The sequence below is a fragment of the Hyla sarda genome, chromosome 10, assembly GCF_029499605.1.
Source record: "Hyla sarda isolate aHylSar1 chromosome 10, aHylSar1.hap1, whole genome shotgun sequence".
NCBI classification, from domain to species: Eukaryota; Metazoa; Chordata; class Amphibia; order Anura; family Hylidae; genus Hyla; species Hyla sarda.
This window is the reverse complement of record NC_079198.1, coordinates 136358762-136415653: the sequence shown is the minus strand read 5'-3', so window position 1 is coordinate 136415653 and position 56892 is coordinate 136358762. Positions and strand designations below refer to the sequence as shown.

Sequence of the window (56892 nt, the reverse complement as noted above, 5' to 3'; positions counted from 1 at the left end):
AGCAGTGTATACGGATACTGGAAGCCTGTGTTAGCATTTCTCCTGCCGTGTATATAGTAGTATATAGCAGTGTATACAGATACTGGAAGCCTGTGCTAGCATTTCTCCTGCAATGTATATAGTAGTATATAGCAGTGTATACAGATACTGGAAGCCTGTGCTAGCATTTCTCCTGCGGTGTATATAGTAGTATATAGCAGTGTATACAGATACTAGAAGCCTGTGCTAGCATTTCTCCTGCGGTGTATATAGTAGTATATAGCAGTGTATACGGATACTGGAAGCCTGTGCTAGCATTTCTCCTGCGGTGTATATAGTAGTCTATAGCAGTGTATACGGATACTGGAAGCCTGTGCTAGCATTTCTCCTGCGGTGTATATAGTAGTATATAGCAGTGTATACGGATACTGGAAGCCTGTGCTAGCATTTCTCCTGCGGTGTATATAGCAGTGTATACGGATACTGGAAGCCTGTGCTAGCATTTCTCCTGCGGTGTATATAGTAGTATATAGCAGTGAATACGGATACTGGAAGCCTGTGCTAGCATTTCTCCTGCGGTGTATATAGTAGTATATAGCAGTGTATACAGATACTGGAAGCCTGTGCTAGCATTTCTCCTGCGGTGTATATAGCAGTGTATACGGATACTGGAAGCCTGTGTTAGCATTTCTCCTGCGGTGTATTTAGTAGTATATAGCAGTGTATACGGATACTGGAAGCCTGTGCTAGCATTTCTCCTGCGGTGTATACAGTAGTATATAGCAGTGTATACTGGAACCCTGCGCTAGCATTTCTCCTGCGGTGTATATAGTAGTATATAGCAGTGTATACGGATACTGGAAGCCTGTGCTAGCATTTCTCCTGCGGTGTATATAGTAGTATATAGCAGTGTATACGGATACTGGAGGCCTGTGCTAGCATTTCTCCTGCGGTGTATATAGTAGTATATAGCAGTGTATACAGATACTGGAAGCCTGTGCTAGCATTTCTCCTGCGGTGTATATAGTAGTATATAGCAGTGTATACAGATACTGGAAGCCTGTGCTTGCATTTCTCCTGCGGTGTATATAGTAGTATATAGCAGTGTATACGGATACTGGAAGCCTGTGCTAGCATTTCTCCTGCGGTGTATATAGTAGTATATAGCAGTGTATACGGATACTGGAAGCCTGTGCTAGCATTTCTCCTGCGGTGTATATAGCAGTGTATACGGATACTGGAAGCCTGTGCTAGCATTTCTCCTGCGGTGTATATAGTAGTATATAGCAGTGTATACGGATACTGGAAGCCTGTGTTAGCATTTCTCCTGCGGTGTATATAGTAGTATATAGCAGTGTATACGGATACTGGAAGCCAGTGCTAGCATTTCTCCTGCGGTGTATATAGTAGTATATAGCAGTGTATACGGATACTGGAAGCCTGTGCTAGCATTTCTCCTGCGGTGTACATAGTAGTATATAGCAGTGTATACGGATACTGGAGGCCTGTGCTAGCATTTCTCCTGCGGTGTATATAGTAGTATATAGCAGTGTATACGGATACTGGAGGCCTGTGCTAGCATTTCTCCTGCGGTGTATATAGTAGTATATAGCAGTGTATACAGATACTGGAAGCCTGTGCTAGCATTTCTCCTGCGGTGTATATAGTAGTATATAGCAGTGTATACGGATACTGGAAGCCTGTGCTAGCATTTCTCCTGCGGTGTATATAGCAGTGTATACGGATACTGGAAGCCTGTGCTAGCATTTCTTCTGCGGTGTATATAGTAGCATATAGCAGTATATAGAGAAGAGGGTTGCATTGACAATCCAACACAATGGGCAGCACATTGAACACATTTTATAAGTGGTCAGAAACTTGTAAATAACTCATGAAAGAATAAAGTTACGTTAAAACCAAGCAAATCATTGTTTTTCTTGTGAAATTCCCAATAAGTTTGATGTGTCACATGACCCTCTTCCTATTGAAAAAACAAAAGTTGGATTCAAAATGGCCGACTTCAAAATGGCCGCCATGGTCACCACCCATTATGAAAAGTTCCCCCCCCCCCTCGCATATACTAATGTGCCACAAACAGGAAGTTAATATCACCAATCATTCCCACTTTATTAAGGTGTATCCATAGAAATGGCCCACCCTGTACTCTGGACCGTTCCAGAGACAGGTGTCATCAGAGAGCACTTAGACAGAAAAGAACAACTCAACTTCAGCAGCTCATAAGTACTGAAAGGATTAAGATTTTTTTTATAGTAGTAATTAACAAATCTGTTTAACTTTCTGGAGCCAGTGGATGTATATAAAAAGTTTTTTTTTCCTGGACAACCCCTTTAAACTTCCTGATATCACTTTTAAACCTTGGCCCTTCTAGGGGAGAAGCTTGTGTTGCTGCTCTTCTCCCCAGTCTGAAATGGCTGATAATAGAGAACAATAGACTGGATTCAGCTTTACAGCAAGAGATAAGAACGACATAAGACTTTGCAAACTTAATGGGTTCAGATTTAGCTCCGATGTAAGGAAACATTCATGACGATGAGATGATGGATTTCCATATACGATCTGATTACAGCCGCGCACATTATATCAGAGGATTATGGCGCTGACCTCGCGCCTTTCCCACGCTTCAGACTCATCAATAAATATAGATCCTGGCACATCAGGTAGAACGTTCCGCCCAGAACACGGAGGATTCCAGAAATAGATCTTTCAACATTCACAAATGTAAAACTCCCTAAATAGTATAACCCTCAGCAATAAGAGCATTTACCCCAAAAATTACAAAAATAATAAAGACCTTGGATTACACCAAACGCCTGTCAGGAGACTTGAGGTGGATTTTAGACGACCATAGACTCCAATGGACAATGTAGATGGAGTCACTGATCAGTTTAGAAGAAGGTTTTTGTTTTTGTTGGTCGTCTGATGTCACGGCCACACCCCCTCAATGCAAGTCTATGGGAGGGGGCATGGCGGATGCCATGCCCCCTCCCATAGACTTGCATTGAGGGGGCATGACGTCCCAATGGGCGTGGCCGTGACATCATGACCCCCGTAGCCTGCACCCAGCATTCAGGGATCAAATGTTCCAAATGCTGGGGCAGTGGAGTACCCCTTTAAGCCCTATTGCTGTATTTAGGAGTCTTGTTCTGGTTGGGTCAGTCGGGATGTCCCTTTAGTGCGGCTGCCACGTCCCCTCCCATAGACTTGCATTGAGGGGGCGGGGCGTGACGTGATGAGGGGGTGGGGCTATGATGTCACAAGCTCCCGACACCTGCTCCAGCATTCGGAACAGTTTATTCCAAACGTCACATGCGCAAATGTTTCCCCCGTCACAAATAACGTCCGTTATACATAACGGGCTATAACGGGTGATCACGGATAATCAAAGAATCCCATAGACTTGCATTGAGGGGGCGGGGCAGGGCGTCATGAGGGGGCGGGGCTATGATGTCACAAGCTCTCGGCATCGGCTCCAGCATCTGGAACAGTTTATTCCAAACGTCACATGCGCAAATTTCCCCCCCCCCGTCACAAATAACGTCCATTATACATAAAGGGCTAAAACGGGTGATCACGGATAATCATAGAATCCCATAGACTTGAATGGGATTTTGTAATGGCCGTTTTTAAGGGTTTTCTTAACGGGACATTATAGCAGGTCTTTAAAATGGAGCAACATATAATGTGAAAAGAGCCTAATCTTTAATAAATGTTTAATATAGAACCTAGAGGACTGGAATATTATTTCTATTTTCATTTATTAAACACTCCTGGGGTATTGGAATTTACCTTTCCAGTAACCTTGGCTACATATAGGCAAAGTGAGCTCCACCCAACCTTGACTTAAAGGGAAATTCCAGGAAATAACTTTTTTTTTTAAATATATTTATAAACTGGCTCGAGAAAGTTAAACAGATTTGTAAATTACTTCTATTAAAAAATCTTAATCCTTCCAATAATTATCAGCTGCGGAAGTTGAGTTGTTCTTTTCTGTCTGACAACAGTGCTCTCTGCTGACATCTCTGCTTGTCTTGGGAACTGCACAGAGTACAAAAGGTTTGCTATGGGGATTTGCTTCTACTCTGGACAGGTGTCCTCAGAGAGCACTTAGACAGAAAAGAACTTCTCAACTTCAGCAGCTCATAAGTACTGAAAGGATTAAGATTTTTTAATAGAAGTAAATTACAAATCTGTTTAACTTTCTGGAGCCAGTGGATCTATATAAAAAGTTTTTTTTTCCTGGATAACCCCTTTAAACTTCCTGATATTACTTTTAAACCTTGGCCCTTCTAGGGGAGAAGCTTGTGTTGCTGCTCTTCTCCCCAGTCTGAAACGGCTGATAATAGAGAACAATAGACTGGATTCAGCTTTACAGCAAGAGATAAGAACGACATAAGACTTTGCAAACTTAATGGGTTCAGATTTAGCTCCGATGTAAGGAAACATTCATGACGATGAGATGATGGATTTCCATATACGATCTGATTACAGCCGCGCACATTATATCAGAGGATTATGGCGCTGACCTCACGCCTTTCCCACGCTTCAGACTCATCAATAAATATAGATCCTGGCACATCAGGTAGAACGTTCCGCCCAGAACACGGAGGATTCCAGAAATAGATCTTACAACATTCACAAATGTAAAACTCCCTAAATAGTATAACCCTCAGCAATAAGAGCATTTACCCCAAAAATTACAAAAATAATAAAGACCTTGGATTACACCAAACGCCTGTCAGGAGCCTTGAGGTGGATTTTAGACGACCATAGACTCCAATGGACAATGTAGATGGAGTCACTGATCAGTTTAGAAGAAGGTTTTTGTTTTTGTTGGTCACGGCTGTATTGGGCATATTGGGGTCATGATGTCACAATAGGCGTGGCTGTGACATCATGACCCCCCGCAGCCTGCACCCAAAATGTTGTGAATGCTGGGGCAGTGGAATACCCCTTTAAGCCCCATTGCTGTATCTAGGAGTCTTGTTCTGGTTGGGTCAGTTGGGTTGTCCTTTTAGTGCGGCTGCCATGCCCCCTCCCATAGACTTGCATTGAGGGGGTATGAAATGACGTCACAATGGGCGTGACCATGACGTCACGACCCCCACAGTCTGCACCCAGCATTTGGAACAAAATGTTCTGAACGCTTGGGCAATGGAGTACCCCTTTAAGCCCTACTGCTATATCTATGAGTCTTGTTCTGGTTGGGTCAGTTGGGTTGTCCTTTCAGTGCTCTGCCATACCGGTTTTGGGGGCTGGAAATAATTTTAGGACATGAGAACTGAGCTTTTCCTCTTCAGTACCTTCCATTGTTTCCCTCAAAGCAGAGCACGTGTCCTGAAAGGCTGCCCTACCACACTGACCCTACCCAGTCCCTATATAACCCTAGACTTTAACCACCAACAAACAGATTAGTGTTTCCTTCTTCCAGTGACCCTATGGTGCCATAGAGCAAGCATTGTACAAACATAGGGACCTACTGTGTTAAGTTGTAATATGGAGCCCATCCGGACACAGGTCTCCTCCTTAGTTTTGTGCACTTGACATATTGTTTTTACCAACAACTACTTTGCTTGGACAGAACTGAGAAATTCTAGAGAACACACTCCCCTTGTGTCACACCCTGGTCTATGTAATTGGGACAATGACCTCATTGTATCTTAAATTATTAATGAGAACCTGTCATTCCTTCTTCTGACACATATTAATTAAGACTTTTAAGCCGATATATAAGATGCCAGCGCCGGGACATCCTTCAGAACTGAGGATCTAGAGATCACACCGGGTGTCCTGAAGAACTGAGGATCTAGAGATCACACCGGGTGTCCTGCATTACTGAGGATCTAGAGATCACACCGGGTGTTCTGCATTACTGAGGATCTAGAGATCACACCGGGACCTCCTGCAGAACTAAGGATCGAGAGATCACATTGGGACCTCCTGCTACCAACTCAACCTGAGAAAAACAAGATGTATCCTTACAGGCAATTCCGATACTCCTATGGTCCCTATAGAAGTCCTACGCTGGCACCAGAACCAGATGTGGACCTCCTCGCCAGACAGCTGGATGAAGACATGATGAATATGAGGACTGAATTAGAGAGGAGGATGCAGCAGCAGCTCCACCAGGTCCCTCACGCATTGCCTCCTCTAGACATGGGCATACGGAGGAGTCCGTCCTTCAACAGGTATTCATTGTCCACGGTCAACCACTCTCCGCCGTTGGCCAAACCGAGTGTGGAGAAGTACGAGCTGACCATGGATGTGAGCCCTTTTACTCCTGAAGAGCTGACAGTGAAGACGGAAGGCAGGCAATTGATTGTCACCGGAAAACGTGACAAGAAGACGGAGACTGAGAATGGCGGCTGCCACCACGAATTCCGGGATTTCAGGAGAGAATTCGAGCTCCCGGAGGGTGTGAATCCTGAAGACGTCCAATGCTCCTTGTCTGACGATGGGCAACTCTTCATTCAGAACCAAAGCCCGGAGCTGCCACCTGCACAGGAGAGACTGGTTCCTATCAATGTGGGCCAAGTGTCGGGTGGTAGACTCTGAACGGTCTCACGGCCTCTACGGTCACCTAAATATATCAGTCTGAAAACTTTCATCTTTGACAGTGCAAGATACTCACATTATGACTTAATGGGGTACACCACCGGAAAAGTTTTTTTTTTTTTTTTTTTTTTTTTTATCAACTGGTACCAGAAAGTTAAACAGATCTGTAAATTATTTCTATTAAAAAATCCTAATCCTTCCAGTACTTATCAGCTGCTGTATACTCCACAGTAAGTTCGATTCTTTTTGACTTTCCTTTCTGTCTGGCCACAGTGCTCTCTGCTGACACCTCTGTCCATGTCAGGAACTGTCCAGAGTAGGAGCAAATCCCCATAGCAAACCTATCCTACTCCGGACAGTTCCGGACATGGAAAGAGGTGTCAGCAGAGAGCACTGTGGTCAGAGAGAAAGGAAATTCAAAAAGAAAAGAACTTCCTCTGGAGCATACAGCAGCTGATAAGTACTGGAAGGATTAAGATGTTTTTATAGAAGTAATTTACAAATCTGTTTAACTTTCTGGAACCAGTTGATTTAAAAAAAATAAAAAAAAAAATGTTTTCCAGCAGAGTACCCCTTTAACCGCTTGATCTTCTCCCAATGCATGTATGAAGACATGATGGGATGGTGACTCCTAAAATGGCCCCATGGGCATCAATAGAGCAGAGTGTTCTCTAGAGAAAAATTCATAATGGGGTCTCCATTGCAACCCACCAATCCAGAATGGGGGAAACCTGCACTCGTAAGCCGCCTTTGACATTTTGTTGCTCCATATTGGTTTCCTAAAGCTGTTGGCTGAAGATCGGGAGAACCTCCAGCTAAACGCAAAGGAATAGGAGCGCCCCCTATCACATGTTTGCCATATAGTTTACAACCCAGTTTTATAGAAGAATTAAAGTTATGATTTCCATGCAGAAATGTATAATCTATGGTGGGGGTCTTCAAAATATGGACCTTCAGATGTTGCAAAACTACAACTCCCAGCATGCCCGGACAGAAACCAGGCTGTTCAGGCATGCTGGGAGTTGTAGTTTTACAACATCTGGAGGTCCACAGTTTGGAGACAACTTTTCTACAATGTGCAAGGGGCGGGTGGTCTCCAAACTATGGACCTCCAGATGTTGCAAAACTACAACTCCAAGCATGCCTGGACAGCCAGCATCTGGAGGTCCACAGTTTGGAGACCACATCTACAACGTGCAATAAAATCCTGGGTACAACTTTTGGCCAACCCAACAGAAGGATCTTGGGAGATGTCTCTTTCACTGCTGATCTTCATATAAATGTCTGTATTGTAGATACTGGTGGTAAAAATCATGAATATAAAATATATATATGAAAATCTATTTAAATACATTTTTTGTGTTTTTCCTTTTTACTGAAGCAAAAATAACATTTAATTAAGTCTAGTTGAGCCTATTGTACCGTATTGAAGCCAGTAGGGGGCGATATTAACATGCTGTACAATCTGTTCTGTGGCTCTTCAGCTGTTGCAGAACTACAACTCCCAGCATAGTGCGACAGGTCTGGAGCTTGTGGAACACGAATGAGGGGAGAAAGCAAAATCATTCAAGTCAACATCCACATAACTTACCTCCCAGGTTGGGGGGATATATATATATATATATATATATATATATATGTGTGTGTGTGTGTGTATGTGTAGATATATATATATATATATATTATATAGAGATAGACATAACAAGCAGATTTTGCAAATAATCTGCACAAAAATCTGATAACTGTTGCTGTATTTCCGTGCTTTCCAAACAGTGTGTCTCCAGCTGTTGCAAAACTACAACTCTCAGCATGCCCGGACAGCCGTTGGCTGTCCGGGCATGCTGGGAGTTGTAGTTTTGCAACAGCTGGAGACACACTGTTTGGAAAACGTTGCTCTATTTGGTTTGCACCTAATGTTTTAGCTAACAAATTTAAAGTTTTCGCTCTGTTCGCCATATTGTGTAATATTATCCTCTAGGGGGCGTGTATTTAAGCTATATAATTTCCGCACAATTTTATTTCATTTTTTTTAAGTTGCGCAAAAATTTTGCCCCTCTGTACTCCTTCTCTAACCAGGCAAAGTTTATACACACTGGGGGGGGGGAGATTTATCGAAACCTGTGCAAAGGAAACGTTGCCCAGTTGCCCATAGCAACCAATCAGATCGCTTCTTTCATTTTGCAGAGGCCTTGTTAAAGGGGTACTCCGCCCCTAGACATCTTATCCTGTATCCAAAGGATAGGGGATAAGATGTCTGATCACGGGGGTCCCACAGCTGGGACCCCCGTGATCTCCGTACAGCACCCGGCGTTAGTTTAGAACGCTGGGTGCGGGCGGCAGGGGTTGCGATGTCACGGCCACGCCCCTCGTGATGTCACGCCATGCCCGCTCCAAGCGTTCTGAACAAAATGTTCCAAACGCTGAGGCAAGGGAGTGCCCATTTAAAAATGAAAGTAGTGATCTGATTGGTTGCTATGGCCAACTGGGTGACTTTTCCTCTGGACGGGTTTTGATAAATCTCCCCCACTGAGCCCAAAGGTAAAGGGGTGAATTTTGCCAGCAAATTTTTTGCGCAACAGTAAAAAAAAAATACTGAACGAAAAACAAAACAAAATGCAAATACTACAACACCACTAAGAGGAACATGGACAGTAAGTGTTGTCACAGGGACATAGGAAGATTTTTTAGCACTGATAATAAAGTCAAGTAAGGTACGCATTAGAAAAGCATGGCACACAATATTTAGGATCATGGCCTCTGCAGATAGTAAGCGAAAAGAATCCAGCAGGATTTTTTTTTTTATGGGGGGGGGGGGGTGGCGGGGGTTTAACCTAAATCTTAAACTGGCCCTTAGACTAAGTTCATACATGTTCCAGGTTAAACCCCCCCCCCCCCCAAAGGACGAGGGGGCACTCCCTCCGTCTGGAGAAGAAAAAGTTTAGTCTCAAGGGGCGACACGCCTTCTTTACCGTGAGAACTGTGAATTTATGGAATGGTCTACCTCAGGAACTGGTCACAGCAGGAACAATTAACAGCTTTAAAACAGGATTAGATACATTCATGGAACAAAATAACATTAATGCTTATGAAGAAATATAAAATCCCATCCCTTCCCCAATATCGCGACACACCCCTACCCCTTAATTCCCTGGTTGAACTTGATGGACATATGTCTTTTTTCGACCGTACTAACTATGTAACTATGTAACTATGTAAGTTTCCACGCTAAGACCATTATCTCCATAGATGGCAATGCATTTCCAAGCGGATTCCGGAGTCTTTTCTTTTTGCGGAGGCCAGAATCGAAATTTCCGCCGCAGATGTTTTAGTCTCAAAAATTACACCGTGCAGCAGAATGTGTAGTCCATTAGCGTCAGGTCCAACGCTACCATAAGGCAGCTAAGGCAGCTGCCTTAGGGCGCCAGCCGTGACGGCTGAAAATTCTGAATCCTCAGCCACTGGCAGGGAATTCGGATTACAAGAGGTTAAAATAAGTGGCAGTGTGTACCATTTACCCATCACCATTCTGTACTGTACAGGAGCAGGGAACACGAATCCCTGCCCCAGTATTGTACACAGGCGTCGCTCTGCTCACCCTGAATGCTTGCGCGCGATGAGATGTCGTCATCACACATGGCCTGCAGGGTAAGCAGAGCGTTGCGCAGAGCTGTGGAGCAGTCCTGACGAAGAGGAGGCCCTGGTGTCAGTGTGTGAGCAGAAAGGAAAGGGAGTGAGATTTTTATTTAGGGAAGAGGGAGGATAACCTTCCTACACTACCTACCTAGCTGCCTGCCTATCTACATCCCTATACTTTCTACCTACCTGCCTACCTACATACTTACCTAATTACCTACCTGCCTGCCTGCCTACCTACCTGCATGCCTACTCTATCTACCTACCCCCACTACCTACCTGCACTACCTACCTACCGTCACTATCTACCTACCTGCCTACCTACATACCTACCTAATTACCTACTTACCTGCTTGCCTACCTACATACCTACCTAATTACCTACCTACCTGCCTGCCTACCTACATGCCTACTCTATCTACCTACCCCCACTACCTACCTGCACTACCTATCTACCTGCCTGCAAAAGACCTCCCTACCTACCTACAAAGGATTTATTGCTTTTCTTAAAGGGGTACTCCGCCCCTGGCATCTTATCCCCTATCCAAAGGATAGGGGATAAGATGTTAGATCGCCGCGGTCCCGCCGCTGCGGCACCCCGCTATCATTACTGCGCAGAGCGAGTTCGCTCTGTGCGTAATGACGGGCGATCCCCGGGGTCCCCAGCAGCGTGATGTCATGGCTCCGCCCCTCATGACATCACGGCCCGTCCCCTTAATGCAAGTCTATGGCAGGGGGCGTGACGTCCACCACGCCCCCTCCCATAGACTTGTATTGACGGGGGCGGGCCGTGACGTCACGAGGGGCGGAGCCGTGACGTAAAGATGCTCCGGCCCCTGTATTGCCCGTCATTACGTGCAGAGCGATCTCGCTCTGCGCAGTAATGATAGCGGGGTGCTGCAGCAGCCATCCCAGGGGTCCCCAGCAGCGGAACCCCGGCGATCTGACATCTTATCCCCTATCCTTTGGATAGGGGATAGGATGTCTAGGGGCGGAGTACCCCTTTAACAAGAAATGCTGGGAGGTTCAATGGTGACATTAGGGAGGGAGTAGATAACGTCTCCTCATACTTTGGCGTCTATAGAAGTCAATACAACTCAATTAGTGATAATGGCAAGAAAACTAAAGTGAGATACAGAATTCGGAAGGTCTGTGCATCTTAAAAAATGAGTGACATTACTAGCTGCGGCCTACGTACTGTTACTGATTTATCCAGTCCGTCCTACCTGCGTCCCCCACCTCCCCCCGTCATACACGAGTTACCACCCAACCAGAAATGTCCTCACAGGTCAATGGACTCTAAAGGTTCACTGAGAATTGCTGAGGTTGGGCCTAGAGAAACCTTTTTTTTTCTGCTGGTAACTTTGTAAAAAGACTAAAACTGGGATTGTCAGCACAAACACTATATGGGGAACAGAATTGGGACACCTCCGGGTGCTTTTAGGATGTCCCATTCTATATCTATGGGCATTAATATGGGGGAGATTTATCAAAACCTGTGGAGACGAAAAGTTGCTGAGTTGCCCATAGCAACCAAATAGCTTCTTTCATTTTACACAGGCCTTTTCAAAAATGAAAGAAGCGATCTGATTGGTTGCTATGGGCAACTCAGCAACTTTTCCTCTCAACAAGTTTTGATGAATCTCCCCCCTTTGCAGGTATATGAGCTTCCACTCTTCTGGAAAGACTTTCTTTATGATTTTGGAGGTATCTGTGGGTATTTTTTCCCCACTCATCCAGAAGAGCATTTGTGAGGTCAGACACTGGTGAGGACCCGGCCCACAATCTCCATTCTAGTTCATCACAAAGATGCTGTATGGGGTTGAGATTCAGGCCGTCAAGTTCTTCCAGCCCAGACACCCCGTCCATGTCTTTATGGACCTTGCTTTGTGCACTGGGGGGGGGGGGGGGGGGGCAGTCATGCTGGAACAGAGATGAGACGAACCCATAAAACAAGACCCTCTGCATCTACTACAAACTCCGATACTCACAGATACTACATGGCCTCCTGCCCTGGAGTTAGGTTGGCACTGTACAGGGTGTCCATAAAGGGGTACTCTGCTGCTAGACATCTTATCCCCTATCAAAATGATAGGGGATAAGATGTCTGATTGCGGGGTTCCCGCTGCTGCCCCCCCCCCCCCCCCCCACGATCTCCCGCAGCACCCGGCGTTGATTAGAACTGCAGCAGTGGTCCTGACGTTACGGCCTCACACCCCTCGTGATGTCATGCCACGCCCCCTCCATTCATATCTATGGGAGGGGGCGTCTTGACCGACACGCCCCCTCCTATAGACATGAATGGAGGGGGCGTGGCATGAAATCACGAGGAGGTGTGGCCGTGGCATCACAATCACGGCCTCCGGCTTAGAGCGTTCTGAACAAAATGTTCAGAAAGCTGGAGTACCCCTTTAAAGTCTGAAAATATCTTTTGGTTTGTGGATAGCTTATGTGTTGGGGCTATATATCTCTGATGATCCTGTAATTGGTAAGACATACCTCACCATGTGAAGGACACCCTGATTGGGTCCAAGAATGGTGCCCATTAAGTCATGGTGGTAAGAGATTGGCTCAATGACAATGCCTCCTGGTCATGTTGCAGTCGCGAACCCTCACATAGGCTTGCATTGAGGGGGCGTGGTTGTGACAAGCGGGGCGTGACCGTGACGTCACTAGCCCCGTATCGCCAGTCATCCAGCACAGAGCAAAAAGTTAACTTCGTGCACCGGATGTCTGGGGTGCTGCAGCCGAGATTGCGGGGGTCCTTTGGATAGGGGATAAGATGTCTAGGGGCGTAGTACCCCTTTAACTGAGCTCCAATAATTGTGTAATCTCTGGATCGTTCACGTGGTCCTTCACAGGGCGACGGGCAGCTGATAATGATTTTATTGAGCGTGAAAAAATTTGATTAGCCAATGAGCATGCGATCTCTCATTTGGAGGCTGATTGCAAGATATGAGGGTTCCTACGAATGATGACTGTATAAAAGGGTCTTCACACCATGATAATTCTCATTTCCTCGAGTATTCTTACCCCTTCATCATACGACTTCCTTAAACCCTACGGATGGCTTTTGCACATGTCACATGAGAAAACTTTCCGTTTTGCATGGCTTTTGTCAGATATTAGTATAAGGAAGTTATGGAGGACATGTTTTATTAGTACACTTCACCTGCCCAACTGCCAAAAAAAAGTGCAAACGTGTCAGACAAAAAAGTGCACGAGGATGCGGGTCTATCGCAAACCCTCATCCGAAAGAAGAGGAGCCCCCCACAGACCTTGTCTTCCCCTCTGGCAAGGGCCCAGGATCGGTGTCTTTATCGGCGTGCACTATAAGTTGACTACTATCTTACACTGACTGCACCAACACAACCCCCACGATCATTACACTTGCTTCAAACCATTTGGTTTTGTGAGTTGACGACACCCAAGTTGGTAGGAGCCCGTCTCCCCTCCCAGACCTCTGTCCTCTTCTCACCCCTCCCCGATGATGGGCCAGCCCCGCTCTACCTCCTGTCACTGTGACAAAATTCTCTCAGTCCACTGCCTAGCAGACATAGATAGGGATCGAAGGGGGAGTTAGGCCAGTCACGCAGACAGAGCTCCTAAAAGTACAGTCGTGTGGTGTTTCCCATCTCTGTGCACTGACAACATCCAGCAGCCAACATGTCCGACGCTCCAGCCGAACAATCAGCGGCGACCGTAGAGGAAGTCAACGCGGCGCCGGCAGAGAACCCCTGCACGGAACTCAAAGCTGCCATGGAGAAATGGTGAGTGACCCGCACGTCTCAGAGAATCGGAAGGTTACCCGACTGTACCAAAATGTTATTAATTATATATCAAATTCTATTCTATCATATTGTACCATATTATATCATTTCACTTTGAAGGACGTTCTGTTTAATTATTTTGTATTACATTAGATACAATCCGTCCATATGATTCCATATCAAACAAAATAACAGTGCCAGCGATCTTATGTAATATCACGTGACATCATATAGAAAACTGAGGCCGCGTCTGCAGCCAAATACTAATACCAGTGTCCTGTAGTGTAATAACGTTATTACAATTAGATGGGAAGAAGGGGGAATTTTCTAAAAATGTCTGACACGCTGGTTTGTCTGTTCGGCCGTGTACTTATGTCCTTGACCCCAAAGTCCTGTCGCTTGTTGTCACTACAAATTTCTGTAATTTATGCCGGTGTAAGTATATAAATATATATGAGATAGATAGATAGATATGAAATAGATAGATAGATAGATATAAGATAGATAGATATGAGATAGATAGATAAATATGAGATAGATAGATAGATAGATAGATAGATATGAGATAGATAGATAGATATGAGAGAGAGATAGATAGATAGATAAGTAGATATGAGATAGATAGATAGATATGAGATAGATATGAGATAGATATGAGATAGATAGATAGATAGATAGATAGATAGATATAGATAGATATGAGATAGATAGATACGGTAGGTAGATAGATAGATAGATAGATAGATAGATAGATAGATATGAGATAGATAGATATAGATAGGTATAGATAGATATGAGATAGATAGATATGAGATAGATAGATATAGATAGATATGAGATAGATAGATATAGATAGATAGATATAGATAGATATAAATAGGTAGATAGATAGATAGATAGATAGATAGATAGATAGATAGATGAGATATGAGAATATCAGAATGGCTAACACAAAATGACTGCTTCCCTAAAATGGCAGATCCCTGTCGTCCCTGGACATATATAACCCGGCTCCAGATTATTCTGATCATTAGATAACGCGGCTGTAGATTTATAACATAATCTGGATTAATCTGAGTTATCATAGACCATATGATGCATCTGTGTGAGATATTCTGGTGAGTCCTTATATTGGGGGCCTCCATTATAAGCGCCCGCTCATCATCCCCTGGAAGGAAATTACCATGCATTGTCTGTTGCCCTGTAAACCATTCTATAGGCTCCAGTAACAGAATCCTCACCTAAACCTGGGTCAAAACTGAGAAAACTGTACCTTTTCGGGAAATATATAACGTTGGATCAAAGTTATTTTTTATATATATATATATATATATATATATATATATATGTAGAGAGAGAGAGAGAGAGAGAGAGAGAGAGAGAGAGAGAGAGAGGACCAGGCGCCTATCTGCCTATCTATAGGGCAGTGCTGACAGATGGCCGCTGTTGGCAAATTGTTGTTGGGCAGTTTTGGTGAGCTGGTGGGAAAGCCTGCAAGGATTAAGCCAGCCTACAAGTATTGAGCCAGCCTACAAGTATTGAGCCAGCCTACAAGTATTGAGACAGCCTACAAGTATTAAGCCAGCCTACAAGTATTGAGACAGCCTACAAGTATTGAGCCAGCCTACAAGTATTGAGACAGCCTACAAGTATTAAGCCAGCCTACAAGTATTAAGCCAGCCTACAATATTGGGCCAGCCTACAAGTATTAAGCCAGCCTACAAGGATTAAGACAGCCTACAAGTATTGAGACAGCCTACAAGTATTGAGACAGCCTACAAGTATTAAGCCAGCCTACAAGTATTGGGCCAGCCTACAAGGATTAAGCCAGCCTACAATATTGGGCCAGCCTACAAGGATTAAGCCAGCCTACAATGATTAAGCCAGCCTACAGGTATTGAGCCAGCCTACAAGTATTAAGACAGCCTACAAGTATTAAGACAGCCTACAAGTATTAAGCCAGCCTACAAGTATTGAGCCAGCCTACAAGTACTAAGCCAGCCTATAAGTATTAAGCCAGCCTACAAGTATTGAGCCAGTCTACAAGTATTAAGCCAGCCTACAAGTATTAAGCCAGCCTACAAGTATTGAGCCAGCCTACAAGTACTAAGCCAGCCTACAAGCATTAAGCCAGCCTACAAGTATTGAGCCAGCCTACAAGTATTGAGCCAGCCTACAAGGATTAAGCCAGCCTACAATATTGGGCCAGCCTACAAGGATTAAGCCAGCCTACAAGTATTGAGCCAGCCTACAAGTATTGAGCCAGCCTACAAGGATTAAGCCATGTTACAATATTGGGCCAGCCTACAAGGATTAAGACAGCCTACAATATTGGGCCAGCCTACAAGGATTAAGCTAGTCTACAAGGATTAAGCCAGCCTACAAGTATTAAGCCAGCCTACAAGTATTGAGCCAGCCTATAAGTATTGAGCCAGCCTGTAAGTACTAAGCCAGCCTACAAGTATTGAGCCAGCCTACAAGTATTGAGCCAGCCTATAAGTATTGAGCCAGCCTACAAGTATTGAGCCAGCCTACAAGGATTAAGACAGCCTACAAGTATTGAGCCAGCCTATAAGTATTGAGCCAGCCTACAAGTATTGAGCCAGCCTACAAGGATTAAGCCCGCCTACAAGGATTAAGCCAGCCTACAAGTATTGGGCCAGCCTACAAGTATTAAGCCAGCCTACAAGTATTGGGCCAGCCTACAAGTATTAAGCCAGCCTACAAGTATTGGGCCAGCCTACAAGTATTAAGCCAGCCTACAAGTATTAAGCCAGCCTACAACATCCCTAGCAACCAGTAGTAAAGTTGCCCACCCCCTCACTGTTTTCTTCCTCGAATACGTGAATATGCGAATATAACGAAGATGCGAAATTTGCGAATATAGGACGAATATTCATCTATATATTCGCGAAATATCGCAAATTCGAATATGGGCAATGCCGCTCATCACTAGTTAGTATCTAACTGCAACTCCCAAATTTAATTTAACTACAGATCGGGGCGCAAAAAATGACCCTCATACAGGCCCCGTATAAGGAGAAATAAAAAAGTTATAGGGGTCAGAATAGGACAAAGTTTCCCCCGCATATGTGTATCCTGTGATGTCACGCATATATAATTAATCATGCAAATTAGCATGACCGGTATTTTTTTTTGCAAGAAAGGTTGCAACCCTACTCTCAGGCTGATGATAAACTACAACTCCCATCATGTCTTGGCAGCAGCAGCAGGGGTGCACAGTACTATGTGTATCGGCCCCGTGGTGTAGTGACAAGCTCCGCCCCCTGCAGGCAGACGGCCATAATTCATACATCACTAGATCTCGCTGCCGTAAACAAGTAATATTAGTATCATGGAATTACACACACAGCAGTTATATTTATGGATCCTGTCACTGCCCCTCAGTGTGAACAGCGCACAGCCGCGGGGCCGGAGACTCCTCGCCGCAGTGATATAGGAATACGGGGAAATGTGACGTATATAATGCATTCAGAAAGTTTTCAGACCCTTTCACCTTTTTCACATTTAGTTATGTTGCTCCTTGTTAAATTGAAAAAAATAAAATCAAGTCCCCCCATCATTCTGCTTTCAGTGGGGGATCTATCATGGTGAGTGATGTACAGAGTTTTTTTTTTGTTTTTTTTTGCCGTTTTTCTTGCGGGGTATTTGACACGGCAGGGGTTAATTTATCATAAAGTCTCAGGGCCTTTCATAAATTGTGTGCAGGAACTATGGGGGGAGATTTATCAAAACCTGTCCAGGAGAAAAAGTTGCCCAGATGCCCATAGCAACCAATCAGATCGCTTCTTTCATTTTGCAGAGGCCTTGTTAAAAAGGAAAGCAGCGATCTGATTGGTTGCTATGGGCAACTCAGAAACTTTTCCTCTGGACGGGTTTTGATAAATTTCCCCCTATTTCATGACAGGAACTATTGTGTGGTATGAGACTTAATGTGGCGTACATGTCGTCCATTGCGCATAAATTTGCGCCTTTTTAATTAAAGGGGTACTCCACTCGCCAGCGTTCGGAAGTAAATGTTCCGAATGCTGTTTTCACGCTGCGGGGGTGGGCCGGACCCCTTGTGACATCACGAGGAGCGAGGCCGACGCCGCAGCGCGAAAACAGCGTTCGATACATTTTCTTCTGAACACTGGCCAGTGGAGTACCCCTATAAGTCCAAAATGATAAATCAATGGCTACTACAAAAAAACTTCTACAGTACACACATATGCGGGGGTAGGTAACAATGGGTCTATATAAAAAGTCTCAAAAACGTCCCAGCACAGCTTCCTGCAACTAGTGTTTCTAATTTTTATCGCGAATATCGCAAATTCGCAAATATTGCGAATATATTCGCTATATATTTGAAATTACTAATATTTGCTTTTTTCCGCATATTCCTTCTTTTCACTTGTGGGCCAATTAGAATGATGCAAATAGACTTGTCAGAGGTTATCAACAACATCCCAGCAACCAATAGTAAAGTTGCCCCCCCTCCCCCCCTCACTGTTTTCTTCATCGAATACGCGAATATGCTAATATGCAAATATAACAAATACGCGAAATTAGCCAATATGGGACAAATATTCGTCTATATATTGGCGAAATATCGCGAATTCGAATATGGCCAATGCCGCTCATCACCAGCTGCAACTTCTTAGGGACAATTTTACGCACAAAAATAGGGTACAGACTATGATAAATGTCCCCCAATATCTCATAGTAACAAAGTGAAAATAAAATTTTAGACATTTTTTCTAATTGATTAAAAAAAGGAAAAAAATAAAATTTCACCTGGACATAAGTATTCAGATCCTTTGCTATAACAAGTGTAATTTAGCTCCTGGTCCTCCCATTTCTCAACTGATTTGAATAAGACGCAGTCCTGTCTATGTAAGGTCTCATAGCTGACAATGTATATCAGAGCAAACACCAAGCCATGAGGAGGAAAGAACTGCTTGTAGAGCTCGTAGACAGGATTGTGTGGAGGCACAGATCCGGAGAAGGGGACAAACATTTCTCTTGCTCTGAAAGTTCCTAAGAGCTCAGTGGCCTCCATAATTCTTACATGGATGAAGATCGGAAAAACCAGGACTCTTCCTTTGTGGACATCTCCTGAGTAATAACACAAAAAGACGCATGGAGTTAACACAAAAACATCTAAAGGATCAGACTGTGAGGAACAAGATTCTCTGCTCTGATGGATCCAAGTTTGAACTTTATGGCCTCAGTTCTAAGCATCATGTCTGGAGGGAACCAGGCACTGCCCATCACCTGCTCAATACCATCCCTACAGTGATCATGGTGGGGGGCAGCATCATGTCTGGGGGAAACCAGGCACTGCTCATCACCTGCCCAATACCATCCCTACAGTGATCATGGTGGGGGCAGCATCATGTCTGGAGGAAACCAGGTACTGCCCATCACCTGCCCAATACCATCCCTACAGTGATCATGGTGGGGGCCGCATCATGTCTGGAGGGAACCAGGCACTGCCCATCACCTGCCCAATACCATCCCTACAGTGATCATGGTGGGGGCCGCATCATGTCTGGAGGAAACCAGGCACTGCCCATCACCTGCCCAATACCATCCCTACAGTGATCATGGTGGGGGCAGCATCATGTCTGGAGGGAACCAGGCACTGCCCATCACCTGCCCAATAATATCCCTACAGTGATCATGGTGGGGGCAGCATCATGTCTGGGAGAAACCCGGCACAGCCCATCCCCTGCCCAATACCATCCCTACAGTGATCATGGTGGAGGCAGCATCATGTCTGGGGGAAACCAGGCACTACCCATCACCTGCCCAATACCATCCCTACAGTGATCATGGTGGAGGCAGCATCATGTCTGGAGGAAACCAGGTACTGCCCATCACCTGCCTAATACCATCCCTACAGTGATCATGGTGGGGGCAGCATCATATCTGGGGGAAACCAGGCACTGCCCATTACCTGCCCAATACCATCCCTACAGTGATCATGGTGGGGGCAGCATCATATCTGGGGGAAACCAGGTACTGTGCATCACCTGCCCAATACCATCCCTACAGTGATCATGGTGGGGGCAGCATCATGTCTGGAGGAAACCAGGCACTGCCCATCACCTGCCCAATACCATCCCTACAGTGATCATGGTGGGGGCAGCATCATGTCTGGGGGAAACCAGGCACTGCCCATTACCTGCCCAATACCATCCCTACCGTGATCATGGTGGGGGCAGCATCATGTCTGGGGGAAACCAGGCACTGCCCATCACCTGCCCAATACCATCCCTACAGTGATCATGGTGGGGGCAGCATCGTGTCTGGGGGAAACCAGGCACTGCCCATCACTTGCCCCAATACCATCCCTACAGTGATCATGGTGGGGGCAGCATCATGTCTGGGGAAAACCAGGTACTGCCCATCAACTGCCCAATACCATCCCTACAGTGATCATGGTGGGGACAGCATCATGTCTGGGGAAAACCAGGCACTGCCCATCACCTGCCCAATACCATCCCTACAGTAATCATGGTGGGGGCAGCATCATGTCTGGGGGAAACCAGGCACTGCCCATCACCTGCCCAATACCATCCCCACAGTGATCATGGTGGGGGCAGCATCATGTCTGGGGGAAACCAGGCACTGCCCATCACCTGCCCAATACCATCCCTACAGTGATCATGGTGGGGGCAGCATCATGTCTGGAGGAAACCAGGTACTGCCCATCACCTGCCCAATACCATCCCTACAGTGATCATGGTGGGGGCAGCATCGTGTCTGGGGGAAACCAGGCACTGCCCATCACCTGCCCCAATACCATCCCTACAGTGATCATGGTGGGGGCAGCATCATGTCTGGGGAAAACCAGGTACTGCCCATCAACTGCCCAATACCATCCCTACAGTGATCATGGTGGGGGCAGCATCATGTCTGGAGGAAACCAGGCACTGCCCATCACCTGCCTAATACCATTCCTACAGTGATCATGGTGGGGGCAGCATCATGTCTGGGGAAAACCAGGTACTGCCCATCAACTGCCCAATACCATCCCTACAGTGATCATGGTGGGGGCAGCATCATGTCTGGAGGAAACCAGGTACTGCCCATCAACTGCCCAATACCATCCCTACAGTGATCATGGTGGGGGCAGCATCATGTCTGGAGGAAACCAGGTACTGCCCATCACCTGCCTAATACCATTCCTACAGTGATCATGGTGGGGGCAGCATCATGTCTGGGGGAAACCAGGCACTGCCCTTCACCTGCCCAATACCATCCCTACAGTGATCATGGTGGGGGCAGCATCATGTCCTCGGTATAGTCGTGTTCAGTGATACTACTGTATAATATAAATATGGTATTTATAAAGGAATGTAATCTGGTAGGGAGGCTGTGCGGATGGATATTATCAGTATTACCGACTCATGCAGTGCATGCTGGGAATGTTATCTCTGTATTATCATGTAGGTCAGTGCCCTTGTGTTATCACAAGATACAGGTACAAGGGCCGCACCAGCCGCTCGTTGTAAAGTCTAAACCCCTGACGTGACTCGGTGCCTGCTGGGAGACGGCCCATCTAGTGCTGTGTAAAGGATTATCGTGTCCTGTAATTTTCTAATAGATTAGAAATAGAAAAAGGTTTCCAGCAGGATCGATTTCCATAGAACTTGTGTCTTTATTGATTCAGAGTCCCCACAGCTCGGACAGACATGGATCCGACATGTTTCGGTCGCCAATAATCTTAATCGTAGACTATGATTAAGGTCAATGTCAACCGAAACATGTCGGATCTGTGTCGGATATGACGTGTTTTGGTCCCCACTCCCCACAGCTCGGACAGACATGGATCCGACATGTTTCAGTCGCCATTAATCTTAATCGTAGACTATGATTAAGGTCAATGTCAACCGAAACATGTCGGATCTGTGTCGGATAGGACGTGTTTTGGTCCCCACTCCCCACAGCTCGGACAGACATGGATCCGACATGTTTCGGTCGCCATTAATCTTAATCGTAGACTATGATTAAGGTCAATGTCAACCGAAACATGTCGGATCTGTGTCGGATACGACGTGTTTTGGTCCCCACTCACCTTACTCACAGTCAATAAAGTTTGCCAATAGGTGAGAGCTGGTTTGTACATTTTGCCTATTTTTAATAGATTGATTCTTTTTTTTTTTTTTTTTTTTTTTTTTGCATCTCTGCTTGAAGTCAGTGAATGGAACATTATTTAAAATCCTTAAAATCCCCATCCTGACCTGAGTATTTGCTACAATGTATCAGTGTAGGATTTCCTTCATAGCAGTAGCACAAACTTTTCTCCTGTCTTGGACTCCTGAATGATAGCTCTTACCCACACTGATACACTGTGACGAGATGCAGCTGTGTGAGTGGTGGCTTGAAAGTAGACATGCATGTTTACAAAAACAGTAGAGCAGTGTTTCCCAACCAGGGTGCCTCCAGCTGTTGCAAAACTACAACTCCCAGCATGCCCGGACAGGCGTTGGCAGTCCGGGCATGCTGGGAGTTGTAGTTTTGCAACAGCTGGAGGCACCCTGGTTGGGAAAATACTGCAGTACAGAAATCATTGTTAGGGTTGGTGGCAGAGAGGGTCCAGTTGGGTGAATTACCACTCTGCACACAACTTGCCAATTGTAACCAACGCACAGAAGAGACATTCATTGATTTTAATGGATGCCACCTGGTAATGGACGGCAGCAGTGCCACATGGGCAACAAACATACTGCAATCAATGTGGCTTCCCTTGCCATACATATCTTATTTGGGGGCCCTTAGACCAAGAAGGTGCCCATATAAGTACTCATATAAATCCCTTTATAAATGCCAATAGAATGCCCATGTAAATGCACATATAAGTGCCCCTATAAATCCCCTTGTAAATGCCCATATAAGTGCTCATATAAATCCCCTTAAAAATGCCAATGTAAGTGCCCATATAAATCCCCTTAAAAATGCCCATATAAATCCCCTTATAAATGCCTATATAAGTGTCCATATAAATTCCCTTATAAATGCCCATATAAGTGCCCATATACATCCCCTTATAAATGCCTATATAAGTGCCCATATACATCCCCTTATAAATGCCTATATAAGTGCCCATATACATCCCCTTATAAATGCCCATATAAGTGCCCATATAAATCCCCTTATAAATGCCCATATAAGTGCTCATAAACATCCCCTCATAAATGCCCATATAAGTACCCATATAAATGCCAATAGAAATGCCCATGTAAATGCCCATATAAATTCCCTTATAAATGCCTATATGAGTGCCCATATACATCCCCTTATAAATGCCTATATAAGTGCCCATATACAGCCCCTTATAAATGCCCATATAAGTGCCCATATACATCATCTTATAAATGCCTATATAAGTTCCCATATACAGCCCCTTATAAATGCCCATAAAAGTGCCCACATACATCCCCTTATAAATGCCCATATTAGTACCCATATAAATGCCAATGGAAATGCCCATGGAAATGCCCAAATAAATACCCTTATAAATGCCCATATAAGTGCCCATATAAATCCCCTTATAAATGCCCATATAAGTGCCCATATACATCCCTTATAAATGCCCATATAAGTGCCCATATACATCCCCTTATAAATGCCCATATAAGTGCCCATATACATCCCTTATAAATGCCCATATAAGTGCCCATATACATCACCTTATAAATGCCCATATAAGTGCCCATATACATCCCTTATAAATGCCCATATAAGTGCCCATATAAATCCCCTTATAAATGCCCATATAAGTGCCCATATACATCCCTTATAAATGCCCATATTAGTGCCCATATACATCCCTTTATAAATGCCCATATAAGTGCCCATATACATCCCTTATAAATGCCCATATAAGTGCCCATATACATCCCTTATAAATGCCCATATAAGTGCCCATATACATCCCTTATAAATGCCCATATAAGTGCCCATATACATCACCTTATAAATGCCCATATAAGTGCCCATATACATCTCTTATAAATGCCCATATACATCACCTTATAAATGCCCATATAAGTGCCCATATACATCCCTTATAAATGCCCATATAAGTGCCCATATACATCACCTTATAAATGCCCATATAAGTGCCCATATACATCTCTTATGAATGCCCATATAAGTGCCAGCTTGGTCTCCTCTCAGCACCGGTGACATTTTATTAGATAACCTTATACGTATTACACACAATGTCAGATGCCCCCGATGCCTCTATCCCAGCCAGAGCTGCCGGTGACCCACATACTCCCTGGCACATCGCCATGGTTACAGTGATCCGCTCATCTAATGACTTTCTACGTAGCAACTGGGCACTGCCAGCATATAGGAAGACCTCTATAGATGGTGGTTGGCATCATATACAGGATGAATCTGACATCTATAATCAGGAAACTCCTCGTGCTGCCGCTGTGATATGGTTCAGGCTCTGTGTGCTGTATCATTTGGGCACTATATGGCGGCATTATGTAGGGTCTCTATGGTGGTAACAGTAAATGCTTTAGGCCTGTGAAGTGACCGCTGTTTCGGCATTATTATGTAGGCATTGTAGGATACGAGAACTGCTATGTTTTGCGGTATAGCGGTAGATTATTTTGAGTCTACATAATACTGTCATACAGTGCCAAAATAATATACGTGCTTTCAAAGGAAAGGGTGGGCACTTGTGTTGCCCGTGGTGCTCGCGGAGGTGCAGAATATGGCGTAAGAAAAGAATCCCGGCACTCAGGATTTATCTCCTACAATGTAGTAAGTGTTTATTCACACAGTGAATACAATAAGAAATGACGCGTTTCAGCCAAAACCTTATTCGCAGCTTTGCCCGAAACGCATCATTTGTTGTTATATTCACTGTGTGAAGAAACACTTACTACATTGCAGGAGATAAATCCTGAGTGCCGGGATTCTTTTCTTACGCCATATTCTGCACCTCCGCCAGCACCACGGGCAACACAAGTGCCCACCCTTTCCTTTGAAAGCACGTATATTATTTTGGCACAGTATGGCAGTATTATGTAGACTCAGGTTTTAGCTCATATCTGGTGCTGTATTGTGATGTATTATTTTGCCACTATTTGACAGTATTAAGTAGGCACTGTATGGCAGCATTATGTAGGCACTGTATGGCAGTATTAAGTAGGCACTGTATGGCAGTATTATGTAGGCACTGTATGGCAGCATTATGTAGGTACTGTATGGCAGCATTATGTAGACACTGTATGGCAGTATTATGTAGGCACTGTATGGCAGCATTATGTAGGCACTGTATGGCAGTATTATGTAGACACTGTATGGCAGTATTATGTAGACACTGTATGGCAGCATTATGTAGGCACTGTATGGCAGTATTATGTAGGCACTGTATGGGAGTATTATGTAGACACTGTACGGCAGCATTATGTAGGCACTGTATAGCAGTATTATGTAGACACTGTATGGCAGTATTATGTAGGCACTGTATGGCAGTATTATGTAGGTACTGTATGGTAGCATTATGTAGGCACTGTATGGCAGTATTATGTAGGCACTGTATGGCAGCATTATGTAGACACTGTATGGCAGTATTATGTAGACACTGTATGGCAGCATTATGTAGGCACTGTATGGCAGTATTATGTAGGCACTGTATGGCAGTATTATGTAGGCACTGTATGGCAGCATTATGTAGGCACTGTATGGCAGTATTATGTAGACACTGTATGGCAGTATTATGTAGACACTGTATGGCAGCATTATGTAGGCACTGTATGGCAGTATTATGTAGGCACTGTATGGGAGTATTATGTAGACACTGTACGGCAGCATTATGTAGGCACTGTATAGCAGTATTATGTAGACACTGTATGGCAGTATTATGTAGGCACTGTATTGGAGTATTATGTAGGTACTGTATGGTAGCATTATGTAGGCACTGTATGGCAGTATTATGTAGGCACTGTATGGCAGCATTTTGTAGGCACTGCATGTCAGTATTATGTAGGCACTGTATGGCAGTATTATGTAGGCAATGTATGGCAGTATTATGAAGGCACTCTATGGCAGTATTATGTAGACACTGTATGGCAGTATTATGTAGGCACTGTATGGCAGTATTATGTAGGCACTCTATGGCAGTATTATGTAGACACTGTATGGCAGTATTATGTAGGTACTGTATGGCAGTATTATGTAGGTACTGTATGGCAGTATTATGTAGACACTGTATGGCAGTATTATGTAGGCACTGTATGGGAGTATTATGTAGGCACTGTATGGCAGTATTATGTAGACACTGTATGGCAGAATTATGTAGACACTGCATGGCAGTATTATGTAGACACTGTATGGCAGTATCATGTAGACACTGTATGGCAGTATTATGTAGACACTGTATGGCAGTATCATGTAGACACTGTATGGCAGTATTATGTAGACACTGTATGGGAGTATTAAGTAGGCACTGTATAGCAGTATTATGTAGACACTGTATGGCAGTATTATGTAGACACTGTATGGCAGTATTAAGTAGGCACTGTATAGCAGTATTAAAAAGGCACTGTATTGCAGTGTTATGTAGGCACTGTATGGCAGTATCAAGTAGGCACTGTATAGCAGTATTATGTAGGCACTGTATGGCAGTATTATGTAGGCACTGTATGGCAGTATTAAGTAGGCACTGTATGGGAGTATTATGTAGGCACTGTATGGCAGTATTATGTAGGCACTGTATGGCAGTATTATGTAGGCACTGTATGGGAGTATTATGTAGGCACTGTATGGCAGTATTATGTAGACACTGTATGGCAGTATTATGTAGACACTGCATGGCAGTATTATGTAGACACTGTATGGCAGTATCATGTAGACACTGTATGGCAGTATTATGTAGACACTGTATGGGAGTATTAAGTAGGCACTGTATAGCAGTATTATGTAGGCACTGTATGGCAGTATTATGTAGACACTGTATGGCAGTATTATGTAGGCACTGTTTGGCAGTATTATGTAGACACTGTATGGCAGTATTATGTAGGCACTGTATGGCAGTATTATGTAGACACTGTATGGCAGTATTATGTAGGCACTGTTTGGCAGTATTATGTAGACACTGTATGGCAGTATTATGTAGGCACTGTATGGCAGTGTTATGTAGGCACTGTATGGCAGTATTAAGTAGGCACTCTATGGCAGTATTGTGTAGGGACTGTTTGAAAGTATTAAGTAGGCACTGTATGGCAGTATTATGTAGGCACTGTATGGCAGTATTATGTAGGCACTGTATGGCAGTATTAAGTAGGCACTGTATGGCAGTATTGTATAGGGACTGTATGGAAGTATTAAGTAGGCACTGTATGGCAGTATTATGTAGGCACTGCATGGCAGTATTATGTAGACACTGTATGGCAGTATTAAGTAGGCACTCTATGGCAGTATTATGTAGACACTGTATGGAAGTATTAAGCAGGCACTGTATGGCAGTATTATGTAGACACTGAATGGCAGTATTATGTAGACACTGTATGGCAGTATTAAGTAGGCACTGTATGGCAGTGTTATGTAGGCACTGTATGGCAGTATTAAGTAGGGACTGTATGGCAGTATTATGTAGACACTGTATGGCAGTATTAAGTAGGGACTGTATGGCAGTATTATGTAGACACTGTATGGAAGTATTAAGTAGACACTGCATAGCAGTATTATGTAGGCACCGTATGGCAGCATTATGTAGACACTGTATGGCAGTATTGTGTAGGGACTGTATGGAAGTATTAAGTAGGCACTGTATGGCAGTATTATGTAGGCACTGTAGGGCAGTATTATGTAGGCACTGTATGGCAGTATTATGTAGGCACTGTAGGGCAGTATTATGTTGGCACTGTAGGGCAGTATTATGTAGACACTGTATGGCAGCAATATGTAGGCACTGTATGGGAGTATTATGTATACACTGTATGGCAGCATTATGTAGGCACTGTATAGCAGTATTAAGTAGACACTGTATGGCAGTATTATGTAGGCAATGTATGGCAGTATTATGTAGGTATTGTATGGTAGCATTATGTAGGCACTGTATGACAGTATTATGTAGGCACTGTAGGGCAGCATTATGTAGGCACTGTATGGCAGTATTATGTAGGCACTCTATGGCAGTATTATGTAGACACTGTATGGCAGTATTATGTAGGTACTGTATGGCAGTATTATGTAGACACTGTATGGCAGTATTATGTAGGCACTCTATGGCAGTATTATGTAGGCACTGTATGGCAATATTATGTAGACACTGTATGGCAGTATTATGTAGGCACTGTATGGCAGTATTATGTAGGCACTGTAAGGCAGTATTATGTAGGCACTGTATGGCAGTATTAAGTAGGCACTGTATGGCAGTATTATGTAGACACTGTATGGGAGTATTATGTAGGCACTGTATGGCAGTATTATGTAGACACTGTATGGCAGTATTATGTAGGCACTGTATGGCAGTATTATGTAGGCACTGTATGGCAGTATTATGTAGGCACTGCATGGCAGTATTATGTAGACACTGTATGGCAGTATCATGTAGACACTGTATGGCAGTATTATGTAGACACTGTATGGAAGTATTAAGTAGGCACTGTATAGCAGTATTATGTAGACACTGTATGGCAGTATTATGTAGACACTGTATGGCAGTATTAAGTAGCCACTGTATAGCAATATTAAAAAGGCACTGTATGGCAGTATTAAGTAGGCACTGTATAGCAGTATTATGTAGGCACTGTATGGCAGTATTTTGTAGGCACTGTAGGGCAGTATTATGTAGGCACTGTATGGCAGTATTATGTAGGTACTGTATGGCAGTATTATGTAGGCACTGTATGGCAGTATTATGTAGACACTGTATGGCAGTATTAAGTAGGCACTCTATGGCAGTATTATGTAGACACTGTATGGAAGTATTAAGCAGGCACTGTATGGCAGTATTATGTAGACACTGAATGGCAGTATTATGTAGACACTGTATGGCAGTATTAAGTAGGCACTGTATGGCAGTATTATGTAGGCACTGTATGGAAGTATTAAGCAGGCACTGTATGGCAGTATTATGTAGACACTGTATGGAAGTATTAAGCAGGCACTGTATGGCAGTACTATGTAGACACTGTATGGCAGTATTAAGTAGGCACTGTATGGCAGTGTTATGTAGGCACTGTATGGCAGTATTAAGTAGGCACTGTATGGCAGTATTATGTAGACACTGTATGGCAGTATTATGTAGACACTGTATGGCAGTATTAAGTAGGCACTGTATGGCAGTGTTATGTAGGCACTGTATGGCAGTATTAAGTAGGCACTGTATGGCAGTGTTATGTAGGCACTGTATGGCAGTATTAAGTAGGCACTGTATGGCAGCATTATGTAGACACTGTATGGCAGTATTATGTAGACACTGTATGGCAGTATTATGTAGACACTGTATGGAAGTATTAAGTAGACACTGCATAGCAGTATTATGTAGGCACCGTATGGCAACATTATGTAGACACTGTATGGCAGTATTAAGTAGGCACTGTAGGGCAGTATTATGTAGGCACTGTAGGGCAGTATTATGTAGGCACTGTATGGCAGTATTGTGTAGGGACTGTATGGCAGTATTAAGTAGGCACTGTATGGGAGTATTATGTAGGCACTGTATGGCAGTATTATGTAGGCACTGTATGGCAGTATTATGTAGGCACTGTATGGGAGTATTATGTAGGCACTGTATGGCAGTATTATGTAGACACTGTATGGCAGTATTATGTAGACACTGCATGGCAGTATTATGTAGACACTGTATGGCAGTATCATGTAGACACTGTATGGCAGTATTATGTAGACACTGTATGGGAGTATTAAGTAGGCACTGTATAGCAGTATTATGTAGGCACTGTATGGCAGTATTATGTAGACACTGTATGGCAGTATTATGTAGGCACTGTTTGGCAGTATTATGTAGACACTGTATGGCAGTATTATGTAGGCACTGTATGGCAGTATTATGTAGACACTGTATGGCAGTATTATGTAGGCACTGTTTGGCAGTATTATGTAGACACTGTATGGCAGTATTATGTAGGCACTGTATGGCAGTGTTATGTAGGCACTGTATGGCAGTATTAAGTAGGCACTCTATGGCAGTATTGTGTAGGGACTGTTTGAAAGTATTAAGTAGGCACTGTATGGCAGTATTATGTAGGCACTGTATGGCAGTATTATGTAGGCACTGTATGGCAGTATTAAGTAGGCACTGTATGGCAGTATTGTATAGGGACTGTATGGAAGTATTAAGTAGGCACTGTATGGCAGTATTATGTAGGCACTGCATGGCAGTATTATGTAGACACTGTATGGCAGTATTAAGTAGGCACTCTATGGCAGTATTATGTAGACACTGTATGGAAGTATTAAGCAGGCACTGTATGGCAGTATTATGTAGACACTGAATGGCAGTATTATGTAGACACTGTATGGCAGTATTAAGTAGGCACTGTATGGCAGTGTTATGTAGGCACTGTATGGCAGTATTAAGTAGGGACTGTATGGCAGTATTATGTAGACACTGTATGGCAGTATTAAGTAGGGACTGTATGGCAGTATTATGTAGACACTGTATGGAAGTATTAAGTAGACACTGCATAGCAGTATTATGTAGGCACCGTATGGCAGCATTATGTAGACACTGTATGGCAGTATTGTGTAGGGACTGTATGGAAGTATTAAGTAGGCACTGTATGGCAGTATTATGTAGGCACTGTAGGGCAGTATTATGTAGGCACTGTATGGCAGTATTATGTAGGCACTGTAGGGCAGTATTATGTTGGCACTGTAGGGCAGTATTATGTAGACACAGTATGGCAGCAATATGTAGGCACTGTATGGGAGTATTATGTATACACTGTATGGCAGCATTATGTAGGCACTGTATAGCAGTATTAAGTAGACACTGTATGGCAGTATTATGTAGGCAATGTATGGCAGTATTATGTAGGTATTGTATGGTAGCATTATGTAGGCACTGTATGACAGTATTATGTAGGCACTGTAGGGCAGCATTATGTAGGCACTGTATGGCAGTATTATGTAGGCACTCTATGGCAGTATTATGTAGACACTGTATGGCAGTATTATGTAGGTACTGTATGGCAGTATTATGTAGACACTGTATGGCAGTATTATGTAGGCACTCTATGGCAGTATTATGTAGGCACTGTATGGCAATATTATGTAGACACTGTATGGCAGTATTATGTAGGCACTGTATGGCAGTATTATGTAGGCACTGTAAGGCAGTATTATGTAGGCACTGTATGGCAGTATTAAGTAGGCACTGTATGGCAGTATTATGTAGACACTGTATGGGAGTATTATGTAGGCACTGTATGGCAGTATTATGTAGACACTGTATGGCAGTATTATGTAGGCACTGTATGGCAGTATTATGTAGGCACTGTATGGCAGTATTATGTAGGCACTGCATGGCAGTATTATGTAGACACTGTATGGCAGTATCATGTAGACACTGTATGGCAGTATTATGTAGACACTGTATGGAAGTATTAAGTAGGCACTGTATAGCAGTATTATGTAGACACTGTATGGCAGTATTATGTAGACACTGTATGGCAGTATTAAGTAGCCACTGTATAGCAATATTAAAAAGGCACTGTATGGCAGTATTAAGTAGGCACTGTATAGCAGTATTATGTAGGCACTGTATGGCAGTATTTTGTAGGCACTGTAGGGCAGTATTATGTAGGCACTGTATGGCAGTATTATGTAGGTACTGTATGGCAGTATTATGTAGGCACTGTATGGCAGTATTATGTAGACACTGTATGGCAGTATTAAGTAGGCACTCTATGGCAGTATTATGTAGACACTGTATGGAAGTATTAAGCAGGCACTGTATGGCAGTATTATGTAGACACTGAATGGCAGTATTATGTAGACACTGTATGGCAGTATTAAGTAGGCACTGTATGGCAGTATTATGTAGGCACTGTATGGAAGTATTAAGCAGGCACTGTATGGCAGTATTATGTAGACACTGTATGGAAGTATTAAGCAGGCACTGTATGGCAGTACTATGTAGACACTGTATGGCAGTATTAAGTAGGCACTGTATGGCAGTGTTATGTAGGCACTGTATGGCAGTATTAAGTAGGCACTGTATGGCAGTATTATGTAGACACTGTATGGCAGTATTATGTAGACACTGTATGGCAGTATTAAGTAGGCACTGTATGGCAGTGTTATGTAGGCACTGTATGGCAGTATTAAGTAGGCACTGTATGGCAGTGTTATGTAGGCACTGTATGGCAGTATTAAGTAGGCACTGTATGGCAGCATTATGTAGACACTGTATGGCAGTATTATGTAGACACTGTATGGCAGTATTATGTAGACACTGTATGGAAGTATTAAGTAGACACTGCATAGCAGTATTATGTAGGCACCGTATGGCAACATTATGTAGACACTGTATGGCAGTATTAAGTAGGCACTGTAGGGCAGTATTATGTAGGCACTGTAGGGCAGTATTATGTAGGCACTGTATGGCAGTATTGTGTAGGGACTGTATGGAAGTATTAAGTAGGCACTGTATGGCAGTATTATGTAGGCACTGTAGGGCAGTATTATGTAGGCACTGTATGGCAGTATTATGTAGGCACTGTAGGGCAGTATTATGTAGGTACTGTATGGCAGTATTATGTAGGCACTGTATGACACTATTATGTAAGGCACTGTAGGGCAGTATTATGTTGGCACTGTAGGGCAGTATTATGTAGACACTGTATGGGAGTATTATGTAGGCACTGTATGGCAGTATTATGTAGACACTGTATGGCAGTATTATGTAGGCACTGTATGGCAGTATTATGTAGACACTGTATGGCAGTATTATGTAGGTACTGTATGGCAATATTATGTAGACACTGTATGGCAGTATTATGTAGTCACTGTATGGCAGTATTATGTAGGCACTCTATGGCAGTATTATGTAGGTACTGTACGGCAGTATTATGTAGACACTGTACAGCAGTGCTATGTAGGCACTGTATGGCAGTATTATGTAGGTACTGTATGGCAGTATTATGTAGGCACTGTATGGCAGTATTATGTAGACACTGTATGGCAGTATTATGTAGACACTGTATAGCAGTATTATGTAGACACTGTATAGCAGTATTATGTAGGCACAGCTTATTACTGTATACATTATCTTTTACTGTATAGTGATATAATATTTAGGTACAGTAGAAAACTACTGTGTGGACACTGCATGGCAGTATTATGTGGGCACTGCATGGCAGTATTATGTAGGCACTGCATTGCGCTATTATTTGTGCAACAATATAACAGTAAACTGATTTTTCTCATGTATCTTCAGATGTTGAGATATTATTGTAACAATGGCCGCCACAATACAATTGATATATATATCCCCTTACGAGTCCCGGGAAGGTATGAGAACTTTATTTCCAGCATTTCTTACCATGTTTTGTTCGTCAAATAAAAATAATTTAATTAAACGTCTGCCCCGGGCAAAGTATGTGCCCCCTGCATTCAGGTTTAGGTAACATGGGACATATTGGTGACTTGGCACCCCGCCCCGGCCCACATGCATGGCTGCTGATGGGGACTGACAGGGAGCCTGCTGTTTATCTCACAGCACAACCCCGGGGCCGACACTCCCTGCCCGCAGTCTGGAGGTGCTGAGTCAGCAACGGCCTCATTAGCTGCAGATAAAGGGGCAGGATGGCCGGGGTGCAGTTATGCGGGCGTAATGTGGCGAGTCCAGGTCTGTCCCCAGTGCAGGGGTACAGCTTCATATTCAGCGTTACAGGGCGGCGACTAGTACCCTGCAACATGGATGACCCATAACACCCTGTATACAAGGGGGGGAGCTATAGGGGTGCAGAGGGGAATAAGATCTGTATGGGTTCATATGTATTTCAGTCTCTGTTCACTGACAGCAAGCATAGAGAAGAACTGAAACATAAAGTAGATTAAAGGGGTACTCCAGCATTTCAAAACATGTACTGTATCCCAGTGTTTCCCAATCGGTGTGCCTCCAGCTGTTGCAAAACTACAACTTCCAGCATGCCCGGACAGCCGTTGGCTGTCCGGGTATGCTGGAAGTTGTAGTTTTGCAACAGCTGGAGGCACGCCGGTTGGGAAACACTGGGATACAGCTGACTGGGCATGCTGGGAGTTGTAGTCTTTCAACAGCTGGAGGCACGCCGGTTGAAAAACACAAACCTACAGCTGGCTGGGCATGCTGGGAGTTGTAGCTTTGCAACAACCGGAGGCACAACGGTTAAAAAACACTGCCCTACAGCTGACTGGGCATGCTTGAAGTTGTAGTTTTTCAACAGCTGGAGGAACACCGGTTGGAAAACACTGCCCTACAGTAGACTGGGCATGCTGGGAGTTGTAGTCTTGCAACAGCTGGGGGCACACCAGTTGAAAAACACTGCCCTACAGCTGACTGGGCATGCTGGGAGTTGTAGTCTTGCAACAGCTGGGGGCACACCAGTTGAAAAACACTGCCCTACAGCTGACTGGGCATGCTGGGAGTTGTAGTTTTGCAAAATTGCACGTGTCAGGATGAATAAGCATTATTTTTTTCCAGAACACACATCTCTATAGGGAAAGACACCAACTACTCTCCCTATCCTGTGACCACAGGCGGAGCCCCTCCTTATCTACCCTCACACGTCTCCCCGTATTGCACTATGTCTGACATACACCAGGAGGAGACCTGCAGAAATATCTGAAATTAAAACTAGAAAAAAATGCTCACCGTGGGGGAAAAAAAAATATTAGGGCCCTATACCCAGACCTGGGGGGCCCCTAACGCCTACATTGCCTGCAGATCGCAGGATTAACCCTATGCATGCTGTAGCTGTCCACCTGATGTGATTGTGTTGTCTCCTCCATGACCCATGTCCCTGTGGTTTGTAAGCCAAGCAGGAAATGAAGAGGCACTCCGGCCTCGGGGGCCCAGACTAAGAATGTTCTAGGACAGGTTTCTGGATTCCAGATCTTATATAACAGGCGCACAGAGGAAACCCAGAGATCTGTCCCTAAAGTTGTGGTCTCTAAACTGTGCAAAAGGAGGTGTATAACTACTATATATACTTATCCTATAAAGATAGCAGCAGTATACAGATAGAGCTGGGGGGAGGTGTATAATTACTATATATACTTATCCTATAAAGATAGCAGCAGTATACAGACAGAGCTGGGGGGAGGTGTATAACTACTATATATACTTAACCTATAAAGATAGCAGCAGTACACAGATAGAGCTGGAGGGAGGTGTATAACTACTATATATCCTGATCCCATAGAGAAAGCAGCAGTATACAGATAGAGCTGGAAATGAAATATATATATAATCCCATAGAGATAGCAGCAGCAGTATACAGATAGAGCTGGGGGGGGGAGTATAACTACTATATATACTTATCCTATAAAGATAGTAGCAGTACAAAGATAGAGCTGGGGGGATGTATAACAACTATATATACTTATCCTATAAAGATAGCAGCAGTATACAGATAGAGCTGGAGGGGTATAACTACTATATATATATACTTATCCTATAAAGATAGCAGCAGTATACAGATAGAGGGGGAGATGTATAACTATTATATATGTGGTGTCCCTGTACCCTATTGCATACCGTACCTAGTGTGGAGGTCCCCAAAGTCAGAGTAACTACGCTCAGGTAGGGTCCCCCAGGTGGGACAGCCCCTAGTCGCCTCTTCTCGACTCTAATTCTATACTGTTAATACATGTATATATTTCGTAATAATGTATCTTTAATATAATGTATAGTACTTACCTTGTTTAGCGTCTCAGGACCTTCGGTCATGTGACCACGTTAATATCCTCTATGGTATGTGGGAGGACCTTTGGAGGTCCTTGGGTCACATGTTACCCATAACCCTTTGTAATGTTGATTGACACAAGTATTGGATCAATTAGCTCTAGTCCAGCCCCTGCCCATATAAGGGAGCTGTAGCCAATGATCGCTCTCTTGGGTTGCTGCTCTCATGGATGCCGGACTAGCAGGACGGATCTGCGCAACTTGCAAAGACACGCTAGGCCTGAAAACCTACCGGCCTCAGCGGAACTTAAACCGTGAGTTCTAAACTAATCCCCCCCACTAACGTGACTACTGGACCGCAACTAAATCCCCTAAATCCAGTGGAACAGCGCATATTATACTGAAGACTCTAAACTGCTAAAGTCCCAACCTTTGTCAATCTCCAAAGAAAGCTTGCATGTATAGCAACTGTTCCAATTATAAAGCTTGCATAAAATCTTCAGTAAAAGTTACAACTGTTTTCAGCAAACTCTCCAGTTGTGGACATTTCATTATTATCTACCTCCCTATCGCTCTTGGGAAGGGTGGTGGTAGGACAAGCATTACTGAGGAGCCCTCACCCTGGCGTCACGAATAGCAAGGGTTAACAAGCACCCTTTAGTCACCGCACAGCTACACTCCCCATACCCTACTCCCCCAGGCTATCACATAGCTACTTATCCTATAAAGATAGCAGCAGTATACAGATAGAGCTGGAGGGGAGGTGTATAAATACTATATATCCTGATCCCATAGAAAAAGCAGCAGTATACAGATAGAGCTGGGGGGAGGTGTATAAATACTATATATCCTGATCCCATAGAAAAAGCAGCAGTATACCGATAGAGTTGGAAGGGAAATATATGTAACTACTATATATCATAATCCCATAAAGATAGCAGCAGCAGTATACAGATGGAGCTGAATGGGCGGTGTATAATTACTATATATCCTGATCCCATAGAGATAGCAGCAGTATACAGATAGAGCTGGGGGGGAGGTGTATAACTACTATATATCCTGATCCCATAGAGAAAGCAGCAGTATACAGATAGAGCTGGAAGGGAAATATATATAATCCCATAGAGATAGCAGCAGCAGTATACAGATAAAGCTTGAGGGCAGGTGTATAACTACTGTATATCCTGATCCCATAGAAAGAGTATAGCAGCCGTATACAGATAGAGCTGGGAGGGGTGTAACTACTGTATATCCCGATCCCATAGAGATAGCAGCAGTATACAGATAGAACTGGAGGGGAAGTGTATAACTACTATATATCCTGATCCCATAGATATAAGCCATGGAGAATTCATCAACATATAAACACATATTCCAAAATTATCTAAAGAGCGAGTAATGATACATGTAACAGATGTGGAAATCATTTAATGTGGTATAGAGGTGTGAGATACAGGGCAGATGTTGTTACCCTAGGGGTAGATGGCATTAACCCCTTGTATTTGTGACGCCAGGGCGTGGTTTATCCTCAATACCACCCAAAGGTATACTGCTGGATCCTGGGGTAGGCACGGGGGCAATAATGACGCCAAGTTACGGACCACGGTAGCTTTACTGAGTGACAGATGGTAAAGTCTATACAGTTCAGCCAGGGCCCACGGAGATGACCAGTGACTTCAGAAACCTTAAAGGGGTACTCCGGTGGAAAACATTTTCTTTAAATCAACTGGTGCCAGAAAGTTAAACAGATTTGTAAATGACTTCTATTAAAACAATCTTTATATTTCCAGTACTTTTTAGCAGCTGTATGCTACAGAGGAAATTATTTTCTTTTTTAATTTCTTTTTTGTCTTGTCCACAGTGCTCTCTGCTGACACCTCTGTCCGTATCAGGAACTGTCCAGAGCAGGAGAAAATCCATATTGCAAAACGATGCTGCTCTGGACAGTTCCAGTTCCTGTACAGAGGTGTCAGCAGAGAGCACTGTGGACAAGACAAAAAAGAAATTCAAAAAGAAAAGAATTTCCTCTGTAGCATACAGCTGCTAAAAAGTACTGGAAGGGTAAACATTTTTTAATAGAAGTCATTTACAAATCTGTTTAACTTTCTGGCGCCAGTTGATAAAAAAAAAAAAATTTCCACCAGAGTACCCCTTTAAGGGCTTGCTGGGACTTGCAGTGGTTTTGGACAATTTAGTGCAGGCCACGTTGACTTGACAATAGATGACAGTGACTGACTTGACTTGACTGGAGACAGACTAAGCTGTGACTTTACTTGTAGACTTGTATCTTGTGGCTACAGAGGCTCCTATGACTCCGGACTCTTAGGCTCGACTGCACCTCAGCAAAGACTCCTCCCAGGGTTTTTATGGGGGAGACTCTGGTGGGATCCCATTGGTCACCCTTAAAGGGGTTATCCAGGAAAAAAATTTTTTATATATATCAACTGGCTCCAGAAAGTTAAACAGATTTGAAAATTACTTCCATTAAAAAAATCTTAATCCTTTCAGTACTTATGAGCTTCTGAAGTTAAGGTTGTTCTTTTCTGTCTAAGTGCTCTCTGATGACACGTGTCTCGGGAACCGCCCAGTTTAGAAGCGAATCCCAATAGCAAACCTCTCCCGAGACGCGTGTCATCAGAGAGCACTTAGACAGAAAAGAACAACCTTAACTTCAGAAGCTTATAAGTACTGAAAGGATTAAGATTTTTTAATAGAAGTAATTTACAAATTTGTTTAACTTTCTGGAGCCAGTTGATATATATATATATAAAAAAAAAAAAGTTTTTTCCTGGAATACCCCTTTAACCCCTTAAGGACGCAGGACGTAAATGTACGTCCTGGTGAGGTGGTACTTAACGCACCAGGACGTACATTTACGTCCTAAGCATAACCGCGGGCATCGGAGCGATGCCCGTGTCATGCGCGGCTGATCCCGGCTGCTAATCGCTGCCAGGGACCCGCCGGCAATGGCCGACGCCCGCGATCTCGCGGGCGTCCGCCATTAACCCCTCAGGTGCCGGGATCAATACAGATCCCGGCATCTGCGGCGGTTCGCGATTTAAATGAACGATCGGATCGCCCGCAGCGCTGCTGCGGGGATCCGATCATTCATAACGCCGCACGGAGGTCCCCTCTCCTTCCTCCGTTCGGCTCCCGGCGTCTCCTGCTCTGGTCTGTGATCGAGCAGACCAGAGCAGAAGATCACCGATAACACTGATCTGTTCTATGTCCTATACATAGAACAGATCAGTATTAGCAATCATGGTATTGCTATGAATAGTCCCCTATGGGGACTATTCAAGTGTAAAAAAAAATGTAAAAAAATGTAAAAGTAAAAGTAAAAAAAAAGTGAAAAATCCCCTCCCCCAATAAAAAAGTAAAACGTCCGTTTTTTCCTATTTTACCCTCAAAAAGCGTAAAAAACATTTTTTATAGACATATTTGGTATCGCCGCGTGCGTAAATGTCCAAACTATTAAAATAAAATGTTAATGATCCCATACTGTGAACGGCGTGAACGAAAAAAAATAAAAAAAAGTCCAAAATTCCTACTTTTTTAATACATTTTATTAAAAAAAAAATTATAAAAAATGTATTAAAAGTTTTTTATATGCAAATGTGGTATCAAAAAAAGTACAGATCATGGCGCAAAAAGTGAGCCCCCATACCGCCACTTATACGGAAAAATAAAAAAGTTAGAGGTCATCAAAATAAAGGGATTATAAACGTACTAATTTGGTTAAAAAGTTTGTGATTTTTTTTAAGCGCAACAATAATATAAAAGTATATAATAATGGGTATCATTTTAATCGTATTGACCCTCAGAATAAAGAATACACGTAACTTTTACCATAAATTGTACGGCGTGAAAACAAAACCTTCCAAAATTAGCAAAATTGCGTTTTTCGTTTTAATTTCCCCACAAAAATAGTGTTTTTTGGTTGCGCCATACATTTTATGATATAATGAGTGATGTCATTAAAAAGGACAACTGGTCGCGCAAAAAACAAGCCCTCATACTAGTCTGTGGATGAAAATATAAAAGAGTTATGATTTTTAGAAGGCGAGGAGGAAAAAATGAAAACGTAAAAATTAAATTGTCTGAGTCCTTAAGGCCAAAATGGGCTGAGTCCTTAAGGGGTTAAGTCACCTGGTCACTGATACCTCCTGGGTAACAATCACATGACAACTGGTGATCACATGTTAACCTTTCTTAAATATACAACATTCTTATATAGATAATATAGGGCAGTGGTCTCCAACCTGCAGACCTCCAGATGTTGCAAAACGAGAACTCCAAGCATGCCCGGACAGCCAACGGCTGTCCGGGCATGCTGGGAGTTGTCGTTTTGCAACATCTGGAGGTCCGCAGGTTGAAGACCACTGACATAGGGTATAATACAGTAGAACAGATGCAGGTGGGGGGGGGGGGCCCAGGGGACACTGCAGGGAGGCTGCCTAACAGGACAGCAAGGGTACGGGGTAACAACTCCCATACTGGGACACCACAATATGAATATAACATCCAGTAATTCCCAACCAGAGGGCCTTCAGCTGTTGCAAAACTACAACTCCCCACAGACCTGGATAGCCTTTGGCAGTCTGGGTATGCTGGGAGTTGGAGTTTTGCAATAGCTGGAGGCACACTGGTTGGGAGACACTGACACAGTCAATAGTAAATAATAAGATAATTCACATATAAGTATATTTTACAAAAAAAAAAAAACACATAAATAAAGAATGATACAATGGATATAATTATGGGGCCCCCTAGTGGAAATAAGGTGTAACAACAACTAAAAATGACAACCAACAAAAGGGAAATTGACAAAAGTGGTGCAAGCAGGACTTGTTTAACATACCTGGTTTCCTACCTAGCTGACTAACTAACTAACTTACATCCTATCTACTTGACAACCTACCTGGCTACTTACCTGGTTAGCTAGCAACCTACCTTCCTGGCTACCTACCTGTGTCCCATACTGTGTATTGTGCTGTGTTGTACATAATCTAAGTAAATAGGATCGCACTGCAACCCCCAATCTGACACTGTATCTCCCACAATGCACAAGTGCAAGAGCTGCACTAGTGTAATATGGAATATGGGTAAGGGCCTATTTTGCATACAATTAACACTATACGTCAGCAACAAAAACTGTAGTTATTTTACTATTTTTTTAATTTATTTAACAATAAAAAGACATTTCTTTTTTTTTTTTCAAAGTTCCTGCGCTCCTGCTTTTGTATGGTTTCTAAAGCACCAATGTGATTTATGATCATATGAACCTTTCAGGGTGAAGTTGCAGGGTTGTACCACAAGATGGCGACACAGTATATCACTCACTAGTAAAGCACTGAGGGAAGATTTGAGCAGAAAAGTGGTGCAGTTGCCCATAGCAACCATTCAGATTCAAACTTTAAAAAAAAAATCTGACTAGTTGCTATGGGCAACTGCTCCACAGCGTTCAGGATGCTGGTAAAACTGGGTTCTGGGAAATACATATTTCTAAGTAACGCCTGGTTGGACATACCATAGTATACAGAGAGAACTATGACTGTAACCTGTTCCCATCTTCTTCTTACTGCAGCGCAGCCGAAAAAGGTGAAGACAACTGCCAGGATCTAATTCAGGCCTATAAAGAATGTATGAAATCTCTGAAAGTGCAAATCTAATGTACAACAAGGTAAGAGCAACGTATACAGCAGCGTTTCCCAACCAATGTGCCTCCGCCTGTTACAAAACTACAACTCCAGAGCTGCACTCACTATTCTGCTGGTGAGGTCACTGTGTATATACATTACTTATCCTGTACTGATCCTGAGTTATATCCTGTATTATACTCCAGAGCTGTACTCACTATTCTGCTGGTGAGGTCACTGTGTATATACATTACATTACTTATCCTGTACTGATCCTGAGTTATATCCTGTATTATTCTCCAGAGCTGTACTCACTATTCTGCTGGTGAGGTCACTGTGTACATACATCACATTACTTATCCTGTACTGATCCTGAGTTATATCCTGTATTATACTCCAGAGCTGTACTCACTATTCTGCTGATGAGATCACTGTGTACATACATTACATTACTTATCCTGTACTGATCCTGAGTTATATCCTGTATTATACTCCAGAGCTGTACTCACTATTCTGCTGGTGAGGTCACTGTGTACATACATTACATTACTTATCCTGTACTGATCCTGAGTTATATCCTGTATTATACTCCAGAGCTGTACTCACTATTCTGCTGGTGAGGTCACTGTGTACATACATTACATTAATTATCCTGTACTGATCCTGAGTTATATCCTGTATTATACTCCAGAGCTGTACGTTCTATAGTATCTTTACTCCGGGCTCTGTATATAACGTAAAAAGGACCTTAAAGGGGTACTCCGGTGGAAAACATTTTTTTTAAATCAACTGGCGCCAGAAAGTTAAACAGATTTGTAAATGACTTCTATTAAAAAAATCTTTACCCATCCAGTTCTTTTTAGCAGCTGTACGCTACAGAGGAAATTATTTTCTTTTTTATTTCTTTTTTCTCTTGTCCACAGTGCTCTCTGCTGACACCTGATGCTCGTATCAATAACTGTCCAGAGCAGGAGAAAATCCCCATAGCAAACCTATGCTGCTCTGGACAGTTCCTGACACAGACAGAGGTGTCAGCAGAGAGCACTGTGGTCAAGACAAAAAACAAATAGAATTTCCTCTGTAGCATACAGCTGCTATTAAGCACTGAAAGGATTAATATTTTTAAATAGAAGGAATTTACAAATCTGTTTAACTTTCTGGCACCAGTTCATTAACCCCTTAAGGACTCAGGGTTTTTCCGTTTTTGCACTTTCGTTTTTTCCTCCTTACCTTTTAAAAATCATAACCCTTTCAATTTCCACCTAAAAATCCATATTATGGCTTATTTTTTGTGTCACCAATTCTACTTTGCAGTGACATCAGTCATTTTACCCAAAAATCCACGGCGAAAGAGAAAAAAAAATCATTGTGCGACAAAATCGAAGAAAAAACGCCATTTTGTAACTTTTGGGGGCTTCCGTTTCTATGCAGCGCATATTTCGGTAAAAATGACACCTTATCACTATTCTGTAGGTCCATACGGTTAAAATGATCCCCTACTTATATAGGTTTGATTTTGTCGGACTTCTGGAAAAAATCATAACTACATGCAGGAAAATTTATACGTTTAAAATTGTCATCTTCTGACCCCTATAACTTTTTTATTTTTCCACGTACAGGGCGGTATGAGGACTCATTTTTTGCGCCATGATCTGAAGTTTTTATCGGTATGATTTTTGTTTTGATCGGACTTTTTGATCACTTTTTATTCATTTTTTAATGGTATAAAAAGTGACCAAAATACGCTTTTTTGGACTTTGGAATTTTTTTTGCGCATACGCCATTGACCGTGCGGTTTAATTAATGATATTTTTTTATAGTTCGGAAATTTACGCACGCGGCGATACCACATATGTTTATTTTTATTTTTTTTACACTGTTTAATTTTTTTATGGGAAAAGGGGGGTGATTCAAACTTTTATTAGGGAAGGGGTTAAATTACCTTTATTAACACTTCTTTTTTTTTTACATTTTTTTTTTGCAGTGTTATAGGTCCCATAGGGACCTATAACACTGCATACACTGATCATTGTTATCCCATAGGGACCTATAACACTGCACACACTGATCTCTGATACTGATCATTGTTCTCCCATAGGGACCTATAACACTGCACACACTGATCTCTGATACTGATCATTGTTCTCCCATAGGGACCTATAACACTGCACACACTGATCTCTTATACTGATCATTGTTATCCCATAGGGACCTATAACACTGCACATACTGATCTCTTATACTGATCATTGTTATCCATAGGGGCCTATAACACTGCACACACTGATCTCTTATGCTGATCATTATTATCCCATAGGGGCCTATAACACTGCACACACTGATCTCTTATACTGATCATTGTTATCCCATAGGGACCTATAACACTGCACACACTGATCTCCTATGCTGATCACTGGCGTGTATTAACACGCCTGTGATCAGTGTTATCGGCGCTTGACTGCTCCTGCCTGGATCTCAGGCACGGAGCAGTCATTCGCCGATCGGACACCAAGGAGGCAGGTAAGGGCCCTCCCGGTGTCCGGTCAGCTGTTCGGGACGCCGCGATTTCACCGCGGCGGTCCCGAACAGCCCGACTGAGCAGCCGGGTCACTTTCACTTTCGCTTTAGAAGCGGCGGTCAGCTTTGACCGCCGCTTCTAAAGGGTTAATACCGCACATCGCTGCGATCGGCGATGTGTGGTATTAGCCGCGGGTCCCGGCCGTTGATGAGCGCCGGGACCGACGCGATATGATGCGGGATCGCGGCGCGATCCCGCTTCATATCGCGGTAGCCGGCGCAGGACGTAAATATACGTCCTGCGTCGTTAAGGGGTAAAAAAAAAAAAAAAAGTTTTCCACCCCTTTAATGTGCAGGCCTCAGTATTGTAGCATCCTATTTGCCTGACAATTAGTGTTGAGCAGCATAGGCCATATTCGAATCCGCAATATTTCGCGAATATATGGACGAATATTCGTCATATATTCGCTCTATTCGCATATTCGTAATATTCGCGTTTTATTTTCGCATATGCAAAAATTTGCATATGCGAAAATGTGCAAATACAAAAATTTGAATATACGACAAATTCGCATAAGCGAAAATGCGCACGCCAGTCTCACACAGTAGTATTAGAGCCTTCTTTACACCACACAAGCTGGAAGCAGAGAGGGATGATCACTGTGATGTGTACTGTGAAGAAAAAATACAAAAAATACAAAAAACGATTATTCGTAATTGCGAATCTGTAGCGCTATATCCGCGAGCAACACTACTGACAATATCCTTGCTGATGGTTTCCAGTAATAACCAGTATATAGTAGACATTGTTGTGCGCAGTAACATCAGGGACATGTGACAGTGATTTGTTTTCTTCTTCCTCGCAGGTTGGGGTGTTGCGGAGAGGGTCTGTGTGTTCCGAGTCCTCCACTTCCCCATCATCCCGTTCCCTTTCCATCCGACCATTCTCTTGGGACGGACAGATGGGAGAGCCGGCTCCATGTGATGACGCGCTGTGTAATCCTGTCCGCTGGTCACCTGTGCACATCTACCTTGTACAACTCCTCCTGTCAATGGGCCATACACGGACGAGGCCGCCCAAATATCTCGGAACCATGACGACCACCATGAAACTGTATATGTTTAGAATTTATCTTATTTCCCATGTCTGATTGTTTGCAGATGCCGCGTTCATTAGGAAAAATAAAAAATATTCAACAGGAAAGACGACCGTCACCAGGAGGTGGGGGGGGGGGTCGATACTTTTTGGAACATATTAACAACCAATTTCTGGGCTCTCCATCTTGGGTCAGTGTTGACCATCTATACTTGTGCGTTTGATTACGACGAGAAGGAACCTCAGGCGGAGCGGATGATTCTTCTGTCGCCCTGGAATTATTATTATTATTTTTATTTTTTATTTTTTTTAAATGTCTTCAAATCGTATCGACCAATAAAAGGATAAATGTTTTACCTGTTGAATTAAAAATTGTCATCTATGATTTCTATGTTATAGATCAGTGGTCTTCAACCTGCGGACCTCCAGATGTTGCAAAACTACAACTCCCAGCATGCCGTTGGCTGTCCGTGCATGCTGGGAGTTGTAGTTTTGCAACATCTGGAGGTCCGCAGGTTGGAGACCACTGTTATAGATGTTTAGTGATTTGTTTATTGAGTCCCTGCCAGACCGATCCCTCCATATTAAAGGAAAACTGTCAGCTTCCTCCCCCCGCACTAACCAGATGCCGATCAGTTTGATGCCTACTGTGCCCGGATCCGTTCGGACGATATCTTCGTTTTTCCCTATATGCTAATTAAGTGCTAACTGGCACAGGTGGCGTAACTGGCACTCTGAAGTCACCGCCGCCGTCCGCAGCGCCGCCCAGTTCATCAATATTCCTCCCCTCCCTCCGCCTCTCCCTCTTCTCCCCACTCTGTAATGAAGAGGGAGAGGTGGAAGGAAGGGATGAATATTGATGAGCTGGGCGGCGCTGCGGACGAACAGTGGTGACGTCAGAGTGCCAGCAACCCCGCCTGTGTCAGTGAGCACTTAATTAGCATATAGGGAAAAACGAAGATATCGGCCGAACGGGGGGGTAACTGGCACTCTGACGTCACTGCCGCTGTCCGCAGCGCCGCCCAGCTCATCAATATTCCTCCCTTCCCTCCGCCTCTCCTTCTTCATTACAGAGTGGGGAGAAGAGGGAGAGGCGGAGGGTGGGGAGGAATATTGATGAGCTGGGCGGCGCTGCGGATGGCGGCAGTGACGTCAGAGTGCCAGTTACGCCGCCTGTGCCAGTTAGCACTTAATTAGCATATAGGGAGAAACTAAGATATCGACCGAACAGAGTCGGGCACAGTAGGCATCAAACTGATCAGCGTCCCCCGCCGTTGGCCGGGCGTGCTGGGAGTTGTAGTTTTGCAACATCTGGAGGTCCGCAGGTTGGAGACCACTGTTATAGATGTTTAGTGATTTGTTTATTGAGTCCCTGCCAGACCGATCCCTCTATATTAAAGGAAAACTGTCAGCTTGCTCCCCTCGCACTAACCAGCCGTACTGGCTGTGGACACTGATCAGTTTGATGCCTACTGCGCCCGGATCCGCCCGGCCATTTGGTCGATATCTTCGTTTTTCCCTACATGCAAATTAAGTGCTAACTGCCACTGGCGGGGTTACTGGCACTCTGACGTCACCGCCGACCGTCTGCAACGCCGCACAGCTCATCAATATTCCTCCCCTCCCTCCGCCTCTCCCTCTTCATTACAGAGTAGGGAGAAGAGGGAGAGGCGGAGGGAGGGGAGGAATATTGATGAGCTGTGCGGCGCTGCAGACGGCAGCGGTGACGTCAGAGTGCCTGTTACGCCGCCTGTGCCAGTTAGCAGTTAATCAGTATATACGGAAAAACTAAGATATCGGCCGAACGGATCCGGGCACGGTAGGCATCAAACTGATCAGCATCCCCCACACATACTCACATACACACACACACACAAACACACACACACATACATACAGTACATACACACACACATACATACAGTACATACACACACACATACATACATACACACTTACATACATATGCATATATCCAACAAAGTAAAAGATGAAATGACAGCCGGCACTCACCAGTCTTCTTAAATTCTTCTTTATTATACATATGAGGTGGGTAGGGAACAGACGTGGGGGGGTTACATAGGCAACAAAGCTCCGTTTCGTGCAGCAGGTGCACTTCGTCCGGCCATCTCTTCTAGACTGACATAACATTACTAAATACTAGGTAAACCTTCCTGTTCTCCAATGTTAGGTTCGACCCCAAAGGCCGACGTCTTCTGTCGGCGGATGCCCAATTTGTGCGTGGAAAGCCTGTATGGGGCTGCAGTCATCCAACGTTCCTTCCAACACTACCTGCCATTCAAAATCACGACACAAACACAAGTGTTGTCTCTGTAAGCTGAAGGCAGAACTGGGCTGCCCTCTTGCAGTGTATTTTCTTATATAGCCCATTTTCAATAAGGCGTGCTCAGTAAGCTTTACATTGTACAAACACAGGAAAACCATAAATCTTTCACATAGTAAGAAGAAAGTTAAATACAAAATATACATTGCTTAAGCTCAAATATAATGAACCATTGTTTCAAGGACGCATCTGGGGTAGAAAAAGATACAAGTGTCTGCATTCTTGAAGATAAGATGCCCATCGTCTAGTTAGTTATGTAGAATTCACAAGAAAGTTAGAATACAGTCACTTAGACCGAGAATAATCAAGTCTTCATACAAAATGGAGTCTTTGAACACAAAGATGGTCTCTACCCAATTCCATCATTTCCCCCTTTGACATCATCATCTGAAAGAACTGGATCCTCCGGGTCAGGTGTATAGCGGGTCTTTCCTCAGGTGCTTTCCCAGACCGCGAATTGTCTGAGGGAACCAAGTCTTCTTAAATTGGCTCCGTGCCCTGAGTAATGGATCCGCATCCTCTCCGGGAAGAGTGTTTCAGGTGTGATTGATGTCAATCTAAAAACAAACGAAAAAGAGAGGAGACATGAGAACCTGGAAACAAATGCCGATCATTATTCCGTCTACATCCTGGGAAAACAGCATAAAATGTTTATATTAACCCATTCATTTGAAGTTAACAATACTCAGTATTTACCGATTCTATATTTACAGTGACTTATGCATATCATCAAAAGCTTTATAACTAAATAAGATAAAAGAATAACAACTGTGACTTGTAATATAAAATGTATGGCGCCTCCTACCCATCCTCCAATACCTTTCAACCAGGTGGCTGGGTTCATTATGGAGAAAGTGTCTCCCCACCACTTATCTTTATTTTTCTCATTGTCTTTAGCGGACTGTTCCCTTCGTTTTTGTATGTTCTCAAGTTGGTGGTGCATCTGGATGGTACTTGTGGTGTCTGTAGTGACAGCAATTGGGGCCTATAATCTGGCACATTCCCCTTGAGCAGCTGAAGGGTAATCAAGAACTATTGTGTGCTGGTTAGTTGTGCAGACACAGAGGTGTTAGTGATTTCCAGAATGTCATATATTTAGTCGTCAAGGTAGTGGCCTCAACTAATTTGTCCCACAGTTGCATCATCATGGGGTATACAAAGAGAGTGCTGAAGAGTTTATTGGCTGTTCCCATCTGAACTACGTGTGGTCTTCAATCCATCCCACTATTGGAATCCCCACTGAAGTGTTCCAATGTTTTGTGTACCGTGTCTTGTTGCTTGCTAATGTGTCGAAGCAATCCCCCTGGAACATCTCATGTGGTGGTACAGGGATAGCCAAATAAGGCATACTCTGGGCAGATGTAGGAGCATGTGTGCATATCCAGCAATCTTTCACTGTGAGATTTTGTGCCACCATTAAGTGGTGTTTCAAGAATTTGTAATCTGGATGCTTTTCTAGCTCATCATGTAAGGTTGTGATGTAACATATTAGACAGTTAAACAGAAACCAAAGTGTTGTCATGGTCAGATACCGCCCTCTTGCAGTGTGACACATGAATCCAGTTGGCTTTAGTCCTTCATGGTCCTTCAAATCAGGGCTCGAGGGACTTCCCTTCTTTACATACACATAGTCTCCAGGCTGTAGCGTGTGGGTTCCTTCAATGCTGTCCGGATCTGGGAAGGAAAGACAACACTTGCCCACATGTTAGTTTCAGATACTTTCACAAGAACTGCACATATGAGGACAGATTCTCATACTAAATGTTATAACTATAATACATCCTCCCATGGGGTAGACCACAGATCAGCCTAAAGAGATCAACACACACCAAGACAAACACAAAACCTGAACAAGGGGTCAAGCTTACGTAATCTACCTGGACTCTCTAGAGCAGACAAGAGTGGCTTTGGGTATGCTCTCATGGGGCTGGTATAGTCCTCCCTGGATTTTATGAAGCACAGGTCATACAGGCTTGAAGAAAAGCTACTACGGTAGTGGAGATACCAGGGGCTATCCAGGATTTGTCTATGACTTGCAGCATGGCCCCTTTAGACAAATGTGTCCTACCATGTACTACTTGGACTATCATTGGGAAGCAGAGTTCTAGGCAGGCAGAGCTTGTGCAGAAGTCCCCCATATGCCGTCTTTTCTCCTCTGTCCCTTAATATACTCCAAGATTACAGCAACATCTGCCTGTTGTGAAGGTTTTTTTTTCCACGCTCCCCTTCACGTCTATGACAGATATCACTGGCAGTGCGGCGACTGCCTCTGTAGTGGTGTCAGCCAAACTTATTATTTTTGGCTTCTAAGGTACCAGTCTTCATATGGACCCTAATTCTGACAATTCCCACCTCCTCTGACATTAGCAGCCCCTCTATGAGTGCTCCAATTCTCTGCATCTTTTATTGGTCTGTCTGAAGAGGTGAGAAAAGTCTTTCAGATAAGTCTGTGAGCGGTTTTACCCCAGACAAGTCTCTAAGCTCCAGTTAGTGCAGCCAAATCAATACCTTATTGCCCTGGGCAGGCAGGTAGAGAGTTTGTTCTTTTGACTACTTGGTGTCATGCAGAATGCATACCCCATCATGTGAGAACCCTGCTGTCTCCTGTAACATTAACTCTATACAGGCATTCATCATCATCATCATCATTATTATTATACACAGAGTTTGTAATAAATTACCGTATTTTTCGTCCTATAGGACGCACCGGCGTATAAGACGCACCCAATTTATAGGTGCAAAATCTAAAAAAATAAAGATTTTGAACCCAATAGTGGTCTTCAACCTGCGGACCTCCAGATGTTGCAAAACTACAACTCCCAGCATACCCGGACAGCCAACGGCTGTCCGGGCATGCTGGGAGTTGTAGTTCTGCAACATCTGGAGGTCCGCAGATTGAAGACCACTGCATAGGAGGTAATACTCACGTGTCCCCGCCGCTCCGGACCCGTCACCGCTGCCCTGGATGTCGCTCCATCGCTGTCGCCGTGTCCCCGTCGTTCCTGAACGTCTCTGCTGCCGGCCGGGTATCCTCCCTCTCCGTTGCCGTCATCACGTCGTTACGCACGCCGACGCACGTACGCGACGACGTGATGACGAGGAAGGAGAGCGCCGGCCATACAGGGGATCCCTGAACGGAGAAGACACCGAGGAGGCAGGTAAGGTCCCTCCCGGTGTCCTGTAAGCACTAACCCGGCTATTCAGTCGGGCTGTTCGGGACCGCCGCGGTGAAATCGCTGAACAGCCGGGTTAGTGTCACTTTCCCCTCAGACGCGGCGGTCATCTTTGATCGCCCCGTCTGAAGGGTTAATACAGGGCATCACCGCGATCGGTGATGTCCTGTATTAGCCGCAGGTCCCGGCCGTTGGTGGCCGCAGGGACCGCCGCGAAAGGGGTGTATTCGCCATATAAGACGCACCGACTTTTCCCCCCCAGTTTTGGGGAAGAAAAAGTGCGTCTTATACGGCGAAAAATACGGTATGCCCCTCTCCCATCATCTCTTCCCCCCCCCCCCCCCCCGAATCCAGTCATTCTCCACCAGAGAGCAATGAAGCTGGATTCAAGGGCGCAGTTATCTAGTGTAGAGAGGAGTGTACTGGATTGGAAAGAAGACCAGACTACAAAGCCGCTACAAGTCAGTGAATGGAATCAACAGGTTGACTCCCTCTCACAAACCAAAATGTAATTCTGAAATGATCTCAATGTTTCACAAGAACAGAATTTTAACCCAATAAGACAACAAGGTTTCAGCACTATGGCAAAATTAGGCAAAATAAAAGGTGACTTAATATTTTTATCATAAGAGATAAACTACATTTAAATAATCACAAGAAAAACAAAGGGAAATAAACCAGGAATGCCGCTCTCACACAGAAAATCTTCAGAGATAAAGACAGGAAGGGGGGCTGCCCCCCCCCCGCTGCCCCCCCCCCCCCCCTCTGCAGCGTCGAGCTGTTCACACACAGGTTAGAATGCTGTGTCAGCTTTTACACGGACGGACCGTAAAGACTCTAAAAATACAAACACAAAAAGGGGTTCACATAGCAATAAATCACAGATTGCATGACAACTAGTCACCAGCCTATTCCTGATCTACAATACAAGGGTGTTAAACAGAACAGCACAAGCAAGAAGAGGCAAGGGTTAAATGACGAATCCAAGAATGATCTGTGACATACAATTAGATAGGGAAAAATAAAATATTAAACAGATATCAAGACACAGGATCAGTAAACAATAAAGTCACAAAGACCCAGTGTTCAAACACAAACATTGAATATTATCTTTGGAGATCAGAAATCACAAACAAACCTAATAGTGACACAAAGATATATATATATATATATATATATATATATATATATATACTCGGACGCAAAAAGCTTATCAGTAGCCTTCTAAAACAGTCTCACTGAGAGATTATATTCCGCTTCATTCAACTAAAACATTGCAGACTCCAGAATTTCCACTAATCCAGCAACTTCCACATTTACTATAAAGTATTCACAATCTATCCCATAAGGTAAACACTTATTTCTTTGTCTACAGTATGTGACGTACAAGCTCCTCCTCTTGGAATTTTTGGGCGCTGGCTAATACCTGGACGTCATTTTTAGCCATAAGGTATCATACCTCACATAAGAGAAAAAAAGAGTTTCATTTCACGTTCTCTACCATCACAAGACTCACGTAAAAATGTAGCATGTTAGACACCCCATGTCCTGCACACACAGCGGACAACACAACCTGAAAAAACAAACAATTTGTATGGAAATAACAAACATACACATAGGTTTCACAGAAAGCTTCTATTTCCTTCACTTACCTTTAGTCAACTCAACTTGTCAACATTCCCATAACCTGCTATCTTTCCAAACGCTGATTACTCATTATTCCATCACTGTCACATTCTGATTTCATTCTTAACTCCGTACATCCCTTTAGTCCTGCTTGTCACTCCCCTCGTCAGCAATACGTTTTCTGCAGTTCTTATTTTATGTGTCCCGTCTTGTCACAATAATAACAAATTGGGGGTTTCCGGGGGCCGGCTCCTTTGTTATTCTGACCCCCACCTTGGGATTTTATAGAGACATATGTTATTGTAGTCTTTTTAGGGGCTCCCCGTAGGTCAGGTCCTATCCCCTGGGCTTTCAGTTGTTCCCTTCTCTGGGGTCTTAAACCGTCCACAAAAGCACATACAGTCTCTGTATTACGTCACTGTCCATGTCTAATCCTTCGTCTAAGTAATGTTGCTCTAGACCAAGGTAATAGTCAGATACAGTCTGGGTCGGGGTTTGAGTGCCCACTGCTACCGTCCCCCTCTCTCTCTCTGTCTTTGGTGCAAAAGGTTTTAAGAGAGTTAGTAAACGTCTGTCTCTCCCCTGGGTTCATTGGGTCTAGCTGCATGAGTGACAGTTATAAATTGAGAGAACATGGTGGGGGGCATTTTTAACCTGTAAAGGTCTTCCCCATCCTGCCATGTGGCATTATGAGATTCCATGACCTGAGTCAGGTACCTAAAAAAAAACAAAGGCTTAGAAAGTGGGTCAGGGGCATTTTGCACAAGAGCCATACATTCCGCAGGGCTCCATGGTTTATACAGGTGCCTATTTAAAGGTACTGTCTGATACTGGTTATCTCCTATCATCTTTCTAACCTCATCCCTCAGTAGGTGTACAGGGGCTAGGCTGACAACCTGTCCTTGCCGTGTAATTCTTCAAGGATTGTTTTAAGAGCGTGTATCTGGGCTTCTCCGTCTGCATTCTTGGACTTTTGCTGACCCATCTCTAGCTGACCGGTCCTAAGTAGCTTATTGGGGGGAACTTCGGAAAGTATGTCCCCCTCGTTGCCTTCTCCTTAGGCGGCTAGTAGGTTAAAAAGGCTCTTTTGGCCTTTTTACCTGATTAAAAGGCTCTCCTGGCCTTTACCTGTGATGCATGACAATTCTGTATTAGACATTAGCTAACTCATACTAGCCGTCCGGTCCTAGGTAGCTTATTGGGGAAACCCTCGTAAGGTGTCTTTCCCTCGTTGCCGTCCTCCTAGGCGACTAACATGCTAAAAGGCTCACCTGGCCTTTTCATCCACATCACTCTTATAGGGTCAGTGTCCGTCTAGATGTGTTTTTTTTTTCCACACCTTATTCCCCCCAGACTACATGGGTTTATCACACGAAACCTGTCCTGGACTTATGATGTATTCCAGGCTCATGCTAGCAGCCAGATAATGGTTTATGTGATAATATGGGATTTAAGCATAATCTGTGACCCCATTAGGCGCTTTCACAGATCAGTTCAGCAATACCCTCATAAAATCACATACCATCATACATTCATTCCATGTCTCCTTGCGGAGTAACACTGTACTTATCCAACCGACTGAAGGTATATTGGTTCATTGTCTATTCAAATAGACCCACTATCACAGGAGTTTAGCTATTCTAAAACCCAGTCTAAGTGCAGGACCCACAGCCACAGATCTCAGGAGGGCACAGATATAAGAAAAATAAAGCTTTTTCTTACCTGGCCAGGTGATTTCAATCTGTGGTCTCCGGAGGCCCGAGCCGTAGTGTTCCCGCACTATATCTGAGATACTCCTTGTGATTTCAGCAGCAGGTCCGAGTTCGGGGGCCAAATAATGTTAGGTTCCACCCCAAAGGCCGACGTCTTCTGTCGGCGGATGCCCAATTTGTGCGTGGAAAGCCTGTATGGTTCTGCAGTCACCCAACGTTCCTTCCAACACTACCTCCCATTCAAAATCACGACACAAACACAAGTGTTGTCTCTGTAAGCTGAAGACAGAACTGGCCTGCCCTCTTGCAGTGTATTTTCTTATATAGCCCATTTTCAATAAGGCGTGCTCAGTAAGCTTTACATTGCACAAACACAGGAAAACCATAAATCTTTCGCAAAAGAAAGTTAGATACAAAATATACATTGCTTAAGCTCAAATATAATGAACCATTGTTTCAAGGACGCATCTGGGGTAGAAAAAGATACGAGTGTCTGCATTCTTGAAGATAAGATGCCCATCGTCTAGTTAGATATGTAGAATTCACAAGAAAGTTAGAATACAGTCACTTAGACCGAGAATAATCAAGTCTTCATACTAAATGGAGTCTTTGAACACAAAGATGGTCTCTACCCAAATCCATCACCAATCACCTTTTCTTACACCTGTGCACGTGATTATGACATTTAGACTCGGGGAAGAATGGGGAGTGTCTGTGATTAAAAACAAGCTGATAGTTCCGTCCTATCATTAAGGCCGAGTGCACATGTCGCATGTGTTTTTAATATTCTTTCTGTTTCTATTATTAATAGTTTTTTATCTAGTCTTTCTCCTTTATTGGTAGTGACTCTTTCCAGTCCTGAAAACTTCAACATTTCTGGATTATTGTTCTGCATCTCTTTTACGTGGGGTATGAGCCGGGCAGCTCCCATCGCATAAAGATGTTCTCTTATTCGCACTCGGAGCTGCCTGCTCGTTTGCCCCACGTAATAAAAGCCGCATGAGCAGATCAGGACATATATGACCTGGTCTGTCTTGCAGGTTATTAGTTCTTGAATAGTATGTGAAAACGCTCCTAAACGTATCTGCTTTGCTTCCATCTTATACTTACAAAAATAAAAAATTTTACATTTCATGTGCACTCGGCCTTAATGATAGGACGGAACTATCAGCTTGTTCTTAATCACAGACACTCCCCATTCTTCCCCGAGTCTAAACGTCATAATCACGTGCACGGGTGTAAGAAAAGGTGATTGGAGAACAGGAAGGTTTACCTAGTATGTAGTAATGTTATGTCAGTCTAGAAGAGATGGCCGGACGAAGTGCACCTGCTGCACGAAACGGAGCTTTGTTGCCTATGTAACCCCCACGTCTGTTCCCTACCCACCTCATATGTGAGTATAATAAAGAAGAATTTAAGAAGACTGGTGAGTGCCGGCTATCATTTCATCTTTTACTTTGTTGGATATTCATGAACGCTTTCAATTAGCCAGAGCACCACTGTCACACAGCACTAAAAGTGCGAGCGTTGCCCAGAGAGACTGCACTAATTCTCCGTATACACAGTGCCGTATGCATATCTATTACATGAACTTTTACTTCTGAACTACCACTTCATCTTGAAGCATACAGAGCACGTGGACATGGCAAAAAAAGCCAGAAGACACGGAGATGGATCACAGTGATCAGTTTGAGAATCTGGATGTCGCTTTCCTCACAGGGAGGGAAGGCGTAGGGGGTTACTTCCTCCACTGCAATGTCAAGGACGATCTAGAAATGACTAGCACCAAGCACCTGGAACATCGTGTTACTAGTCTTTCTGAAAAAGAAATTAATCATTTTTGGACAGTGAACTCGTTGCAGTCCTATATGCAATGTGAACGAGTCCCAAGGGGACTGAGAATGTATAAACCTCCAGCTATCTTTCAAGAGGATGAAGTGTTTGTGAACGCCCGGGAACAAGCACATCACGACCATACGTTATAGTTAATACAAATCGTACTCACTCGCAACCGCATTGAGTACGATAAAATACAGGAAGATCTATCCAAGACAAAAAAAGAATACTCTAAGAGAGTCTCTACTGATCAATTGAATGCATTTCAAGAGAAGTTAAAAAACAAACTAATACCACTGCAAGAAGAAACTAAGAAGAATAAACGTGATACGTTTATGAGGGACAAGAAAGACTAATAATGATAGTATTTTCACATGGCAAAATAAATTTACAGAAAGTAAGAATCCAGCAAGGAAATATAACACACACAATAAAAGACAAAAAATTCAAATTGCCAACAGAAAAAACGCATCTTCCGAAAAACGACGAGGAAAATTCAACTGCAAAATCTGAACAAGCACGAAAGAAGGAAAACGTCCCTTTAGAGACTCAAAAAAACGCACAAGAAGAGGTAGAAGGAGAAGCTTCAACATCATTAACTCAAGATCAGAAGAAAAGAAAAGTGAATCCGTGGACGAACAAGCGTTAACTGTTAACGTGATTAACCTGATGGAAAAAAGTTTGGATAAGGACACATTGGGGGAGATTTATCAAAGGATTTAGACTGGTTTTTCTTGTCTAAATTTGTCGCACAGAAAGTCGCAGTCTAAATCTGTGCGACTTTTCTGCGACTTTTGCTCTGGAGGATTTTTAGAACATGATGCATGCAAGTCTATTTTAGACTGAAATGCATTGAAAAATGCATTGGTGCTGAATTTATACACATACACACATACATACATTCAAACACATACATACACACATACATACGTACACATATATACATACATACATACACACATACATACACACATACATACGTACACATATATACATACATACATACACACATACATACACACATACATACGTACACATATATACATACATACATACACACATACATACACATATATACGCATACATACATAAATACACACATACA

At 43.6% G+C, this 56892-nt stretch overlaps 1 protein-coding gene and 1 long non-coding RNA gene across 2 annotated transcripts; both read left to right on the top strand.

Annotated features, from left to right (window-relative positions):
* Positions 1 to 5967: 5967 nt before the first annotated feature.
* LOC130293295 (heat shock protein 30C-like) lies at positions 5968 to 6552 on the top strand. Its single transcript, XM_056541799.1, has one exon. It carries the CDS (start codon positions 5968 to 5970, stop codon positions 6550 to 6552), a length of 585 nt encoding a protein of 194 aa, XP_056397774.1.
* Positions 6553 to 12524: 5972 nt separating this feature from the next.
* LOC130294518 (uncharacterized) lies at positions 12525 to 45447 on the top strand. The gene is made up of 3 exons (XR_008848527.1): positions 12525 to 13955; positions 41432 to 41527; positions 44867 to 45447. It is a non-coding gene; the product is annotated as an uncharacterized LOC130294518 (long non-coding RNA).
* Positions 45448 to 56892: the final 11445 nt, after the last annotated feature.

Bases quoted from the DNA above. Each gene is read 5' to 3' on its own strand.
- LOC130293295 (XM_056541799.1), top strand. From the start codon at position 5,968: ATGTATCCTTACAGGCAATTCCGATACTCCTATGGTCCCTATAGAAGT.